Genomic DNA, 72,089 nt, shown 5'->3' with positions numbered 1-72,089 from the left:
TATTGAGTTGTTAGTTTCATCTTCTTTCGTGAATTTTATATTTGGGTCAATATTATTTAAGAAACTTAGGATTTTTTCACTATCATTTTTTTGGCTATCTATTATGACAAAGGTGTCGTCTACATACCTGATCCAAAGGCAAAGTCCATTTATTTTTGTGTTTATTTTGTTTTGCTCCAAATGATCCATATATATGTCTGCCAGTATGCCCGACGTGGGGTCTCCCATTGCTAGGCATGTTTGGTGGTAAATCTTTTTATTAAATGTGAAGTAATTATTGTTTAATACAAATTTCAGTAGGTTTACGAATTCGTCTATTTCACATCTACTTAATTTGCTGTATGTAAGAAGATTGTGTTTGATGATATTGATGGTTTCTTTAACCGGTATATTTGGATACATGTTGGTTACGTCGAATGAAACCATTTTATGTTGTGGTTGTAAATTGAATTTTCTTAGTTTATTACAAAATTCTATTGAATTTTTGATTGTTGATTCGTTGTTAAATTTGTAATGTCTTTTGAGGAAAGCAGCAGCTTTCAATACAAACGTTGATTTACGTCCCTTTCAATCATCTTTATAAAATCCATTAGTTCAACGAACGGTCATTGACAACTATAAGAACATATCTTTCCAACAGCATTCGCCGAGGTCACATGACAAGCATTTAAATTTCTTGAAGACCAACATTTATCCTGTTATAAGTTCAATCATCAAATTTGACGATAAATTTTGAATCTTTATAGACTCTTATCCACAAGGGATAAATAACTTTTTAACCAGATCTCATTACTAAGAAGATCCACAAATTGGCTCCTAAGATTGATCTTCACATCTTTCTAGGATTTTGGACATGATATATATATTATTTATTTTATATTTTAGTACTCTCTCTTCCATAATTTTAATGTATGTTCCTATTAAGCACATGTAATTGAGCCATGTATACAAGGATTTTATATTTTATGATTTTTGAATAGAATAAGTTTTAAGTTTGTCAAAAGTGTTCTAATGGTTCTTAAGTCTTTGTTACGTAAATAACAATTGTTTGAGATTCGGATTTGGCTGATGATGCTCTATAAGAGAGCGAAACATGTCCCATATATAACTTTTTAACTAATGAAGTTATTTTAATGTAACAACATTATAATGTATTGAACAGGTGGATTCATAATAAAACTTTATTATTGTATACTAACAGATTTCAATACGGATTAAAACATGAGATTAGTCACTTGCAATGAAATAGCCAACCAGGCTAATACAAACAAAAAGAATAGATATCTGAATCTCAAAATCAAGATCAGTAAGATATCCAAAGATATTTGGTTCTTGAAGGAATGTTTGAAATGTAGATTAGTACCTAGGTTTTTAAAATCTATACAAAGAAAAAACGTATCTAATTCAAAGGTAGCAGATACTCAAAACAAAATAAATGAGATCTGGCTGAAAAGTGAAATTAAGGCTCTATATAGGAAGAAATCATTTTTGAACTTGCAATTATATCGTACACACTTGGTAATTGCACAAGAATTATCTCCTTTAGAATGGAAATCTATCCAAAACCATATAACAGAGAAACTTGCAGACGTTTTAGACAAGAAACAAAAAACCCTAGATAAAAAACTTACACTCTTAAAAGAAAACAAACCAAATCATAACAAATCTAACAATAGAGCAAATAATCCTAATTCTAACCTTAAAAACATTCCCACCACTATCAATCTCTCAAACACAAACTTTACTGATAATGAGATGAACCTATTAGATAAAGGTTCAAAATTTAATTGGCCTAACTCTCAAAAAGTAGAAGACTTAATCAATGTAGTAGCAGAAGTTGAATCAAACTTGAATAAATTAACACCAGATATACAAAACGACATCAGATTTGAAGTTAAAAAGAAGCTACCGGCTTTCGTAAGGGAAATAAACAAAAGTTCTAATTCCACTCTCATAACAGAAATAATGACACTAAAAACAAAACTAAACAAAAATAATGTAATTGTTACCAAAGCAGACAAAGGTGAAACCACAGTCCTCTTAAATAAAAATGACTACATTGAAAAAACAGAAGAATTCTTTTCAGACAAAACCTACACTCTCGTAAACCAGGATCCCATAAATAAGATTCAACGGAATCTAAAAATTATCCTCAAGAATTCTACTTTTTTGTTTAATGAACAAGAACACCAAAAAATGATAAATATGAATCCAAAGTTACCAACAGCTAGGGCATTGCCCATATTACATAAACCCAACGTACCCATACGTCCTATAATAAACAGTAGAAATAGTCCCACGTATAAAACATCCAAATTTATACACTATTTCCTCAAAAGACATTACAAATTTAACAACGAATCAACAATCAAAAATTCAATAGAATTTTGTAATAAACTAAGAAAATTCAATTTACAACCACAACATAAAATGGTTTCATTCGACGTAACCAACATGTATCCAAATATACCGGTTAAAGAAACCATCAATATCATCAAACACAATCTTCTTACATACAGCAAATTAAGTAGATGTGAAATAGACGAATTCGTAAACCTACTGAAATTTGTATTAAACAATAATTACTTCACATTTAATAAAAAGATTTACCACCAAACATGCCTAGCAATGGGAGACCCCACGTCGGGCATACTGGCAGACATATATATGGATCATTTGGAGCAAAACAAAATAAACACAAAAATAAATGGACTTTGCCTTTGGATCAGGTATGTAGACGACACCTTTGTCATAATAGATAGCCAAAAAAATGATAGTGAAAAAATCCTAAGTTTCTTAAATAATATTGACCCAAATATAAAATTCACGAAAGAAGATGAAACTAACAACTCAATAAACTTCCTGGATATTAATGTAACACGAATAAGAGATAGTTTTGAATTTCAAATATTTAGAAAACCATCATATGCCCCTCTAACGATAAAAAATGATTCTCTTCACCCAAAATCACATAAACAGGCGGCTTTTTACAGTTTAGTTTATAGAGCTTTCAAAATCCCCCTTTCAGAGAGTAACTTAAAAAAGGAACTCAATTTTATAAAAGATCTGGCCTCAATTAATGGATATAAAATAAATACAGTCAATCGGATCATCAATAAAGTAAAACAAAAGTTAGTAACTAATCTTACTCCCGAAAAAACTAAGCAGTCCAAATTCGCAACATTTACATTCACCAATCCAGCCATTTTTCAAATAACTAATCCTATCAAAAAACGAGATGTAAATGTAGCATTCAAAACACAAAATACAAACAGAAACATTTTTTTCAACCACAATAGTATAAATTCCAACAAGAACCCTTATCTAAGCTCTGGCATCTATAGATTAACATGTGTAGAATGTAAATGTTCATATGTTGGCCAAACTGGCCGTAACTTTCTCACAAGATACTTAGAACACGTTAATGCTACAAAGCACAACAAACATTCTGCGATGAGTGCTCACATGAGAGAGTCAGGCCACCAATTTACAACCATAGAGAAAGACCTAAAAATTATAAAGAAGATAGAAAAAGGTAAACTAATGACAGAATTAGAAAATATTTATATCCACTTAGACCAGTATTTCAATAAGGAAAAAATTTAAATGACGAAATTGAAATAAGAAATCCGTTGCACGAACAATTACCGAAACTCTTAAAGACGCTTAATCTAGAAAAAAGTAATTTTGCCAAAGTTTTCATTCCCAAAATAACTAATAATCATCCAACATTAAAAAACTCAACCCCTCCCTGCGCTCCTACTAGACATTCCCCTTCCAAAACCACACCCACAAACATTTCTCCTCCTACCCCTACTCCCTCCCCTCAACCCCCACCACCTCACTCTTACAACACAAGGAGTAGACACAGAACAGACAGTCACCACATAACCTCGGACAACACCAAACCGACAAACAGCAATTGGAGGGGTAAGTGAAGTTTCTAGAAACACACTCTTAACTAGCAACACAAATTCCGATTACTTACAAGATTCCTTTTCTTGTTACAGACATTCAACAAGATAACCAAGCAGCAGCTTTCAATACAAACGTTGATTTACGTCCCTTTCAATCATCTTTATAAAATCCATTAGTTCAACGAACGGTCATTGACAACTATAAGAACATATCTTTCCAACAGCATTCGCCGAGGTCACATGACAAGCATTTAAATTTCTTGAAGACCAACATTTATCCTGTTATAAGTTCAATCATCAAATTTGACGATAAATTTTGAATCTTTATAGACTCTTATCCACAAGGGATAAATAACTTTTTAACCAGATCTCATTACTAAGAAGATCCACAAATTGGCTCCTAAGATTGATCTTCACATCTTTCTAGGATTTTGGACATGATATATATATTATTTATTTTATATTTTAGTACTCTCTCTTCCATAATTTTAATGTATGTTCCTATTAAGCACATGTAATTGAGCCATGTATACAAGGATTTTATATTTTATGATTTTTGAATAGAATAAGTTTTAAGTTTGTCAAAAGTGTTCTAATGGTTCTTAAGTCTTTGTTACGTAAATAACAATAGTTTGAGATTCGGATTTGGCTGATGATGCTCTATAAGAGAGCGAAACATGTCCCATATATAACTTTTTAACTAATGAAGTTATTTTAATGTAACAACATTATAATGTATTGAACAGGTGGATTCATAATGAAACTTTATTATTGTATACTAACAGATTTCAATACGGATTAAAACATGAGATTAGTCACTTGCAAACATACTCCAGTGCCGTGAGAAAATTTCTGCATCCATTATATCATTTCTCAGCCATGATTTAACTCCTATTACAATATCTGGTAAATATATATCTATTAAATTACTTAATTCTATTCCTTTCCTTACAATACTTCTACAGTTCAACACTAACAATTTTATGTCATCCCTACTTGATTTCCAGTTCCCTGTTTTCTTATCACCGCTCCCTAGGCCATCCCATTTCCCTGAATGTACCTCCCTATTACCCTTCCAAACAAATTTCCTAACTTATACGTACCACTGCGGTTTAAATGAAGGCCATCTGAGCGCAGATCCTTATCTCCTACCCACCCATTAGGATCTAGAAATTTCACTCCCAGTTTCCCACATACCCACTCCATAGTCTCATTTAAATCCCCAATCACCCTCCAGTCAGTATCCCTTCTACACAGTATTCCATTAATAACAATCTCCGCTTTCTTAAACTACACCCGTGCTGCATTTACCAGATCCCACACATCCCCAACTATGTTGGTACTTATATCAGCTTGCCTTACGTTGTTGGTACCAACGTGAAACACTACTACCTTCTCCTTCCCCTCCTCCCTCTATAGGTGTTCTATAGGTTTTGTATCTCTCTGCCTCACTTTGCTCAGTCTTGCGGAATCCAATTTAAGATACTCATGCCAGTAAATTAAAGAAAAGAACCTCTTTTCAGGATGAAATACCGCAACCCCGGTGTCTCTTAAAAACCTATAACAGTTGAAGAAAGATGAGAACATCGAATTATATTATTATTGTTAATGATTAATTATGATTATTATTAGTGGACTTGTTTTACGTCACACCGACACAGACAGTGGTTATGGCGACAATGGAGTAGGGCAGGGCTAGGACTGGGAAGGTTGTGACTGGGCCTTAATTTGTTTGGTGTGAAAATGGGAAAACACGAAAAACCATTTTCAGAAATGCCGACAGTGGGGTTCGAACTGTAAATCTGCCGTCTACGTGCCCTAAACCAAGTAGGGATCTCGCTCGGTATATTATTATTATTATCTGCTGATATTACCTGTAAATATCGAAACTCTCAGTAAGTCCTCTGATGAGTTTGACGCCAGGGAGGGCATCCGATCGTAAAACATTGCTATGAAGCTTCTCTCACTGCATACCCGACACTACCGGGCGAGTTAGCCGTAATTGGTTAATTTCACTGGCACGCGGACTGGGGTTTTCGGGTTGTCTTCATCATCATTTCATCCTCATCAAGACCCGCAGGTCGCCTATTGGAGTCAATTCAAAAGACCTAATCCTGGCATGTCGTCACTAAAAGCCATACGCCATATCATTTGATTAAGTCCTCTGATGAATTTGACGTCGGGAAGGGCATCCGGTCGTAACATTTGTTACGAAGCTTCATCTCACTTCATACCCGACCCTACCGGGCGAGCAGGTCGTATGGTTAGGGGCGCGCAGCTGTGAGCTTGCAACATCCGGAAGATAGTGGGTTCGAACCCCACTGTCGACAGCCTTGAAGTTGGTTTCGCGTAGTTTCCCATTTTCACACCAGACAAATGCTGGGCCTGTACCTTAATTAAGGCCACGGCCGCTTACCTCCCACTCCTAGCTCTTTCCTATCCCATCGTCGCCGTAAGACCTATCTGTGTCGGTGCGACCTAAAGCCAAATTGTATTGTTTCTCTGAATATTTACTTAACCTTGTATTTTGCATTCAATCACCTCTTATATTATTTAGGGTAACATTCTAGTGTTTCTTCTTCTTCATCTTCCTAATAGGTTTACCCTCCAGGGTCGGCTTTTCCCTCAGACTTAGTGAGGGATCCCACCTCTACCGCCTCAAGGGCAGTGCCCTGGAGCGTGAGACATTGGGTCGGTGATACAACTGGGGAGGATGACCAGTACCTCGCCCAGGCGGCCTCACCTGCTATGCTGAACAGGAACCTTGCGGGGAGATGGGAAGAGTGGAAGGGATAGACAAGGAAGAGGGAAGGAAGCGGCCGTGACCTTAAGTTAGGTACCGAGCTCGATAGCTGCAGTTGCTTAAGTGCAGCCAGTATCCAGTATTCGGGAGATAGTTTTAGGTTCGAACCCCACTGTCGGCAGCCCTGAAAATGGTTTTCCGTGGTTTCCCATTTTCACACCAGGAAAATGCTGGGGCTGTACCTTAATTAAGGCCACGGCCGCTTCCATCCCACTCCTAGCCTTTTCCTCTCCCATTGTCGCCGTAAGACCTATCTGTGTCGGTACGACGTAAGACAACTAGCAAAAAAAAAAAAAATAGCTTAAGTTAGGTACCATTCCGACATTTGCCTGGAGGAGAAGTGGGAAACCACGGAAAACGACTTCCTGAATGGCTGAGGCGGGAGTCGAACGCACCTCTACTCAGTTGACCTCCCGAGGCTGAGTGGACCCCGTTGCAGCCCTTGTACCACTTTTCAAATTTCGTGGCAGAGCCGGGAATCTAACCCGGCCCTCCGGGGGTGGCAGCTAACACACTAATCACTACACCACAGAGGCGGACTCTATTGTATTTTTTTAGTTATTGTAATTACCATATTGTTAAAACATAAAGTTCCTATTCAGTACTTGCCTCGGCTTTTCTCTAAATTGTTGTGTATCTGTGCCTTTTACATTCATTTTACAGTGCAGTTATCCGTTATTAAGTAGGATTCCTTTTTTTTAAAATATGGTTTCGGTTTTTTTTAATGATCGACTTTATATATTTCTCCATGGACGTCGGTTGTGCAATGGAGATGGAGAAAATAGTACGTAAGAGGAAATTACGAAGCTTAACTTACCCTACTTGCGTCTACCTTGCAGACGTTATAGACAGGAAAATTATGGCTGGTAAATAACTTAACAAGGATCTTTTACCAGTACGCGCTTGGGGCTTGTAACGATTATGGGAGATACTCAGTTACTAAAATAACAACGGCTCGGCAATACGCATGTGTACTCGGTTAACGAGGCCAGTGCGCGGCGGAAGTCATTACCAGTAACTGCCTACCGTCACCAGTATTTTTACTGACTAGTATTATAATAACCAGTTACTGAAGTAACAGAGGCTCGGCAATACTCGTGTGTACTCGGTTATCGAGGGCACCGTGCCGTCCTGCGCGCTACCAGTAGGCAAATACTTTAATACACCAGTAGCTGCCTCTAGGAGGCGCTGTCAGTACTGACTCGTAATATTATCTAGGAGGTGTTGCTCGTAGATGTGTTTAAGAGTTACGGGAATTATGAAGTGGGCAATGCCGTGCGGCCGTACTCGCTACCAGTTTCTATCACAGTAATCAGAATTTATGCAAGTTATTTCGCCTTGTAATTAACAGTATTCTTAAATGATCATCATCATCATCATCTGTTTACCCTCCAGGGTCAGCTTTTCCCTCGGACTGTGCGAGGGATCCCACCTCTACCGCCTCAAGGGCAGTGTCCTGGAGCTTCAGACTCTTGGTCGGGGGATTCAACTGGGGAGAATGACCAGTACCTCGCCCAGGCGACCTCACCTGCTATGCTGAACAGGGGCCTTGTGGAGGGATGGAAAGATTGAAACGGATAGACAAGGAAGAGGGAAGGAAGCGGCCGTGGCCTTAAGTTAGGTACCATCCCGGCATTCACCTGGAGGAGAAGTGGGAAACCACGGAAAACCACTTCGAGGATGGCTGAGGTGGGAATCGAACCCACCTCTACTCAGTTGACCTCCGGAGGCTGAGTGGACCCCGTTCCAGCCCTTGTACCACTTTTCAAATTTTCGTGGCAGAGCCGGGAATCGAACCCGGACCTCCGGGGGGTGGCAGCTAATCACGCTAACCACTATACCACAGAGGCGGATTCTTAAATTATGGTGGATTAAATTTTTTGTTGTGTTCCTTGTTCATGCTTCTGTTAAACACTTACTGTGGCCTTTTTTTAAAGTTATTTAAGCATGTATTTTACATTCATTTACAGTATCCTTCTGTTATTTGGAGGTAATTTTTCGTCATTCTTAAACTGATCGACTTCACGTATCTTTCCGTGGGTGAAGTAGCCCTATCTGCGGTAGAGTGTATTTACATAAAAGGGAATTATGCCTCTGAACTTACGCCCCTTACGTTAACCTTGCGATTGGTACACATACTGTACTTCCCTAATGCTTCTTCCTTCGAAGGGCATTTGGCCTACTAAGCGACCGCTCCTCACCCCGCATGTCTGCAGATTATTAGATGACGCGTGGTCAGCGGGACGAATCCTCCCAGTCGTAATTCTCGGCTTTCTTGACCGAGGCCGTCATCACCGTCAGATAGCTTCTCAAGTGTATAAACACGTGGACCTCTCGAAGCAGCTCTCAGATGCAGTTGAAAATCGCTGACCAGGCCGGCACGCTACCCCGAGACTACAGAGCTGGCACCATATTTCCTTTGTGCAGCGAATATTAGGTACCCCTCTTGAACTAGAGGTTATAATAATAATAATTTTATTTATTTATTTATAACTGATCTAAAATACATTTGCTAATATGCAGTAGGATCTTTGCAATTATTTACACCTGCAAAGCACTTGATGTGCTTATCTGCTGGTGTAGTTGTTTCACATTTGTATACATTGTTGCAATCCTTACTGTTTACAACATAAATAAGGTTTGTATATTTACATTAGCATTGTAATTTTGTCCTGTGGTGTGAGTTTTTCTTAATCCCTGAAAGTATCATTCAAAATAGATAAGTCTTTAATACATTTTTCATTCATGAACAAATATTTAAACTGTAATTTTATTATCTATGATCCATAGTTTCACATGTTTTTTAAGTTGATATTTGGTTTTCAAATGTGTCAATTCTGAGGGCAACTTGTTCAAAAATTTAGGAACTAAAACTTGCAGTGTTCTGGATCCATATTTGTTGTAGTACCTCATGACCTGAAATAACTTATATGTCTCAGTCTTGTTCCATGTGTATGTTCATTTACAATTCTATATCGTGGCTTCCAGTAATTTTCGTTAATTATGTTGTACATATAAAGTTGTTTAACTGTCAAGAACCTTTCCTTCTGGTACATCCCTGTTAACATATCCTCACTTAAGCTAAATATTCCTCTGTTTTCATAGCAAAGAATGATTTGAAAATACAATTTTGTAACATTTGTACCATGTTTATGTCTGTAACAAAAGCTGATCCCCTTACACTTACACCAAATGATATAAGTGACTCAACAAGTGAATGATAAACCATTTTTAAGCTATCATGAGGTTTTATATACTTAACCATTTGCATTTTGAACAAGCTTAGCCTCAGTCTTTCACACAACTTATTAACATGTTGCTTCCTTGAAAAATACCTATCTATTATTATACCTAAATATTTCGTGTTATCAACTTCCTCTTAAGCAAAATTGGGGTAAGAGGAACACCACTAAAAGTTTTTGAAAGTTATCTGACTGACCGAATGTCACAATTGCATGATTTTTGTTCACCATCATGAATGCACTGAACTGAATGGCCTGTTATTTTAATGTTTTCTCTTTGCATTTTTGGGGTAGTAATGTACAAGACTTTTGTTTTTGAAGTGTTAATTATTAGACCCTTATCGTGGCACCATTCTTGAAAGTAGTTGTACTCCATTTGTAAATGCTTCTCTGCCACTTTTGGGTTTTTATGTACTGATACAATTAGTTTATCATCTGCATACATGAAATATTTACAGTTTTTAAAACATGAGCTTATATCATTGACAAAAATAATATACAAAGTGGGTCCTCGGATACTTCCTTCTGGAACACCTCTTTTAATATAAGCTATTTCTCCATATATATTATCAATTGTTACCCTATACATTCGGTCAGTCAGATAACTTTCAAAAACTTTTAGTGGTGTTCCTCTTACTGCAATTTTGCTTAAGGCTGCAATAATTTTTTTATGGGAAATTGAATCAAATGCCTTTGAGAAATCAATAAACATAGCTAAAATGTTCATATCTTGATTTAGCTTCCCATTGATCAAATTGGAGAATTCCTCAAGAAGATTACGTGTACCCTTGTGTTTTTGATAAGCAAATTGATGTTCATCAATAATTTTAAATTTTTCTAAATATGAGATTAGGTGGTCAGCAATGTATCTTTCAACTGCCTTACCTATAGTTTGAAGAATAGATATCTGTCTATAGTTTTCATACTGTAAATGTGAACCTTGCTTGTAAATAGGTCTCACTATGACAGTCTTCAGATCCTTTGGGAAAATACCTGTCTCTATTATTTTATTGATTAGCTTCTGTATTACTGGTGTTATTATGTCTATGTTATCTTTCAGATGTTTAACTGTTAATTTATCCATGCCTGGTGATTTATTTATGTCCATTCCTTCAATTATGTTTACTATGTCTGCTGTACTTACTAGTGGTAGGTAAAATGATAAAAGTCTCTCTGTATTAGGTAATGGTCTTTGTTGTACTGTACATTCATGTACTACCTTTTCTAGCTGTTGTGAAAATGTTTTTGAAAAGTTATCAACTATATTTTCTAGTGAGTCTTGCCTTCCTAAATAATGCCTTACCATTTCTTCTATTGTCCATTTCTTTTTAGTCTTTAGCACATCATTTAATATTTCCCGAATTTTTCTTCATGTCCCCTCTACAACTTTCAAACTGCAATCTGTAATACTTTCTTTTTGCTTTATGAATATCAGCTATTATATCATTCCTCATTCTTTTATATAACCTTCTTAAATTTTCCTTATTTTCTGGACTTAAATATTTGATGCATTTTTCCATCTTTTCTTTGATTTTTTTTCTATTACAGCACCCGTCAGCCACGGTTGAGTGTCTTTCCTTCCCTTCTAGTTTTTTGTATCCTTCGTCTCATTAGGCCTGTTAACTGCATTGCAAATCTTCATGTATATATCATCTGAACTCATATTCTCATTTATTTCTTTTCCAATAATTTCTATTTCTGTTCTTAATATGGATTTACTCACCCTTTCCTGTATGTTCAAACCAAACCAAACCCCATGGCACTACAACCCTTGAAGGGCCTTGGCCTACCAAGCGACCGCTGCTCAGCCCGAAGGCTTGCAGAATATGAGGTGTCGTGTGGTCAGCACGATGAATCCTCTCGGCCGTTATTCTTGGTTTTCTAGACCGGGGCCGCTATCTCACCGTCAGATAGCTCCTCAATTCTAATCACGTAGGCTGAGTGGACCTCGAACCAGCCCTCAAGTCCAGGTAAAAATTACTGACCTGGCCGGGAATCGAACCCGGGGCTTCCGATTAAGAGGCAGGCACGCTACCCCTACACCACGGGGCCGGCTTTCCTGTATGTTATCTATAACTTTTTCACTTGGATCATATTTATTACACCTAGTATCATGTGATATCTGTACAGTTACTATGTCCCCCTTTTTCTGATGTATCTCAGGTAATTAAAATTAAATACCAAAAAATTTAGTTGCTCTATCTGTGAATGAAGTGTGCAGATAATTAAAATTCGTGTGCTTGAGCGTAGTGATAAAATATACGTGTGAAAGAGCTAGCTCACAGCATTTACTTGTCCCAAAAATATTTTTTCTATGTATCAATCAATTCCGTGCTTTGCGCGTGTGTATGTTCGGTTTTACGATAGAGAGTGCTGTGTGCGTATTACATCAAAGAAATGTACAATCGAAAATAAGAAGTAGTGTGTTTGTTTTCATGTACAGTCTCTTGTTATCTTACACATCGGAGAGATTCAGTGTTCGATTCCATGCATGTATTTTTAGGGAAACTGTGTGTTTGTGTCATGAATCATGCGCAGACAGCATACGAAATAAGGAGAGATGTATTTTTATTCTACCATTAATCAGAGAGATTATGGTTCGATTCCATGTGTATCATGTATTTGAGATTTTTTTATTCTCACGCTGAACAGAAGGAACGGGGTTTGAATCCATGATTTTTATATTGTCACGGTGAATAAATCAGAGAAATCAGATTTCGAATATACAACTGAGGGGCTGCCGACAAGAACCCCACTAGTCAGAAAATCACAATTATGGGAAAACGAGAATAACCGTATATCTTCGTCCCATAAATGGCTAACGTTTTGTCTAAATACTCTGTAGGCATCAGGGATGTTATCGGAACACATTGAGTGATACCAAATTACTGTATATTCTCTGGGCGCGAAGAAGAAAAATGGATTGGACTAGTGGGTTTTTTGCGGAACGCAATTCAACACCACTAAGATAATGCCTAATAACATTACATTTATATACCGTACCATATAAAATTAAATGATTATTTATGAAATAAAGAAGAGGAAAATGTGATATACAGCATACAACGACAACTCAAAACATTAATCTTCACATCCATCACAAATGTCATCATTGTATGTTTCCTAGCCACAACTGATTGTAGGTACGCAGTTGTGCCAAAGAGTCTTGAGTAGTACTCTTTGCTTGCAGGATTTGCGAGGTATTCGTCAAGTTTTAATATGTCCTTAGCCTTCGCAGGTTTCACTGCAGGAGGGGATGGGAAAGCTCCTGAGAAGTTGATTGTGTCAGGAGTTTTGAACTTCGCACCTGTGACGATGTGACGGCTCCAAGGATCACGGTACGTTTGTTGCAGTTATACAGTTTTATGTTTGAAGTCACGCCGCAGAGATCGATCACCCTGAAAGCCTGAATGCTGGCTTTGGTTTTTTTACAAAACAAACTGTCATTTGTTTTTAAAAGTCCTTGAAATCATGGTGGGTGAATATCTCCAAACCAAATGGAGATGGACGCGTTCGGGCCGTCAGAATCCATTCATCCCAGTCTTCAGGAAGTTCGGCGATGTTAGTCTTCCTGCGTTGAGCAGAAATAAGTGAAAAGCTCTGGTCGTTTGGTAGGTAGCTATGACCACGAACGGGAAAAGTATGTAAGCCTTTTGGACCTTTATGTTTTCTTATATATATACATTATATGAGTAAAGAAGTGGAATCAGAGGTAAGGCTTTTTGCAGATGATGTTATTCAGTAATAAATAAGTTACAAGATTGTGAGCAACTGCAAACTGACCTCAATAATTTTGGACAGTAAGCAATGGTATGAAAATAAACGGGGTTTAAAGTCAGGTAGTGAGTTTCACAAATAGGAAAAGTCCTCTCAGTTTCAGTTACTGCGTTGATGATGTGAACGTTCCTTTAGGGGATCATTATAAGTATCTATGTATTAATATAAGGGAAGATCTTCATCGCGGTAATCACATAAATGGGATTGTAAATAAAGAGTACAGATCTCTTCACATGGTTATGAGGGTGTTTAGGGGTTGTAGTAAGGATGCAAAGGAGAGGGCATATAAGTCTCTGGTAAGACCCCAACTAGAGTATGGTTCCAGTGTATGGGACCCTCACCAGGATTACCTGATTCAAGAACTGGAAAAAAACCAAAGAAAAGCAGCTCGATTTGTTCTGGGTGATTTCCGACAAAAGAGTAGCGTTACAAAAATGTTGCAAAGTTTGGGCTGGGAAGAGTTGGGAGAAAAGAGACGAGCTGCTCGATTAAGTGGTATGTTCCGAGCTGTCCGCGGAGAGATGGCGTGGAGTGACATTAGTAGACGAATAAGTTTGAGTGGCGTCTTTAAAAGTAGGAAAGATCACAATATGAAGATAAAGATAAAGAGGTCAAATTGGGGCAAATATTCATTTTATAGGAAAGGAAGTTAGGGATTGAAATAACTTACCAAGGGAGATGTTCAATAAATTTCCAATTTCTTTGCAATCATTTAAGAAAAGGGTGGGATAACAACAGATAGGGAATCTGCCACCTGGGCAAATGCCCTAAATGCAGGTCAGTATTCATTGATTGAAAAAGTTTGAGAATGTGCACTACACAGAAGATGAAATTAACGATGGTTTTATTTCTGTTTTGCCCAGGACAGCTGTCACTTATTAAATACAGCTCATCCGTTAACTTGGAGTGTGGAATGCTATTTATGAAATGTAGCAACATTGAGATATCCTCATTGGACCATTTGTGTCCATATCAACTTAAAACCTAGGAGAACAGGAGTACAACGTACAGGAATGCGGGCAGTTGTAAATAAAATTGTAGCTTATCAGTGGTTTATCGGGAGTTGAGCAGAGCGCTGTCGCAGCACCTGCCTGAAGCACCAGTGACTAGTGATGTTGTCGCTAGTAACAGTCCAGACTTGTATTTTTGCCGAATCGCCGTATGTCTAGATTACAGTACGACTTGATGTGTTTTGACAGAATCGGTTGTGTAATCACGTGTGTAATGCTGAACAATACAAGATAGCGTCTATAGCTCGTTTTCCGACTTTTTTGACTAGTGGGGTTCTTGCCGGCAACCTCTCAACTGTAATACAGATTTTTTCTGTTGTATCTGTTAGAGATTTTCTTTTTCTAAATCTGGCATTCAACAGAGAGATCAATATTCAAATCCATCACAGTAATAGAAAGAGAGAGAGATTTTTATGGTAATTTGTTTGGTAATCAGAGCGAGCAGGGTTCGATTCCATGTGTAGCATTTATTATAGATTTTTTTCTGACGATAAACAGAGAGAACAGGGTTCGAATCTATGAATTTTTATTCTGTTTCGCCACGAACCACCTACGCTGGCGTAGCAGAGGGAGAGGTGATACTCCCATGTGTCGCGCCCCAGGTGGCGGAATAGGGGGTCCTAACCGGCTTGCCGGCGGACTGGAGGGAAATAAAATACCTCTCGCGGACCAAACACACACTCCCTGTGGGTGGGGGAGGCAGACGAAGAATTCACCCACGGTATTCCCTGCTTGTCGTAAGAGGCGACTAAAAGGGGCGACAAAGCGATGATCCAATTAGAATAATGCGACTACTTGTAATTACTACCATCACGCAGGGAACACCATTGGTCACATTTACTTGCGCGTAGCACCACTATGTTAGGTACGCAATAGGTTTGTGATTAGTAGCGACAGTGTGTGAATCAGGAGGTGGGTGCTACAGTACCTGTGATTCGTACCCCTATATGAGCAACAACATGGGATTAGCGGCACCATAGTTCTGCCTTACCTATGCTCACTTCCCGCTATGTGACGAATGCCATACTTTTGCGTTGCCTTAATGGGTTTGAGTTGCCTGTAAATAGCGCCGCAATGTGCGAAACATCGTCGATCTGTGTTACAACCTGTGAGTAGTACCATAATGTGCGGAATACCGCGAGTCTCCGCTACTTTTGATTAGTACCGCAACATTACACATAGCATGGTTCTACTTTCCTAGCGATAAATATCATTATGAGGGGCCGATGACCTGGATTTTGGACACGTTTCTACTAAAAGCATAATCGATTCAGCATCGTGCTATAGAAGCACTCCCTTGTTTTGTGCCAGCTTCTGTGCATGTGAGGCACTGTGGGTCAGATCCACTGATCATTTTAAATTCATATCCATCCATCCATTCATTCTTCGTCCTCACGCTTTGAATTCTGGTCAGTGGAGGGTTTTGGACTTTTAAGATGTCATTTCATTTCGTCTCATTTCGTACCATTAGGGCGGCGATGAGCTCGATGTTAGGCCCCTTAAAACATCAATCAATCAATCAATCAATCAATCAATCAATCAATCAATCAATCAATCAATCAATCAATCAATCAATCAATCAATCAATCAATCAATCAATCAATCAATCAATCAATCAATCAGTCAGTCAGTCAATTCTGTTTCGGTAACGAAATCAGAGACAAAACAGAGTTTGAATCTATTCCTGCATTACAGATTTTTTCTGTTGCAAGTGTTACAGATAGGTACCCCTTTTTTTAAATCTGACATTCAACAGAGAGATCATTGTTCGAATCTAACACAGTTATAGAGAGAGTGATTTTTATAGTGTTTATGTGTTTATCATTTTTATTCTACCATTAAGCAGAGAGATCAGGGTTCGATTCCATGTGTTGCAGGTATTAGTGATTTTCTATTCTGACGATGAACAGAGAGAACAAGGTACGAATCCTTGATTTTCAGAGTTCGAAATCCATGTGATGCATGTATTGGAGAATTTTTATTCTAATGCTGAACAGAGAGAGATCAGAGTTCAAATCCATGACTTTTTAAATTCTGTTACGGTAACTACTGTGTTTGCGGTATGAAGTTGATGTTACATTCGCGAAATAAGGAGAGAGAGACGTGTTTTCATTCCGTCAAATCATCATCTGCCTGCGTGTTAATTATTCATTCTGACGCCGAACCGTGAGAACAGGGTTTGAATGCTGATTTTTTATTCTGTCACGGTGACAAAATCAGACAGATCAGAGTTCGAATCTATAAATGTAATACAGACCTTTTTTCTGTTGTATGTGTTAGAGATTTTCTTTTTTAATGTGTCATTCAGCAGAGAGAGATTAGTGTACAAATCCATCAGAGTAATAGATAGAGGTATGTTTTAATAGCAGTTGTTTGTTTGGTATTTTTACTCTACAATTAATTACAGATCTCAGGGTTCTATTCCATGTGTAGCATGTATTAGAGATTTTTATTCTGACGATGAACATAGAGAACAGGCTTCGAATACATGATTTTTTATTCTGTTACTGTAATAAATCTGAGAGAGAACAGAGTTCGAATGTATATCTGTAATACAGATTTTTCTGTTGCATGTGTTTGATTTTTCTATTTGAACAGAGAGATCAGAGTTCAAATCCATGAATGTTTGTTGCCTTTGCGTCGTAAACTTTGTTATATTCGCGAAATAAGGATAAAGAAAGGTAGCTTTATTGCATGCAACCATCATCTGCCTGTGTCTTGATTCCACTTGTTTTTTTATCAACAAGGTACCGCGCCCTCCTCCTAAAACGTAAGTGTTTATCTGTTCAGAACACGATGGGAATGCATGTTGACTATTCAAAATTTTACTGTAAGATAATAACAGACTACATACGTTCTAAACACACAAAAGAATTGTTGCTCTTTGTAAAGGGCACCTCATTTTTTCAGGTCCCCTGTAACAGGATTGAAAATGTACAGTTTAACAACATCCTTTATCTTGTTCAGGAGGGGAGGTTACGCGTTGGATGGAGACGTAAAGCTTTAGCGACGGTGTAGTCAGGCTTCCTCCAAAAATAGTAGAGGGGGAGGGGCATCTAATGCAAGAGGGCACCTGTCCGTAAAACTGAGTCAGATAGAGGTAAAACTGTGAGGAGGACGAAGGATTGAGCTAACCTCCGTGACGTCACGCTGTCGGATGCAGAGCTTTCCAGGGTTCTCCATTTTCACATCAAACAAGTAAGAAGACGCTCGCAAAATGGCGTCGGGCGCTGTAATGTTAGATCCCTCCGAAATGGCGTCGAGCTATGACTTCGTCAGATGGAGACGTAAAGCCTTGAGCAAGATGGCGACGGTACTCTCTTCCATGCTTACGAGTTTAATATCATAACCATAATGTAAGAATATCTGGAGCAAAACGGGGTAATAGTGTCATTAATGTATAGTTAACGTATAACGATAATTTATATCATTATTTAGTCTGATCATCTCATTCGTTATTATTTGCAAACTGAACCGGGGATCGATATCAGATAAATCTTTAATTGTATTAAATTATGGTTTTCGTTTTGTTTGAAAGCCGTAAAGTAGACGTACAGTATTGTTCATTACATTATTAATTTTATCTCATTATCTTCCTTGGGTTATAAAGGGCATTCGGAGGAGGAAGAGGAGGAGGGGGGAGAAGGACGAAGAGGAGGAGGAGGGAAGGCATCTGTACATAAAAACAAGAGGCTACACGATAAGGAGTAGGAAGGGGCGAAGGGGCATGTCGAGGAGGGCAGCTAGCCTCAAAACTAGGGTCCTTCCAAGATGGTGTCGGGAAGGGCATCTAGCCTTAAAACTACGACCCTGTGAAGTTATGTCCCTCCAAGGTGGTGTCGAGAAGGGGATCTGAAAAGATGGCGCTGGGAAGTAATTCCGCGCCACACACTTGTTAAAAAGCACACGGCTAAGTCCCCATCAAGGTAACAGCAGTGAGGTTAGGATCGGTCTCTTTTTAAATTCCGCGCTACATAATAGCACGAGGCTAATTCCTGTCATGATGACAGGAGCGAGATTAGGGTTGTCCTACTTGTTCAAATTCAACGCCAAATAAGTGCACGTGGTTAGGACCTTTCAAGATGGCAGCAGTGAGATTAGCCACGTTGACTTTTTCAAATTTCGCGCCCACGTTCCGGAGAAAATAATGTGAGGACCTTTCAGGATAGCGGCTGTCATCTTGGCAGCTCTCAGTTATTCAAATTCGGCGCCCACGTGGTTAAAGTTGCAGCAGTGAGGTTAGCGACGTTCTCTTGTTAAAACAGTGAGGTTAGGGTCTGTCAAGAGCACGCAGCTTTGTTTGTAAACAATAGTACTGACCGTGACGTCATGGAGTCAATGACCTCGGCTGCTGACTTACCACAAAAATGCTGACGAGGTGTTTTAGAATCCCCTTTCTCATACTACTTTTCTAGTTGATGTTAGGGATTTAAATACTGTATCTTTGGGGTAATAAAAGACCTGTGGGAAAGGTGTGTGGAGGACAGGGAACCAGGGTAGGGTTTTATCCAAGAATTAGCATAAGGCAGATGTTGAGGAAAGCAGAAGAGGAGGAGGAGGGAAAGGAGAAGATGGTAGTGTTTCACGTTGAAAACAACAGTGTAAGGCAAGCAGGTATAAGTACCAACATAGTTGGGGATGAATGAGATCGGGTAAATGCAGCATGGGTAAAGTTTAAGAAAGCAGAGATTGTTATCCGTGGAATACTGTGTAGGACGGATACTGACTGGAGGGCGATTTGGGGATTTAAATGAGACTATGGAGTGGGTATGTGGAAACTGGGAGTGGGATTTCTACATCCTAATGCGTGGGTAGGAGATAGGGATCTGTGCTCATATGGTATCTAATTAAACAGCAGTGGTACGCATAAGTAAGCAAATTTGTTTAGAAGGATTATAGGGAGATACATTCAGAGAAACGGGGTGGTCTATGGAGCGGTGATAAGGGTACAGGGATCTGAAAGTCAAGTAGGGATGACATAAAAATGTTAGTGTTGAACTATTGAAGTATCGTAAAGAAGAGAATAAAATAAAGTAATTTAATAGATATATACTTACAAGATATGGTAATAGGAGTTGAATCATGGCCGAGAAATGTTATAATGGATGCAGAAATTTCATCACGGAACTTGAGTATGTATTGTAGGGAGAGGATAGGAATGGTAGGGGAGTTATTAATTCTGGTGAAAGAAGAATTTGTGAGCTACGAATAAGCTAAAGATGACAAACGTGAAATTCTAGGTATAAGGCTCATTTGTAAAGATAATAGGCAACTTGATGTCTTTGGAGTGTACAGACCGGGAACGGGTAGCGCTGACGATGATTAAGAATTATTTGATAAGGTAATTAGCTATGTGGGAAACGATATGGAAAGGAATGGCATTGTAGCCGGAGATCTCAATTTAGCAAATGTCAATTGGGGAGGTAATGCGAACGACAGGAAACATGACCAACAAATAGTAAATAATATGGGAAGGAAAACTGATTCAGAAAGTGATGGAACCAACTAGAGGGAAGAATATTCTGGACGTGGTGCTGGTAAAACAGGATGAGCTCTATAGGGAAACTGAAGTAATAGATGTTGTTAGTGATCACGAAGCTGTTTTGTCATAGCTAAACATAATTGTGATAGAAAGGAAGGTCTTAAAAGTAGGACTACTAGGCAGTACCATATGGCTTACTAAACAGGCATGAGGGAGATTTTAAAAAGTAACTGTGATCAGCGGGAAACGGTAATAAAAGTGTAAACAGACTCTGGGTTGGATTTAAAGCAATTGTTGAGGAATGTGAAAACAGGTGCGTACCTTTAAATGTGGTAAGGAATGGTAAAGACCCACTATACCGAGCTCGATAGCTGCAGTCGCTTAAGTGTGGCCAGTATCCAGTATTCGGGAGATAGTGGGTTCGAACCCCACTGTTGGCAGCCCTGAAAATGATTTTCCGTGGTTTCCCATTTTCACGCCAGGCAAATGCTAGGGCTGTACCTTAATGAAGGCCACGGCCGCTTCCTTCCCAGTCCTAGCCCTTTCCTGTCCCATCGTCGCCATAAGGCCTATCTGTGTCGGTGCGACGTAAAGCAACTAGCAAAAAAAGACCCACTATATTATAACAGAGAAATAAAGAGACTAAGAAGGAGATGCAGAATGGAAATAAATAGAGTTAGAAATCGCTGTGCGCAAGTAAAGAGAACTTGAAGGATCTTACTAGTAAATGGAATCCAACAAAGAAGTCAGTGTAGGATAACATGATGGCAAGCATAATTGGTAGTCATACAAATTTTAGTGAAAAATGGAAGGGCATATTGAAACAGGAACGCCCGTACTTTAGCTTAGTGGAGAACATGGATTGACGCCAGGGCGTGTACGGTCCATGCTCAGAGAGTCGGTGAGAGAAGGGTAGTGCAATAGGTTCATATTAAATGGAACTTGGAGCTTATTCAAGAAAAACAGATAAATAACATCACATTTTCAGACGAATAGTTGGAATTTGAGTGCCCAGAAAGATGTAGAGAACGGCATCGTCCCACGTCGCTGGACTTCTCCCCTTACCATAGAACTGTACTGAAGGTTGTGGCACGACGCTGTCAATAGTGCTGGACGCTAAATACTTCGAAGAAATAAATTCAGAATCACAGTACTGTTCAGTAAATGAAATAGTTATTGACAAACTTGAAATTATAGGCAACACAAGGAAAGGAACCTTCTGTGACTTTGAGGTTGAACAGTGTGCAACTTCACTTAGTCACAGTTTAAAGAAAAGAAATAAATCAAGTCCCTCGGACACAGCCTTTCGCAATGTTCGTAGTGAATACAATGAAGTGAGTGCGATGTTTTAGCACACACAAACTTTGTAATACATTAAGGTTTCTCCGAAGACAGTTTCAATTGATCACAGTACAGTTTTGTGACTTGAAACCAAGTTTTCGTAGAGGAATACTTTATGAATTGTAACACGTAACACGAATTCTTGTGAAAAGAAAACTAAGTTCCACTAAGACACAGTCTTCACGAAGTAAATTACACACAGTCTTTCAAACGAAATTAATTTTCCACTGAGGCACAGTAAATCAACACATTCTCTCGGAAAGAAATGTAGGCACAGTATTTACGAAGTAAATTAAACCTTGAGGTACAACCTTTTAAGAAATGAAGTTAATTTTCACTAAGGCACAGTCTTTATGCACTAAGTTAATCACACTCTTTATAAAAGCACAGTCTTTCAAAATGGTCTATAGGACATCAATTAATGTACAGTCTCTGTAAGATGAAATTCACGTGTCAAAATAAGTATTGATCAGCTAAACCGATTCTATCACTTGTATTACTAATGAACAAGTCTTCTGAGGCAACTTATTTCCTTCACGCGAACTTGAAGTCCCACCTCAGCTGGACAGAATAACAGTCTATAATCCCTCACAGCGTGGCAGCTGGGACACGACGAAACACACCCTGAATTCAACGGGGCCAGCGGGCTCCTTTATATCCACAGGTCGGCTGCCTAGGCTGAAAATATGAGATTTTTAACCTTCCATAACTCGGCCATCTTTACGCCGACTTGCTTGAAGTTTTGTACATTGATATTTGTTATTTATGCCTATAAGATGACCCGCTTCAAATTACGATCGGTCATCCCGTTCTGGATATAGTGACATCGAAGTAATCGAACATTCGATCGTGACGTCACTCGACCTTGGCTGGTACTCTGCAGCGAGCGATCACCTGCCTACGCTGTCACGCATGATGCCTGCGCGCTCGGCGCTCTTTACAAATCTTCACAGATGGGTGTTAGGGCGTTTTCCACGAGAAAGACATGGACAGCGAATGCTGACAGGGCATTCCCGTTTCATTCCCCCCGGCTCTGGGGATAAAATGGGGTACGATTTTCTTTTTATTTACCTCCTTGCAAAGTATTTCTTGAGGTATCGGGTAAAGCTGTTTCTTATAAAGCGAAGTGTCAGTTGACTCCAGGTTTATCAGAAAAATCATGTGGAAATTTCTTAGAAAGCTCTTGGTTCGCCTCTACCGCTCCATCATCATAATCTGGACTTTCAGCTACACTGGCAAACATTGTGAAGTTGTAGTGGTCCTCGTAAAACTCATCCTCGATGATGGACGCTACCTGGTCCTCTACGGGTCCCACTTCCTCGGGTCTCCCCTCTTCGTGGATGCATTCTTCGACAGGCGGAGCCTCACTCGTCTTGCCGTCTACTATATCCGCCGGGGTCTCGAATCCTTGATACTTCACCTCATTACTGGTAACCAGCTGTATCTCTACAGATTTGACGTCAAAATTTTAATTAAGCCAGCAGGATAATCAATGATTCCCCCATGCTGTATGAGGAAATCTGATCCAAGGGTTAAATCAATCTTCATCTGAGCCAATATCAAAAAGAGATGTTGGAACATAACACCACCAGTTTCTAACTCAAGGAACGCCTGGAATTTTCATTTAATAGCCTTATCGGGGACTATGCCTATAACCTTGAATTGAGCAACAGGAAGGATGGAAATGCTGGTCGTCTCTTGCGCCACGTTTATCAATTTTTGTGAGATTAGTGAGGCTTGTGACCCTGAGGCCACTAAACCATTGGCACTAATATCGCCCAGCTTAATGCTTATAATTGGTAGACTGCGCTGTATTTAAGGCTGTAGTGGTATGGAGTCCTCATACAATAAATCAGTATCCTCTAAGTGCCAATGGTTGATGGCTGTACTACAGATTATTTCTCCTTCCTCCGGTTTTTCAGGAAATATATTTATTGTTTCGTCAGAGATTTTTGAACCCGTGGTTTCGGGATTCATTTCCGTTCTCTCATTTCTTCTTTGTACCTCTTCCTGGTATTCCAAGGAAACTGCTCCAGGAAGACCTTCTTCACTGTTCTTATTTCTCACGTATTCTCTTGTCTCTCTCCAACGTTTCTCTAACTCTTCCCGCTGGGAGTTCCTGTTATCATTAGGTTCGCTAGCTATCTGCCTCCACGAAGGCCCTTGTTGGAACGTAGCCCTCTCTTCGTAGGAACGCTATCTAAATCTTCTGTACCGGAACAGTACGCCTCGACGAGTTCCTCTCTCTTCTTGTGATTCTGGGTTTACTCGAACCGGAGTTCTTACTTCCACGGGGTCAGCCGTAGTTTCTTTAGTTCTACTAGACTTCGTTACGTTCTGAGTATGAGCAGTATCGAGTTTTCTCAGGACGTCATCGAGCTGCTCCATGTCCTGGATGTTTACCGCTACCAATATATCCTGAACGTTTGGAGGGAATTGCATTGTTATCACCTGAATAATTTCTTGCTCTGGCAAAGGAGGGTTGCAAACTGCATCTTTATGAGCTAAAATATGAGAAAATCTGAGTATCGTGAAGAATTAATGGAGGTATTATACTTTCTGGAATATAACTTGAGCTTTATTAAGTGCTGAGTTTCAGAACTCCAAAACCGTCTAAGTAAGGCTTCCTTAAATTCTTGATAAGTCATGATACTGAATTGGAAAGCAGTGTACTACATTAACTCCCTGCCTTCTAACAATCGAGATGCTATACGTAACTGACGGTCTGTTTTAATGTGGTCGTCCTGGAAATATTCTCCAAGGTTAAGGAGAAACTCTTTAGCTGTATACTCCTCCTTCCCTGAGAATTTGGCTGGTTTTTCCTCAGTCATTTTGAAAGCCGTGGGAACATTCAGGGTTTCTCCACTAGAATTATGAAGGCTAGATGATGAGACGTCCTGTTCGACTTGGGAGACTTTACTGCTAAGGGATTCCATATTTCCTTGGTGTTCAAGTTTCAGGGTTTTAACTTTCCCCTGTATGGAATTCTCAACCTCTTTGACTTTCCTCTATATGTCAGTTTTACTTCCGCTACATCGCGACAGATATGAGTAATCTGTGTGTGAGCGTTATCTAGTTATCTTGATACGTTTATCAGCCTACTCTTGCTGAGTTTTCACAAGATTAATTTAGTTTCCTAACTTCACGAAATTATTCTTAACCGATTCATGAAGGTTGTCTAGAATAGAAGCCATTTTGGCTTGTGCAAGTGACAATTGAGCACGGGACTCTTCAAATTCTACACTTAAAATCTCTACCTCCTTAATGACTTCCTGAGAAGAAGGGAAATGAGTTTTGATGTAATATGCTACTTGTGATTTGATGTCTTCATTGATGGTTTCTAAGTCGCGTGTTAATCTTGAATTTCATTCACATGAGCAAGTACCATCATCGGATGATGTGCTTCCCAATTCTCTTATGATCTTTGACGGTGTCGCAACAGAACAGCAAAACGTTATTCGTGCATACTTAAGTATGGGGTGACATAAAGATGTTGATTGCATCTATTTATATCAATCCTATTCTCGTGTGCCTAAGCAGTTGATACGCGACAACGCAAATATTATTGTGCTTTTTCGGCAAGATGAGCGCAACATGCGGCATGTGTATGATGATCATGTTAACACTGATATGACATATCCCTTCTAATCACCACATCTATCCTGCATAAATTAGGTTATACGCTTTTGTGTTAGTTTTCTGTTAATCGTTAAGCTGTTCACATCGTGGAAGTAGAGAGTAGCAAGTGTTTAGTAGATTTAACTTTTATCTTTTAAAGAAGAATCTGTTAGCAGAAGATAAAGTCCGTCACGGAACAAGCCATTTCTAGCTATATTTGTAAAGAGTTTGGAGAAACATTTTACCGAGGCTATCACAAGAGACGTCATGACATAGCTTGTAGGACAATTTTTCAATGCAAATATTGTAGAAGAGAATTCAAAAACACTTACAACGCTCAACGTCACGAAGCCGCGTGTAATGTAGCTTCATCGAGAAGAAAATACAAAGAGCTCAACCGTAGGCAAGCAAATACTGATTTATTTTTAAAAAGTACACCTCTGCGATAGATTTTTAATTCTCCCTTGTTGTCTAGGCCTGCTACAAGTTCTGTTACTAAGCACACATTTCGCGGTAAAGAGAAGCAAGGTGATGATGATGATGATGATGATGATGATAAGGATCACGATGCTGATAATAATAGTGATAATAAGGGAAAAGGAGAAGAAGAAAAAGGTCTCAATGTTTCTTTGCCATTAGAGCTTTACTTCATTTTATAAGCCTACTACACGTTCTGTCGCCGTGCAAACATCTCAAGAAGAGATGCAAGATGAAGTAGAAGAAGTTTTCAATGCTTCATTGCTATCGAAACAAGTTTAGTTTCTACCCGCAAACTCTACTGCAGAAGCACGCAGTACATCAAAACAAGTCCCTTCACATCAACTGTCTGCATATAGGCTCAAAGTTTACAACAAGCCTCTGTTACCCTATGTAGACACAAGATACTGTAAAGACCCCAACGTACTCGTAAAACGTTTGCAACTGCTAAGATACTATCAAGATCCTGGTTACACAGAGTATAAAGTATAAAGCAGATAATGTTGCAATAGAGCAAGAAATACGTCGTATGGGTATCATTGAGTAATAGCGCATCAAAGTAAAGACCTTACCCGTAAGGTCTCTCTCGACAGTACAACAGACTAAGCACCTTCCTAGATTCCCAGCCCTCACCCTCACCTAAGTTATCCTTCTGTAGTATATAGTGGATAGAGTAGCTATATTGGTACAGATTATTTTCCAACATTCTCACTTCATTGGGGTGTTAACTCCGCCTCTAGATATAGAGCCGGTCTCAAGCCCGGATAAAGAGAGGAGAGGCACCTTAAATACTGCAAGAATGTAAGCCCTTTTGCCCTTCTACCCTTTAGCGCATTAGCCCTTTACCCCTAGGAGGAAGGCGCGGTGAGGAGGACGAGGAAGAGACCTTTTGTCCTTTTGCCATTCTGATAAGACGTGACCCCTGGGTTCTATTACCTATCATGTGTGTAGCACGAATGTTTTCGGTTCAGCATTTTCCAATCCTACACTGAATAAACTTTATCACTTCTAACAGATTTAAAGTTATGTTATAACAACATTCTATGTTTATCTACATTTCATCATTCTGATTATGCTTTTAGCATTAAGCGACCATCCTTCCTTGAGAGGCCTAGTGCAGTTCTCCCCCCCCCCCCAGGATTAGCCCCATAAGAGCCTATGTACACGCAAGAGCCCCTGCGCTAGACTGATGTTAGGAAGGGTATCCGGTTAGGAGGATGAAACCCCCGCGTTAGCCCAGTACTCGAAAAGCTCTAGGACAACTCTCCCCAAGATAGTGCCATAAAACACATGTATCACCACTAACTCCGGTGCTAGTCTAAAGTTATGAAGGGCAGCTGGTGAGAAGGATGAGCGATAGCCCAGCTCCTTGAAGTTAGTCTAATATAACTAATGTACAGCCGCTATCGTGCCTAGTAGCGCCTGCCCCAGTTTGCAGAAGTTAGGTAATATAACTAATGGGTCATAAGTCACATGCTGCGAGACCATGAGGCAGCACTCTAGTTAGGTCTATACGAATAGAGTATAGCAGTTACTTTATCTGTAGTTTTACTGTGAGGTATTTAAGATTATTGTTCCAGAAGAGGAAATGGTGGCTCGCATTCTTAAGGCTATTACGCCTGAGTATAGATCCTTTTCGTCATTGACTGAAAGCCTAAGTAATTTTGCGGAGCTGGAGGAAGCCAGTATATTCGCCGAAGATATGAAGCATGGTGATGAATCATGGCATGCTAGGTATCCGCCTCCCAGTGTTCCCAATAGTTCTATGCATGTTTCCACTCATCCTATCACTCAATCTCAACCTAAGAAATGCTATGTATGTGGATCGAGAGACCATCTTAGAAATAAGTGTCCTTCTGCGAGACATGAGGTACCTTAAGTCAAAATCAGAATAGCGGTTGTTATATATGTGGTTCTAAATTGCATGTGAGAAGACAGTGCCCTAGTTTCGGCAATGGTAATTCTCGGTGACTAATGAATGTGTCAAAAGAAGTTAACGAAAGCTTGTCTATCGATAGTAATGTGAGTGATAAATTTTACCATCCTCAAAAGTTAGGTATTTTAGGTAGAATTATCCCGAAGGCTTCAGGGATTCGTCTTGAGCTCAATAATGAACCTGCATCGGGGGTGATAGATTCGGGTAGCGTTTTACCACTTGTGAATGCAGATTGGCACAGTAAGATGAAATATTGTTGTAAATTGCCCGAAATTGGTACTTCTTATCTTAATTGTGTGACTGCCAATGGGAGTAAAGTAGAAATTCTCGATTCCTTAGTAGTCAAGATCAGTATCACGGAATTCACTTGGAAAATAAATTGTCTTGTGGCCTCTAAATTATCATATCAGATGATTTTAGGTGCTGATTTTATGGCGAAGGATGGAATGGTCCTGAATTTACAAGATAGAAGGTTTAGTTTCAAATTTTGTTCGGATAGGCATTTTTATTTCCATGATGTTGTAATGTTTCAAAATTATCTCACTTGTGCATTAGATGAGGATGTTGAGGAAAGTGAGAACAGCGAGTTAGATCTTGATCACTTGTCCGAGGAGCAAGCTTCTGAAATTCGTAACTTTTGTGCTATGTATCCTGATGGTTTTATTCACAGGCTGGAATTGACCAATGTTCTTAAATACCATATTGATATAACTTATAAGATTCCGGTTAGATCTCCACCTTATAGGATGGTCGAATTTAGAAGATCACTGATAAGATGCTTCAGGATGGTGTCATTAGACGTTCTACCTCTCCGTACTCGGACTCTATGTTCTTGGTGCCCAAGGCATCTGGTGCAGTGGCGTATCCTGGAATCTCCACTGAGACATGCAACTAGTAACCATGCAGTTAACACAATGTATTAAGTAAATTTCAATTCTACTCACCCTAATTACATGTAGGTGAACGCGAGCCAAACAGTTTTACTGTAAGTTTCTGGATTGAACGTGCGTACACAATTCTTGTTTTCTGTTTTTAAATTTACGAGGGTCCGTCTCTGTAGTGTAGTAGTTAGTGTAATTAGCTGCCACTCCCGGAGTCCCGGGTTCGCTTCCCGGCTCTGCCACGAAATTTGAAAAGTGGTACGAGGGCTGGAACGGGGTCCACTCAGCCTCGGGAGGTCAACTGAGTAGAGGTGGGTTCGATTCCCACCTCAGCCATCCTCGAAGTGGTTTTCCGTGGTTTCCCACTTCTCCTCCAGGCAAATGCCAGGATGGTACCTAACTTCAGGCACGGCCGCTTCCTTCCCTCTTCCTTGTCTATCCCTTCCAATCTTCCCATCCCCCGCAAGGCCCCTGTTCAGCATAGCAGGTGAGGGAGCCTGGGCGAGGTACTGGTCGTCCTCCCCAGTTGTATCCCCCAACCCAGAGTCTGAAGCTCCAGGACACTGCCCTTGAGGCAGTAGAGGAGGGATCCCTCGCTGAGTCCGAGGGAAAAGCCAACCCTGGAGGGTAAGCAGATTAAGAAGAAGAAGAAGAAGAAGACATTTACGAGGGAAGGTAGAGGTCTTTTCATCAATCGAACGGCCAGTAAATGGCTTTCCAAAGTGATTTACAATTATATCCGTTTTAGACTCATCCATCGTTAATACCACATGTGCGCAAAATACAATAAAACACCGAAAACGACGAATAGCACAGGAACAGCACACACAGAATGAACCGACTAATCAGCAAAACACACAATGAATTAACTCACTAGTTAGTCACAACTCGCTTTTTCGCTAGGGGCTTTACGTCGCGCCGACACAGATAGCTCTTATGGCGACGATGGGAGAGGAAAGGCCTAGGAGTTGGAAGGAAGCGGCCGTGGCCTTAATTAAGGCCCCAGCATTTGCCTGGTGTGAAAATGGGAAACAACGGAAAACCATTTTCAGGGCTGCCGATAGTGGGATTCGAACCTACTATCTCCCGGATGCAAGCTCACAGCCACGCGCCTCTGCGCGCACGGCCAACCCGCCCGGTTAGCCACAACTCAAGCACGGGAGGTAAGTTACCCCAGTTGCATTGGTCAGTTTCGTCACGTTGGGTTCACGCTGGGGGGCAATCTGTTTGTCCCGTTCGCTGTAAACATTTCGACTTTCTCCAAGTTGCTAACAGATGGCAGAGGGTAGCACGGGTATGGGGTGACAAATTCTGACCAAGTTTCAATTGCAGCGACATTGTTCGGAGGGTTTCAGAACTACGTGTGCCACCGAATGCAATTTTAAGATTGATTGCCTTACATCCTTAACTCCTCTATTTGCTGTCTCTTTCTTCCGAGAGTGGAGTAGACGGCAAGACTACACCAGCACCACACGTAATCAAGCAACGGAACTAGTAGAGTTGCGCGGACCTCTTGAACTTCTGAGAGATGAAATCGTTAATATTTGACCTAAAAAAACCTTAAATCGTAAATCAGACAGTTCTTTGTGTTATCATAACGCATGCAATGAATGCCTTGCATTCAAGGATAATACGCCCCTGATCTGGTGGTTACAGGCCTGTAGTCGATTACAGGGAGTTGAACCGTAAGATTGTACTGCAATCAGTTCCCTTGCCGGATTTGCATAAATTCTTCTCTTGCTTCCATGGTGCCAACAATTTTTCGACATTTGATTTGAATCAGGCGTACAACCAAGTGCCTATAGATGAGGAATCCATTCCTCTTACTGAATTTGCTACTGACTGGAACTTACATGAACACACTAGGATTCCGTGCGTCCTGTCGACTGGTGCTGCTATACTAACTCGCTTGCTTGATTCCGTGTTTCGGGATGTAAAAGTCAAGTTTGTAATTAATTATCTTGATGACCTGGTATTTTACTAGTCAAATTTTGAAGATCATCTCGAGCATATCAAAGAAGTAACTGAAAGACTTAAGAAAGCATGTTTGACCGTGAAGCTTTCTAAGGCAAATTTTGCCACATCACAGATCTCCTCCCTTGGTCACATTGCATCTGCACAGGATATCTCTATAGAGCATGCTCAAACCCAGGCGATCCATGATTTCAAACCCCCAAAAGATGTGAAAGGCATTGCTAGATTCATTGGCATCACCATTTTTTTTAGAAAGTTTGTCCCTAATTATGCAGAAATTGCTGCTCCATTAAATATCTTACGACGGAAAGATGTTAACTTTGTGTGGAATCGACCTCAACAAGTAGCCTTTGAGTCCTACTTGCTCTTTCCAATGCTCCGGTGCCTGAAATTCCCGACTTTAATAAGAGTTTTATCGTTCAAACCGATGCCTCTGGCAAGGCTATTGCGAGAGTCCTTTTGCAAAATTCTGCCTATGCATCCAGGACGCTTTCTCCCCTGGAAAGGAAGTATTCCACCTATGAACTTGAATGTTTAGCCGTACTCTTCCCACTAGAGAAATTCCGAATTTATGTTCAGCATGTCAACTTTAATTTGGAAACTGAAAATTGAGGCTTTTTCTTTGGCACTTAAAAGACTTAAACGAACACGAAGAATGACGAGATGGGCTCTGAGAATTTCTGCCTTCAATTTTAACGTTCGCCACATTCGTGGAACTGAAAATGTAATCGCTGACGGGCTTAGTCGCATGTTTGATGGAGAGATTTTTTTCTGAAAATTCAGAAGGAAATTGTATACCCCAAGATGGTTTAGTAATGGTAACTCCTATTTTGACTAATCTTCCCATGTTGTATCAGGATATTTGTCTGCATCAAAAAGACGATCCCGAATTAAAGACAATTTTGGAGATAATTAATTCTGGTGAAATTCTTAAACAATATTCTTGTGTGAAGAGTGTGCTTTATTGTCAATCCAGTTATGATAAGAGGATAAAGCTTGTTATGCCGAAAATTTTTTATCATACCATCTTTCAATATTATCATGACAGTCCTCTAGGTGGATATTTGGGTAATTTCAAAACTAGATTGAAGAGCAGAGAGTTCTTTATCTGGAAAAACATGGACTGGGATATCAAATCCATGGTTAAATCTTGTTAAATTTCTGCTATTAGTAAACCTCGCCAAAACAACCGTGTAGGATTGTTGTCATTATCACAAGCTTCCCGACCTATGGAGCGATTGTTTGTAGATCATGTTAGACCCCTTCAGCGTTTTGCCCGCGGGAATATTCACGCATTGGCATGTATTGATACATTTACCAGGTTCTGTTGGATCTTCCCAACCAGGTCTACTAATACGCAATCTACTATTTCCTGCTTGAAGTCAATCTTCGCCTCCTTTGGAACGCCTAATTTCTTGGCATCAGATAATGCTAGTGAACCAGCCACTCGTTCAGGAAGTATTTATTCGATTTGTACATTTCGCCTGTGACACAACTCCATATTATCCTAAACCATCATATTCAGAAAGAATGAATAGAAATTTGAAATCAACACTGATGGCCTACCACCATTAGAATCACTCCAAGTGGGATACCTGCCTACATTGATTGTCCTAAGCCTTCAATTCTGCAACCCACGGTCCCCATGGTAAGACTCCCATGGAATTGATGTTCTGTTTTCTTCCATTTTCACCCCTATCAACCTTTATCTTGAGGAACTGTTACCTGAGGTTTCTACTCCTCGTGATATCCGCAAGGTGTGGGATGAAGCCAAAGCGAAGTTAGCTGTGTCATATGAAAAAGCACAAAAAACTATGACAAGGAGCGAAATCCCACTAAGTTAAGTGTTGGTGATGAAGTCTTTGTGAAATGGTATCCTAACAGTAAAGCTATAAATAAATGCTGTTCTAAATTAGCTCCCAGATTCCAGGGACCTTGCACTATATTACAGTTTTTAATTCTGGTATCTATGCTCATCAGTGATACTATTGCTAAAAGGATACGGATAGTGCATCTATCCCAAGTGAAATCTGCTTGAGGTGCTATGTGTTATTATGTTGGGCTTCTTGATTTAAAATTTCCTGTGGGAGGATTGGTGGTGATCCTCCTGTGGATCATTAATGATGACTAATTATTTTTAAAACCTCTAATGATGTTGTGGTGGATGTACTGAATTTGTCCTGTAGGTATGGATGTTGGGAATCAATACATGGGTGTAACTATGGTCTGGATGCTTATGATATTTTGTGAAGGCGTGTTCAGTTTCTATTGAAGTAGCGAAGATTTAGAAAAACTGTGAAAGGTGATCTCGTGAAGTTAATATGGCGTGTAGTAATATTATACATATGGTCGGGCATTTGTATATTGCTATGGAATCAACAATATCAGTGAGTAAATTAATGTTAATTTTCCCTAAATTATTTTAATTATTAATTCTGAATATGTGTGAATTTTATTTGGTGAGTTCCTTATGGTAAATGACTAAAACCTTGAGAACGGGTGTGACTAAGTGGTTCACTGTTTGGGCATTTGTCTATGGTATTGTAATTCAGTGGTGTGCATGATGGATGTCTGTATGAGAATCTTACTGTGATAATATATTATCTGCTCTGTTGGAGCTGATGCGCAGAATGACTATACATTTTAAACTAATTGTATGGCTCATCTATCTTGTGCCTGTTTATTGTACCGTGGTGAAATGTTGGCGGTATATATGTCATACCTGACTTCCTGCTACGAATTACATTGGTTGGTATCTGGATGATGATATGAGTTCGTCTTCTGGTTTGATGTGTGATTATTTGGGGTGATGATCTTATAGACTAACTTGTATTATTTACTTATCAGTAACGGTGTCTTTCGAATTGTTATAATGTATTGGATAATATGGGTTGTACATATTTGGATTATGGGCACACACTACCTTGGTCTGGGACGTGTTTGTTATTGTGGAGTACTATCGGTTGGCACTAGAACGTAGTACCTGTTTGCTGTATGCATGAACCTCGTGTTCTTACAGTGTCTTACTTTCTGGATTCCAGACTGGTAAGCTTCTCAATTCCGATACAACTTGGTGTCCTTCAATTAATGGTATTTTGATCTTGAGATTATATCCTCCACACGAAATATCTATGGTTTATTCCATTACATGATTGCTATGCTGCTTATTAAGTTTAGCCCAACGTGTCGGACTGGTAATTTATTTCTGTTCTCATTTTTTTGTAAATTGTGGTTATGGTGTGGTGTTAGCTTTGGTTGTGTTGAAAGGAGCCCTGGGTATTTGTTCTGTACACTGCTGTTATCATTATTTTACTACATGCTTTCCTCGAAATTATTACCTATTTGCTATCGTATTGTTCTATTTGGAGTTGTAGATTACATTGGAGGTACTGAGAGTATTGCCTTTACAACTGGTTGGAGTTAAGTTATATGTGTGGTGGAGAAAGGATTCATAGCCTAAGAAGTGTATCTTCATTTAGCCTTGTGGTTGGTTTCTAATTCTCTATTGATGTTGGTGTATGAATTCGATACCGTGGGGTTGTCTATGGAATTATTTTGGGTCGCATAATGGTTTCGTCATGAGGTGACTGGGTTCCACTGAACTCATTATGGTGGTTGTTATTGAGATTTTATAAGGGTGGGAACACTATGATTTGTTGGCATGTTGTCGAGGATTGTGTTACATCCTTTTAACCTTCGTGGGCTGATGCATGTGCACTGGTGATCATTGATGTATTATACGGTTGAGGTTGTTGAGTGGTTGGGTTTATACTGTTATGTGGCACTGTGGTGAGGTTGTATATCGCCTTTTGAATTGTAACCTGGTATCTTAGTGGATTTGGCGATGACTCATTAAATGTACCAACAACCCTTTTAGAACAATTGTCCTTGTGAAATGTAATTTCTATTATTGTGCAGTCTTGGTTATTCTCCTTGTATTTCCTGCCGTAACTGTGTTCCGATGTCATCTTCAGTTTTTTCATGCCGCAAAGTTCATTTTAATCAGCCTACATGTCTAGGGTATTTTATCAGGGGAACTTGATAACTTTTGGTGTCATCATTGTAATACCTTACCGTTCTGGGAATTGATAAACCAATGTGAGATTGTTCTAGCTCTTTTCTGTCGGTGCGGAAGTCATGGACCTACTATGTGATAATGGGGTCTCGTAGTGGTGTTACCTCCCACTTCATAGTTCTATCGCGCCTCTTCGGTTGATCGACTTTATTACCTACTATTTATATTCTATTTACCTTATTTCATATGGTTGTGAAGATGTACTTGTTGGCAGCAAAGCGAAAGTGCATATCTTGTGATATCATCTATTCTTACACCGTTAAGTCGAGATCCATTGTAGATAACCGGTGTTTGGATACGGTTCCTTAATTTTCTAATTATCATCTAATTTGAGGCATGTTACATTACCTTAAATATTAAATGGGTGGTTCATTTTGGAGTGTGTATTATTGATAATTTTGCGGATATATGAATTCATATTGGGTACCCAGTGTGTCTTCCTGTCTAGCCTATCTCTGTCCGTGGTTTCTTCTATGGTTGATGGTGTTAAGGTATTCATGGCTCGGTGTTCCTTGTTAGGGCTGTTGTTGATGACAAACATTACGCGTATTGCCCATCTGATTGAGCTCGAGGTCTCCAAGTGTCTCTGTTGAGGTTATCCTAGCTTAGGAATATTGTAACCGTAATGTCATTGAATTTCAGTGGTTCCTTAGCCTTGTCATTTTTGTGATAATCTTCTGTGAGTGTAATTGATGTCTACTTCCTTTCTTCTTTTAATAGGTAAGAGCTCATATATATGAGGGATGAACCAGATTAATTGGAGATACATTAACGAATTCTGATAGTAAGTTTGAAGATATGTTATACTGAAATTACTCACTGACTTGTGGTTCTACGTGTGCGACGTTGAGATTTAAGTGCATTTATGTATAATTCTAAATTAATTATGCTGGCATTATGTACTGTAATTTGATGTATGCCTTCCCTGGGTCAATTCCTGTTATGTTTAGTTATTTTTCGAGGAGCTGTGTTTGGTTTGCATGCAGTGTTTGCATTATTCTATGTTTAGGGTTGATGTTGTGTGGTTTCATATCGGATGATGAAGTGATTAGTTTCGTGGATATTATTTAATTTATTAGTTTAGGATTTCGGTGCACTGATTCATTACATGAAGATACGTATAAATATTCTTCCTTGCGGTAATTGTATTTATTACAGTAATATGTTATTTTCAAAGATAACATGCCTTCCTCTAAACGTGAAGCCCGAGAATTATGTTAATGAATGAATCCTTGGTATATTTCAAGAAAGATATGACCTGTTTTCGTTAGCGTAAGACGTGTCAAATGAAACCTTTTGCTATATTATTAAGAGAAAGCCTAATGATTCGTGTGTTACTCATTCGAAAATTGACTGTTTCAGTGTTAAGAGATTATTCCCGTGTAGAGATATGTGTTAATGTTATAAGCAGTTTGGGTTCGTGGACTTAGATGAACATTAATGACCTGAAAAAATATTGACATTGCTCCTTCATCCATGATCCCAGAACTGCCTCAATACCTGTTACTTGTGACTACATCGGGTAAGGATATTACAGTATTTGGTATTAAAATGGGTAATGAAGTTTATTTTCCTCGTTTCTCGCCTGTTATGCCCAAGCCCATGTTGGTCCTACTGGGACCTACTATAATGGATTTAAAATTATTTGATGCGGCACATGAAGTATTTAGTATGTCTGTCTAATGTATTTACGAGATTTGGGTCCACTGAGTTAGCTGGGCATGATTAAAATGTGTAACAATATCCCGTGCTTGCTAGGAGTACGCATTCATGCCACGAGCGCTGTACTCGTCTGCTCATTCCGCTTGTATGCTGGTGCCACCAAGGTGCGTGTTATTGGAACTTGCTTTTCGATAGTCAACGCGCGCGAGAGCTTCAATGTGTCATGGCTCAGTTGTTATGATTATTAGTTGAAGTAGGAAGCTTCTCGCCTGACGACTGCTGGTGAAAGTTAGATTGTATTGCAACCAATACCAGAGGCGATGTTGCTTGGATTGGACCCTTGATATAATAATCGCCACTCGGCTATTAGGCCAGAGATGTTTCGATTTTTAAAAGAAAAATAACTCTACCGACAACTGTAAATAATTTGCAACTTTTTCCTTTTCGGGTCTGCAGTGATAGGTGGATACAACAAGAAGACGTACTGAGGAGCAATGGGAAACACATTTGGTATAATGACCTTTGAAACATAACTGTCTACTTAATTCTCAAGAGATTTATATTTAGCAGAAATATGCGGAAATTCAGGTCATGATCATTACAATGTAATCTATTGTTTGTTATGTGGGGTTTCAATTAAATTGTAAACTGGTCATACCGTTAGGTATTCACTTTGAGGTAATTTGAAAGGTTCATGAGCTGTATCTAAGTAAATCTATACGATAGGAGCTCCTAAAGACCGTCATTAATTTTTATGTAATTGTTACAAAACTCTATCTGGTGGCTCAAGTGTATCATTGTTTAACTAATGGGATTTATGATAGTTGTACTGTATATCTCAAAACCACCAAGGTCATGTGTAAGCGCGTAAAGTGAAAACATTTGCTAGCGACTACTCGGATTATTTTGGGCTGCCATTTTATGTTATTGTGTCACGTGATTCGTTGCTATGGTAGTCCCGTGTAAACTGTTTGGAGGCGTGAGCTCTGTTTGTTTGACATCTGAGATGCGATTGCTTGTTATGGATAACATTTGACGTTCGCCAATTGATATAATTTTACTTTCTTCTGGGGTATTGACGTTTTGATCTGATCTGTGCTGATCGAGTTTGATTGAACCGAGGCTCAAGAAGTTTTTGTATTTAACTTCAATTGGGCTGGATTATTTCTTAGTGGGTGTCATCCGAATGATCGTATATGATTATCATCTTCTGGTTTTATTTAATTTCACATTATATCCAGGTTGCTGTTCATTGTGGTATTTTAGGTTCTTACGTTTTCGAGCTAGTCGTTAAGAAAATGTTTTCTACTTTAATATCCTAATCAAGGATTCTTAAGGACAGGGACTGTTATTAATGCAAATTAATTACTCATTTTTTAAAATTTGGTGAATACTTAAGAAACGAAGAAGTTTAATGTTCATGGTTACTGATTGATATCCTTGTGTGAGTTTTTTATTTCTCCACCTAACTGGTTTCAAAATTTGATATCTTAATTAGTTGAATTAATGTTTTTTATTGTCGGAACTATTTGAGGATATTTGGTTTAGTTAAAGAATTTCTTCTTGAAATTACTCTTATTATTTCAGTCACAGTAAATAAAATTAATTTCATCGTATCGCCTGGCCTCTTGTGTTCAGCTTTCCACACATTGCGACGACCTCACTTGGGATCTGAGTTGGTAAGTGTTTCTAAATAATTATGTTGATTGATATTGTTGTTTTCAGATCCCTGGTATTGCGAACTTCTCTCACTGTTTTAAATATTCGTTTGGTTGCGAGATTGATTGATTTTTAATGTCATCACTAATTTTGGCCATCATATTTCCACAAGAAACAGGTATTATTGATACGCCTGGAACTGAACTGAGGGCTCATAGGACTGCAATGGCAGCTGATTCTTCAGCAATTAACGAATAAATAACTTGTGAGATTTCACTGTAACGTTCTGTGCATTACAAGACAGCTTTAAGCCAAAAGCCTCATCTTGTAACTACAGGCTGAGGTGGTAACTTGCATTGTTGTACCAGCGCCGAACGCCACGCTAAATTACGTCTGATCTATAGAAGTTTAAAATAAGGAGCGATTAAAAATTTTTCGTTCGACGACCGTACAGTCCTGAATTCCGATGCCAATCGGGCAAAATCGCCGTGAGCGTACTCATCCCTCCGACGCACCGCTTTGAAGTTCCCCGTGTGGTAAAACACCGCCTCCTGCACAACAGTAAGCGTCGAACTTGCAAGGCCTTTTTGGGGCCCGAAAGCGAGATAATCCCTTGGTTAATAATAATACTAATACGTCCCACTAACTAGTTTTACGGTTTTCTGAGGTGCCAATGTGTTGAAATTTAATCCCCCAGAAGTTCTTTTAGGTGCCACTAAATCTACCGACACAATGCTCAAGTATCTGAGTCCCTTCAAAACACTTGACTGAGCCAGGATCGAACCTGACACGTTGGAGTCAGGAAGGCCGCACTTCAACCGTTTGAGCCACTCAGGCCGGCTCTTATTTAACAAAGGACCTGTTAGAAAAACACGGCACTGCATACATGAAAAATTGCGGCCTTTCTGGTGAGTTAGAGGACTGGTAACACCGACGAGTGTACTACTGAGAAAGTTTACTATTGTATACATCGCTATGGAATGGCCTTAGCGCAGAGTCAGCCGTCAAACAAGCTGAAACTTCGGAGATTAACGTATTTGCACGTTCAATACAAGGATGTAGCCATTCTAATAGAATCCATTTTAAGGTTAGCAATTCCTGAAAATAACTTTGAATCATACTATGGGTCTTATAGGTAATATCTAAAGCTGTGTTCCTCGGGAACATAATTCCAAAAAGAAGTAACGACCAATGATATATTACATCGGTGTAGCTATTCACTAGGTTGAGCTACCGGGTCTGTTGGAAGTTGAGACATACGGGGAAACGTTTTAACTCAGATATGAAGAAGGTGTGTTGGTTCTGCTGTGTTAGCGACTATGGTCTTCCTAAGACTTCTAAGATACGTACTACACCAATTCTTACACGACTGTAGTTGTTAACGAGAGTGACAGAGCAGATACTAAATATAATTATCCTTTCAATAAACCTTGTACATAATTTGTTACACTAGTGTGTACCATTTGGTTACAACAGTGTGTGAAAACCAATTACCAAATTCAGAATGACAGTGTCAGAAATGTTTACCAATTCCGTTAGGAGAATGTCCCCGGTCTACAGCACGAGGCAGCATTGGGTAAATTTATCTTCACACGGAGAGCCGTAGTGTGGGATGACAGACCAGATGTATCTAACAATAGCATTTTCACTGAAGCTCGTGTCAACCGTGAGCGTTTTCCGCTAGAAGTGAGCAGGTGCGTTCGAAGATTAGATTTCTCATTACAAGTATGGCAGAACATGTGTTTCCGAGGATTATAGTTAAGGGAAAGTGCACCTCAACATTCATGACAGGAGAGTGAGTGCCCTGCAGTATGCACTGCTGTGATGCGCTAAAGGAGCTCCTCCAAATTGTGTAATTTCAAGTGTTTAACAGCGGAGTTCCAGTGTACGCACCCGACGTGTTCAACTGTGTGATACCTATTGTTAAGTTATTGAAGAAAAACACTAATTTACTCATCGGAAATCCCGAAATAGCATTAATTCCGGAGCTTGCGGTGATCATAGCAGAATGGGCGATTCCGAGCAGTGTGGAGTGGAGCTGGGAAGTTCGCTCAATGCAAAGTGTGGTACCACAAAAAGTGTGTGAACAACCTGAATAGATTTAGTGTCTGGTCCTGTGAAAGTTGTAATGAAAGTGAAGCAGGCAACAGAAGAGGAAGTCAATGGGGGACACTATTCAATCATTAGATAGAATATTTTCTCTTCCAAAAGAACTGACCGAAGAAATTCGGCAAATGAAGGAAGACCAGAAGGGAGACTGATTTAGGGACCTCACTCGAACTGTGTCAGAAAGTGTTGAACGATACGGCCCAGATTATTTCGGAGCAACAAACTGATCTCCACAAGATAACCTGACTCAGGAAAATTGCAACTTAATGGAAAAAATAAAATCCCTAAAGTGCCGAGTGAATGAAGCGGAAATGTACTCAAGAAGGAACACAACAGGGGGTTATTGGTATGCAAAACAGAACTCTACTGGACACAGTTAAGAAGATTGGACGGACTCCGGACATAGAGGTGAAAGAATAGATGGTGGACGCGAGTAATTCTCGCACCAACAACATAACGGAATTATAGTGAAGCTGGTAAGGCAGATGGAACGACGGCGAGTGAAGGAGAACCTCTCCACCAGGCTCGCAGATCTTCCAAGCGACAATGCATTTACATCAATGAGAATCTGTCACCGCAGAGAAGGAAACTGCAAGCCCAGGCCCGAGTCATCCGCAGAGAGAAGGACTATGCTTACATATGGGTAAGAAACGTAGTCAGTAAAATGCGTAAAACTCAGGGTTCCATAGTAGTTATTAAAAACCAGGATGACCTAAATAAGCTGTAAATTAATGGACGACACTAGGCTCAATATTTATTATAAAAATGTGGGCGGGTTAAAAACATAACTTGATGAATTGATTTAGAACTTTCAGGCCAATTAATATCAATTCGTGCCCCTAACAGAGACTTGGCTGGACTCTACTGTGTTCGATACTGAGGTCTGTAGTGAGCAGTACGGAGTGTATAGGGCTGACCGTAGCACGAGGAGGGGCGGGGGTGTGGTCACTGCTGTCAGGTGAGGATTAACTGTGTTCAAGGCCGAGCAGGTCACAAATAGTTTTGAGGGGCTCTTTTTTAAAGTTGTCATTCAATCAGAGCCTGTCATCGCAGAGTCAGCGACTATAGTCTTCCTAAGACTTCTAAGATACGTACTGCACCAATTCTTACACGAAAGTAGTTATTCACGAGAGTGAGAGAGCAGATACTAAATAAAATTATCCTTTCGATAAACCTACTAAATCATTTGTTACAACAGTGTGAGAGGTGAGCTGTGTGTGAATTTGTACCATTTTTACCATAGCTGACTGCTATACGCGACGATTTAAACATATTCAAAGCCATTCAAAACATAAATGACTGTAAACAGCTTCAGCTAGACTTGAAAAGTGCATTGGAGTTGGCGACTGAAAATAAACTGTATATAAATGTAGAAAAACGTGTATCGATGTTGTACATGTGTACTTTCCTCAAAACCAGCTGCCTACAGTGAAATATTTGGATGGCTAGAATTTCATTACGAGCTACAAAACAGTAATGCCATTGTCGGCGATTGCAGCATACCATCAATTAATAATATGAACAGTGATTTAACAACGAATGTGCAAAGTCACCAATTAAGAAATTTTATTAATCTTCAAAATCTGTTCTTATGTAATTCAGTTCAAATTTTTAACGGGATAACTTTAGATTCAGTAATGACTGATCAAAATATTTGAAATATAGTGCGCAAAAAGAGGACAGACCCGCTACTGCCAGAGGATATATACAACCCGGCCCTAGAAATAGAAATACGAGTTACAATGCATCGGGTTTAAACCTAACACTACTCCGCGGATTTCACATAATTTTTTTAAAAAAAAGAACCACGAACGACTGCTCATGAGGCTTAGAGACACAAATTGGAACTCTCTCTATGAATGCACTGAAGATGATTCTGCAGTAGACTGTTTTTACGCCAACGTTTATTCAGCCATAAACGAATCGGTTCCCACGAGAAAAACAGGTAACGGCAAAACATGCCCCATTTGCTTTACAGATAGCATCATTCAAAAATTGAAAGAAAAAGAATATTACAGCAATCGGAAGCACATTACGGAACATTATGTTAGTGAACATAAAATGCTGAGAGCTCAAATTATATTTGAAATTAAGTCCCACACAAGAGATACATTGGGACAGTGGAACAAGGTGTGAATAACGACGCTGGATCTTTTTGAACATACGTTAAAAAAGCAGGAGAAAGAACACTAGAGATTGTGAAACTTACAACATACCTGCCAACTTTCGAAAACAGAAATCCGGAAGATCCTTAAGCGGAAAATTTTAACAACACGCGCATGCGTAACAGCCTTGGGACGTAATGAAAAAGGACGGCAAGAGGAGGAGGGGGATTTTAAACAATACTAATACAAGTCAAATATTGTAGAAACTCGATGCATCGTTACCGGAACTTTCGTTTTCCTGTATTCATCGTTGAATTTATTCGGTCCAAAAGGTTCCATATAAACCAATGTTAAATTTTCCCGCATCTATCGTCTCAAGCTATCGTTTTATCGCATCGATCGCCGAAAAATTATGTGTCCTCGGTCACAATTTTCCCGCACTGATCGATCGTACGTAAGAAAAATATACTCAAAATATCTTTTGAATTTTGGGGGACTGCCCAATACTCTTAGCATATAATAGCGGCAACCTGTTACGCGAGAATGTACGAGCGATTTGCAGCCTTGAACGAGGATCTTGTACGCTGGAGTGCGTGCGCAGGTTATCCTTGCGCAACCTCACTACGAGCCTCCTGGCGCCAACGCTTCTCCTCGACCCACTTTCTGACCCCTAGAAGTATTCTTATTTGCAATAATTAAAACGTAGACAGCGTAAAATAAAATTTGCCACAATTTTCTGCGCTGGTATAGGCTGGCTAGGAATGCCAACTTCGTTGTGGGGTGTGTGGGATGCTAGAGGCCTGTTGACCGCTTTGCTGGCCTCTGCCCAATAGTCTTGTTACAAACCGCTCCTAACCAAGGCAGACCAATAATCTTTTCTCACAGCCTAGTATTGTAACTAGTTCCTAAGTTGGCAGCTTTGCACAAGCCGCTGTGACATTATTCGAGACGCGCAGCGTAGGATTTCTAACCTGTGTAACGTCGTCTGAGCTGAGCTGCGGGAGCCGTGCCGTGTTGGGCATCTGGCCTATCGCTCGCAAAGGGTCTACGGAATCTTTTTCTAAATACAGTTTATCGCCGTAATATCCACGTATATTTTTAATTTGCAATAAGACAACTGAACTTAAAGATTTTCATTTATTACGTAATGTGTAAAGAAAAGTGAAACGAAACGGCGTAAAAGTCACGCTTGTTATTTTCATCCCGTAGGCCTATGTCATGGTATGAGCTAAATGGTTAGCACGTGATGGCCTTTGGTTCAAGGGGTCTCGATCGGGTCGAAGATTTTAACTTTCCTTGGTTAATTCCAACGGTTCGGGGGCTGTCTGTTTGCCGAATTAAACATCTTAGGTAGGGCCACATTATCACATGCGCGTGGATAGCCTATCACGCGACAACTCCTGCAGTCGGCTCCGGAGGCCACGCGCCATTATTGTTGTTCTTATAATAATAATAATAATAATAATAATAATAATAATAATAATAATAATAATAATAATAATAATAATAATAATAATAATAGTAATAATAACAATATATGTACATAACGGAAAATGTCCCAATACAGTACCCGTATTTTATCATTTTGCTTTCCACCTATTTTTATTTATAGTTATCCCGCATCCGCCGTCATTTTCCTTCTGCCCCCTGAAAAAGGATGCACCGAGCTTTACTGTATATGTTCTGATAACACCTGAAATTAAATAAACGAAGTTACATCCTGCTGAGTGCTCATCTGTTTTCACTTTGCACTGGGAACACTTTCCATGAACGTATGAAACAAGGAAATTAAGCACAATATGGCTCACGAAAAGACTGATAATACCGTTTCGTAGCAACTCATTACGAACACCACTAAAATACTGAATCGCTTAGAAATTCGTCACACAATTCCACGAGTTTCAGAACTACCGCCAATGTTACACACGCACACAAACAAAGCCATTCAGCTGCTACGAAGCACGATGCAGTTACTAAAGTTGTTTTATATAAATTCACAGCCTGCTACTTTTTACCGGAATTCTTTTCTTCAAAATCGCAGCCTGCTACTTGTTTGGGATCATCTCGTTGAATGAAGTAGCAGTTGAGGTAGAACAGATGACAAAGGCACAGTGATAATCGATGTGAATATCGATGCATTTAGCGGTCGAATTTCAAACACTGCATCTCATATTACCAGCTACTATCGAAAGTGAAACAAATCCGATTTGACCTCAGAAAGCGAAACCAAACGCGGACATTGAAAATCCGCACAATAACGTCGTTCATCCGTACAACCGTCAAACACACTCAAAATCCGTGCATTTTACTAAAAAGCGGAATACCTGGCAGGTATGTTATAAATATGAACATAACGTACCAGATACTAAGGATGAAATTGTCATGCGGACTACTTCCAATCGGTATGTTGCCCGCATAAGGCACAACATCGCATACATAACGCTCCATCTTTCGCTAACGATTCGTTGCATGTTAAAAACTTTGCTTTAGAAGAGGTTGAAGTAGCACTTAGAAAGCTGAAACCTAAAGAATCTGCAAGACCAGACCAAGTGCCATCATATGTGATAAAAGGTTGTTCAGATGTTCTTAAGCATCCACTTCTATGTATTTCTAATTATTATTAAAACATCCATATTTCCATCTGTCTGGACGTTATCACGAGTGTGCCCCATATTTATATCAGGGGATCCCACATTAATAAACTACTACCGGCCTAATTCTATATTGTCCGCAATAGCAAAAGTTTCCGAATTTATGTTATGTAATCGACTAACGATATATTTAAGATGTCTTATATCAAACAACGTGGTTTCCTTTCACGACGTAAAATTCACGCAGCGAGTGTCCACAGAACATGACACGGGTGGACAAATGGACATAGGGCTTACAGATTTTGTACAAAGCATTCGATGAAATTAATCATGATACCCTTCTCAGTAAGTTAAACCTGTTCTGTTTCTTGAAACAACTGTAGCATCTTTTCAGTTCCTATCCGGATGATAGGAAGCAGTTCGTTTCTTTCCAGAAACATTCTTTCCGGGAATACAAGGTAAATTCAGGAATAATTCAGGGGTGAAATTTAGGCCCTTAAGTTTTTCTCGTATTCATCAATCACTTGCGTGAACAAGTAAAATATTCCAGCTGTCTGCTATTTAAAAAAATTCTAAGCCAGTGAAAACGTAAATGACTGTAAACAGCTTCAGCTAGACTATAGAAGTGTATTGGAGTGGCAGCTGAAAATAAATTGTATTTAAAGGTAGAAAAAAGTGTATCGAAGTTGTTCACCAGAAGGAAAACTTCTGTCCACTACGTTTACAAGCTAGGTGACAGTCATTAACGAGCAGTTTGCGAGATGAATGACCTTGGGGTTTTATTCGACTACTAGCTTACTTTCAATTCGTATATCCTGAAATTGGGAGCTGAGTCGTATAAGAACCTAGGAACCATTGAAAAACGCACACACTTGCATTCAACTGTTCAATACCATAGTAAGACCTAAATTAGAATATGGCAGCATTGTTTGGAACCCTGGGTGTCAGTCGTATGTCTAACAGATGCTATCCCCGTATCGTACCCTACAGTGATATCCTTTTAAATGTCGTAGCGGAGAATTTAGAAATTCGCAGATGGAAGGATGCAGTAAAATTTCTTTTAAAATTGTAAACTATGCCATTGATAATCCAGGATTACTGTCTCCCCTAAATTTCCATGTACTTCACTTCAATTTCATAAATAACATTTTAAAATGAAAAACCAGGATGTGTGGCCATGTTAAATCGCTGGTGAACAGGCTGTCTTGTATCTTCAACAGTGCCCTTCAGAAATGTACTGGCCTTGACTTTAGTCTGCCAATGCCCGAGTTTGTAACTGAACTTCATCACAAATTTTCATGAAGTCCTAAACCTAGGGGAAATTGTAAGATAAGTTCTATAATATTATGCTTGCACATGTATTGCTTTATTTATTTTGTTATTTTACTTTGTTGTATGTTGTTGCACGGTATTAACATAAGGTTATTTTGTTTTTAGATATATACTTTGATATTTTATATTAACATTATGGGATATTATATAAAATTGTAGAACAAAATTTAGATATAAGTACCACCATGATAATTGTAGTTTATATGACATAGTTGCCACTGTAATCGGGACGCTAAATCCTGTAGTAGGCAATAAATAAATAAATAAATGTGAATACAGTTGTTTATTAATCATCCTCTAGTTACAAAACATTTTACCACAGTCATTACACTAATGTCATAACACTCCATGTATGAGCGACTAGTTGTCATTCATGATTACACTTAAGGGAAAACGTACACTAGCCTTACCGACGATTTCCGGTATAAGTAAACACATAAACAGAGATAGCAAATACCCTTAGAAAGTCACTTAAAAATAATAGCAAATACTCACCAAATAGTTTAGTAACTAGCATAAACCAGAGGCAACTCGGATCGAATGGTAGAAAATAAACAAATCTTGAAAGACAACACATGATGTTTCTCAGAAAAATCAAAATTATTTAATTCATTACTATCTTGAATGGAAATTACATTAGATTGAGACAAAAAAACCTTAAAACCTATGGTGCATGTTCTTAAGGAAAAATCAAATTAACTAAGAAAAATAGTAAATTAATTGATCAAATTCTGACAGAAATGAGAACAAAAATAGTTTACCTAGAAATGAGGAACGTCCTCTAAACTAAACAAAACCAGATAGAAATTAATCAATAGATAGACTAAGAACAAGATCAAATTACAACATATTAAGTTTTCAAGAGCAAATGTGCATGGACCAGCTCTAATATCAGCCTGAAGGACTCAAAAACAAGTACCTTATTCTTTCAGATATTTACTTGCAAACTCATAATTAAATCCAGCTTTCCAGGAATGACTTTGTTTACATTACTTGAAAACATAGTAAGGTGAGGCCGCGAGATTTTTCCAAGAAGCGGATCACAATAACCGCTGCAGGAAAAATGAATTAACATTAACCAAATGCATGTCCAAAGAGAGAAATAGGTCACAATAAATGGTAGACTTTATGTAGGTCAACAAACGACCCTAAAAATTCCACATGCAAAAATAGGGAAGAACAAGACAGCACAAAGGATGGGAACACGTCCACGGAAGAATTAATAATCAATCATTTAGTATCAGCGCAAACTGCTCTAATCTTAAAGGGTTCCACACAAACAAAATCAATTCAACACACAAGAGCAATGCAGCTCTAAGCACAAGGACCACTCCTACATAAAAACAATAAATGTACGTGAAGAAATAACAGCTAAACAAATTGCAACTTAATGGCACGCCCACCACAATTTAATTAAATCATCAATAATAATCTCAATCAAACCTTCAAACAATAGTTCCCATGGGCGACAGTTGCCATGGAGATGACAACATGAAAAGGCGTTACAGTAGCATAAGAGATAATCACACAGAGAAAAGGAAAATCAGAAAAGAAAATTTAAAGAAAGGAATAGATTCCAATTCCTGGAGAAAATATTGCGGGCTCAGCCCCTTTACAGGATGACTTCACATTAACGAATTACTTCATTCCTAATTAATATCAAATCATATACACTGACTGACAGAGCAAATGCAACACCAAGAAGGAGTGGTTCGAAAGGGATGAAAGTTGGGGAAAAAACAGAGACGGCACGGACGAATAATTGATGTTTATTTCAAACCGATATGCAGGTTACACAATGCGCACGGCATCGACTCAGTAGGATGTAGGACCACCGCGAGCGGCGATGCACGCAGAAACACGTCGAGGTACAGAGTCAATAAGAGTGCGGATGGTGTCCTGAGGGATGGTTCTCCATTCTCTGTCAACCATTTGCCACAGTTGGTCGTCCGTACGAGGCTGGGGCAGAGTTTGCAAACGGCGTCCAATGAGATCCCACACGTGTTCGATTGGTGAGAGATCCGGAGAGTACGCTGGCCACGGAAGCATCTGTACACCTCGTAGAGCCTGTTGGGAGATGCGAGCAGTGTGTGGGCGGCCATTATCCTGCTGAAACAGAGCATTGGGCAGCCCCTGAAGGTACGGGAGTGCCACCGGCGCAGCACATGCTGCACGTAGCGGTGGGCATTTAACGTGCCTTGAATACGCACTAGAGGTGACGTGAAATCATACGCAATAGCGCCCCAAACCATGATGCCGCGTTGTCTAGCGGTAGGGCGTTCCACAGTTACTGCCGGATTTGACCTTTCTCCACGCCGACGCCACACTCGTCTGCGGTGACTATCACTGACAGAACAGAAGCGTGACTCATCGGAGAACACGACGTTCCGCCATTCCCTCATCCAAGTCGCTTTAGCCCGGCACCATGCCAGGCGTGCACGTCTATGCTGTGGAGTCAATGGTAGTCTTCTGAGCGGACGCCGGGAGTGCAGGCCTCCTTTAACCAATCGACGGGAAATTGTTCTGGTCGATATTGGAACAGCCAGGGTGTCTTGCACATGCTGAAAAATGGCGGTTGACGTGGCGTGCAGGGCTGCCACCGCTTGGCGGCGCATGCGCCGATCCTCGCGTGCTGACGTCACTCGGGCTGCGCCTGGACCCCTCGCACGTGCCACATGTCCCTGCGCCAACCATCTTCGCCACAGGCGCTGCACCGTGGACACATCCCTATGGGTATCGGCTGCGATTTGACGAAGCGACCAACCTGCCCTTCTCAGCCCGATCACCATACCCCTCGTAAAGTCGTCTGTCTGCTGGAAATGCCTCCGTTGACGGCGGCCTGGCATTCTTAGCTATACACGTGTCCTGTGACACACGACAACACGTTCTACAATGACTGTCGGCTGAGAAATCACGGTACGAAGTGGGCCATTCGCCAACGCCGTGTCCCATTTATCGTTCGCTACGTGCGCAGCACAGCGGCGCATTTCACATCATGAGCATACCTCAGTGACGTCAGTCTACCCTACAATTGGCATAAAGTTCTGACCACTCCTTCTTGGTGTTGCATTTGCTCTGTCAGTCAGTGTACAATGTTTTGCAACGCTTAAATCTTTCTTGATTCAAAGCAGAGATAACCTTTAGTCCCAAAAATAAAATATTTCGCCAAAAAGTAATAAACACAGACAGTTCTTTTAGTTGTCTTCCTCCCGTATGCAGGGTTAAACAGTGCAGTTTACAAGGTATCACCTTTTCATGTAGTATAATTTTAACGTGCACCAATCGAAGATCAATCAAGCTTGGTATTCATATTACGGCATAAAATCCACTAATTAATGATTCTCAGCTCCAGGCGGGAAAATGTAAATAAGGTTTCAAAGGTGACGTACTTGAGTCCTTAGAAGGAGATACGCATGGCGACAGGAGAGATCACATTTACTTACAAGTTAACTGAAGATAAAATGTGGCAAAATAAGTTGCGGACGTCCACACCAGGTAAATAAAAGAGAAGAAAAAAATCATGACGGCATTAGCCGTCATCCAATACATGCTGTCCAGGCATGCTGACACAGATCGACGCTCTACGGAGCCGCCACCATGTAACGTCCCCAACTTCCATGGCGGGCGACAATCAACTAAGCGCACGCCAGCAAGGCAATGTTCAACAGAAGTTAGTTGGAGAGTGGGCGGGCCTATAATGAGAATCACTCTACCGCTGGTCCGACGGAGGACCGGAAGATAACAGGAGATACTAGGGAAATACATCGTATATAAACGAGCAATTAGAAAATGTGAAAGCTACGTTTCTGAAAAAGGCACTTTGTGTCTCGAAGTATACGCCTTCAAAGCTTGTATATGAGTTAACCCGCGAACCTTACTATGTAGAAGATGTCCGCTGTCACCTACCACTACCAACTACACCAACATATCTACAGTTCATAGAGAAATTACGAGCAAAGAAGAGAGACATATGGAGCGAATTTTACACGACGGACGCAATGGTTTACAAAGACTGGCAAGCAGGAGGATATGAGCTCAGACACATGATTACACGCTTTGCAATACACGGATTTCATTACAAGCTGTGTAAAACAAAGAAATTCCATCAACCAGACACGGACTATGTATGTGAACGTTGTGGTAAGAGCTGTGAACGTTTTCATGCCATGAGCTGTACTTGTCGGCGCGAATCGATGATAGCATTCTGCAGAGATGACTAATGTTGTGTATTAATGTAAATATTTTTGGCCATTGGCTGCCATAAAATATTATTATTATATAAACGATGGAATATTCCTCCGCTGACGGAAGTGCAACCCACTTAGCGACATAAGTCGCGCAGAAAATTATATTAGAAGCAAGTTGGAATTAAATTCCCAAGCGATACAGATTTCGAAGGAAATATAGCCGGGCCAAGAAATGCCTGTTTCACGAAACCTGTTACCACATTCGTTACATTTAAGTTGACGCATTTTAGTATGCGTAAGTAGGTGACTCTTTAGGTTGGCCTTTGTACGAAATCTTTTACCACATTTGTCACATTAAAACACACGCTGCGCACTATGAGTGAACATGTGTAGTGAGCACGGTTTTCTGACGAAAACATTTATCGCAATCTCCACGGCGGTGATGTCGTTGCTGAGTATGAGCAGCTAGGTGTCTTCTCAAACTGCCGGTTTCACGGAACCTTTTGCAACACTGTCTACATCCATGCCGACGCACATCAGTATGCATTAGTAGCCGACTCTTCAGGTTGGCCTTCGAACGAAATCTTTTACTACATTAGTCACAACAAAGCACACGCTCCGCACTATGAGTGCGCACGTGTGTATGGAGCGCAGTTCTCTGACGAAACCATTTATTAGATACCTCACATTGGTGAGGTTGCTCTCCAGTATGAGTTACCTTGTGTGTTTTAAGGTTGCCGTTTTGACATAACCTCTTCCACAATTCTTACAAACGCATGGTCGTTCTGGATCATGAGTTTTCATGTGCTCTTTAAGCACACGGTTTTTCACGAAACCACCTGCCGCATCGGCCAAAAGAAAACGAACGCTCTCCAGAATGGGTGAGGAGGTGCCTTTGCAGGTTGGCCTTTTCACGAAACGTTTTACCACACACGTTGCATCATGCTCGGGCATTCCATTATGACTGAGCATGTGTTTTCGAAGATGAGATTTCCGCGAAAATTTTCGACCACATTCATAACAACAGACCGCCAAATCTCTAATAGTATGGATATGACGCTCCCCAGACCAGGACAACAGCATTATGTCACGTACACTATGACGTGGTAAATCGCATATGAAATCACTTCGTTTTTCCAATATCCTGCAGGTACTATCACCTGTATCCACTGGAACTCTTGATACAGAAAATTAACAATTAATACCTTTTATGAGTAAAACAACAAGATCAAATACAGAATCCAAATGCAAAGTCAATACCGATAGCAAAATTATTCGCTTCGAATTACAAGGCAACTCTGTCACAGAGAATCTTAACAGCCTTATACCCCCATAGGTAGACAGACGGAAATAAAAATGAGGTTGTCTTGATAGCATACTTTTCGATATTGTACAAAGCTATGATATTTACACTCAGTAAGAAATTGTACCAAAGGCAAAGCCCAATGGAAAAACTGATACATCATACAGTAACAAGTTAGCAGGGTGGTAGGTAAATAAATATTCGACTGGCAGCTTCTGTCCAAAATTTAGTATCCAGTTGCTTATTCTGCAAAATAACACAGGCTTACTGAGAAGACGCACCCATAGAACAGCACGCACATTTACACAGTTACACTTGCTAGGGCTATCCCCTCCTCTCTACGATCTATTAAAATATTGGCTGCACACTTTACAGCTAACACGTGTCAAAACACAGAGTTACATGCTCATGCAAGGTGGTCAAATCAGATAAAATCAAAATTACTTTATCTGTAAACTGTTGTCTACATCGGTGGCAAATGATACACATAAATACATAATTCTAATCTAATGTTATTTGCTTTAGGTCCCTCCAATTACTTTAACGGTTTTCGGAGACAACGAGGTGCCAGAATTCCGTCCTACAGGAGTTCCTTTACGTGCCATTAAATCTACCGACACGAGGCACCTTCATATACCACCCCACTGAGCCAGGATCGAACCTGCCAAGTTGGGGTCAGACGGCCGGCGCCTCAATCATTTGAGTCACTCAGCCTGGCTAAATACATTATAATCAAGCATTAATTTTAAAATTAAAAAAAGAAGAAAATTTCCAAATATAGTAGTATGCAATTTACAGTACTAATTTTTCTATTAACCCATCAAAGCCCAATGTCATCCACAGGTGACACTTAATATTAATAACATTTCCTGCTTATCAGGTTGCTTGAACTTCCATGCCTGTTGGAAGTATTTAAAGAAACGTCTTATTATGTGAAATGGACGCTTTTCAACACGCAGCTTGCACTGGTCAGTCAGCTCTTGCTCATATAAAAGAGGAAATAGACTCGACTGAAGTGGAAAAGCAATAGCAACTTATTATGGTAAGGAAATTGTGTGCTAAAAGGTGAGATGACATGCATGAGGAACCTTCTGAATATGACGGACCGTAACTGTCTCCATTTCAGTGTTTTGAGCTACTGTTCACTGAACAAGAAGAATCTGATTATGAAAATGTCCAAGTCATATGCTCTGCACAGGAAGGATACGTTAGACATGAACTAAGATGATATAAGGGTATATATATCGCTGTACTATTCTTGACTGACTAAATGAATTTGCAAAACATAAGAAAGTTTTGAGAATTAAAATCAGATGGTTTCAATAACTTAGTTTCCAACAGCATGAGAAGAAATATATTTCGAGAAATTTCTCTGTATTCGTCGTATCCTTCAGATAATATTAATCTCCCCAACCCACCCCAATGCAAGGTATGAGAATACTTAAAATTTCTAAATCAAATTTATGGATGTAAATTGCTTAAAAGCTCAGTAATGAAAGTGATCATTCTTAAGTACAATATTATAATTTAAGGTTATGTTACTGCCATGAAAATGCATGGTGGTCACATACAGGTGACATTGGTCATGTAAATTAGGCCTTTGGTTCAGTTTAATTTATGAGTAATATCCGATTTTCACTTCATGTTTTCTCCCTCTTTTCATTCTGACAATGGAAGAGGTACTAGAGATATTGCAAGATGACAGTAATAATGCACCATTTATAGATATTACTATATTTGCTCCAAATGATGGACATTTCACAGATGCAGAAAGTGGCATTGAAGCAACTAATTCTGTCAATGTCAATACCCTTCCAGGTAGAATGTTGAGCTTGACAGTGGAAATAAATGTGATATCAGCAGATGAAGGTGTGCCATGCCTTCTAATTAAATGCAGCAGGCACCTGGTCTTCCCAGGACAAATAAACCAACATCTCCTAAGAAAAATGCAATATGTTGTGGGCAGCTACAGAGGAGAATTTTTTTTTCCGATTGGGTGAGATGACGTGCATGAGGAAGCTTCTGAATACAATGGACCATAACTGCCTGCAGTTCAGTGTTTTGAGTTACTGTTCATTGAACAAGAAGAATCTGATTGTGCAGAGTAACAATGTCTTAGAAATAAATTCAAATGCTATAAGGGTTTATATCACTGTTCTATTGTTGACTGGCTAAATGAATTTGCAAAACATAAGAAAGTTATGAGAATTATAATCAGATGTTTTCAATAACTTAGTTTCCAACAGCATGAGAAAGATTTCCATAATTTCTTCAGTATTTGTATCCTTCAGATAATACTTCAAATTTCTAAATCAAAACTTTGCTCAGGAATTTGAGGAAATCTGTTACGTGATCTTGCAGTAAATTAAGCAATGGCTCCGTATTATAACCATCACAGCACCAAGCAACATGTCCATGGAAAACCTTTACAGTTCGGCCATAAACTGCGGTCAATTACAACGGGAATTGGTTACCTCATAGCCTTTAAATCTTACCAAGGATCTAAATCGGCTCAGCATCCTGGACAGCCCAAATATGTGTGAGGGGCAGCTGTTGCCCTTGCACTTGAAAGTAGGCCACCTGCAAGCAGCGAACTGTAACTATACTGACTGATGTCACCTGCAGGTGACACCCATTTATTTTGTTTATGGAACACATTTTCTGCATAATTTTAGTTTCAAATTGTTTTTTGTAATTTACTAACAATCTGAAAGGAAATACATAGATTTATTTCATACACTGCTTTTGGACTTTGACAGGTTAAAAGCACAGCTCATTCTTAATAAATTTATATTCTTTAAAAAATTCTGCTTTACTATCTACTGCACTTGCACACAGTCAAGTCATATACAGTATGTAGAATCACATCATGTAATGCTATACAACAGTAGGGTTGCCATACATCCTGGAAAACCAGGACTGTTCCGGATTAGAGTAGAGTACTATAAATAATGACGAAAAAGTCCCGGATTTTTACTCCGAAAGGAAATACAATTTTAACGCCTGCCCAAAAACTTCGAGTATATTGAATGGTCGAGACTCAAGAAGTATCCATTAAATTTTACCTTATCAATCTTATCCATGAAGTAGTCAAATTAAACTATCAAATTATCGCTTCTTTCTACGTACTTCCGGTGTTACAGATCGTTTTCAATTAGAATACTGGAAAGAATGTTGCTCTATTCTAAGTTTGAAGAAGAAGAATCTGTAAGGATTGATTAAATTAAGTGTGACATTCTGACTGAGTGAATATTAAACATTTTTAAGCACAGCATCAAAACAGAAAACGAAATTTAAAGATAAATTCACCAAAGATTTTCCTTCAATAAAACGAGGTAGAAGTGAATATGAGGCAAAATGTAAACTATGCAAGTAAGTATCTTTTATTTTTTATATAGGAAATAGAACAAATGATTGGTGAAAGAATTTCATTTACGGTTTACCGTTTACCCAAAGTCAGACTTGCTAATTGAAAAAAAAAATTATTTACAGTTGCTATTTTTCGATTGCACAACAGGGGAAAAGTAACATCAAACATCACATTGCTACAGTGAAGCACAGGAATTCCGTAAGTTCTGCGTCCTCCAGTAAGCAACAGACAAATTATTTCAGTAACAATAAGTCAGAAGACGGAAAAGTAGCTGCTGCAGAGGCAACATTAGCTTTTCATTCAGTACGGCACCATCACTCATACAACTCCACCATATGTAAGAGCAAGTTATTCCCAACTATGTTCAACAATTCCAAAATTGCAAAAACATTTTCTAGTGCAAAGACAAAATCTGAAGCAGTGGTAAATAATGTAATTTTGCCTTTAATACAAGCGGAAGTGAAATAAAATATTTCCAAGTGTGATTTTGTTAGCATTAGTACAGATAGTAGCAATCATAAGCATCATAAGAGTTTTCCTGTAATTGTCCAATATTTTGAGAAAGGGGAAGGTATCCAGTCGAAACTATTAGATCTTGTTGAGTGTAGCACTGAAAATTCTGACACAATTTCTGAATGAATTCATAATATTATAGAAAACAATAAGATCAGTAAGAAAATCAGTGCATATGGGGGTGATAATACAAATACAATTTAGGGGGTCTGACTAGGAAAGGTTAAAACAATGTTTTCACAAAGTTGAAGTCCAAATTAAGTAGACAAATTGTAGGGGTTGCGTGTCCAGCCCATATTTTACATAATGCCCTGCAAATTGGTGCTGACTGTCTCCCTCTAGATGTTCAGTGAAAGTGTACGATTACTTTTCTATATATACTGTTAGAGTTACATCACTCATGGAGTTTTGTGAATTTCTTAATGTTACACATCTAGACCTCCAAAGACATATAAAAACATGATGGTTAAGATTATTTCAGGCAAATGAAAGATTTTTACATATATTTCAGCCACTGAAATGTTATTTCATGTCACAAGACAAATGTCCAGTTCTCCTGAAGTTTTTTTTCTCAAATGAAGTTGGTGAGGCTTATTTCTGGTTCTCATGGCACAGATGAATCTGCTTCACAAGTCCATTGCCAGGATTGAAATGAAAGATATTTCAATAAATTAGGTTAGGATGGTACTAAAGGAAAAAAGTGACACTTTAACAGACAGACAGAATGCAGGTTTTGTTAGTTCAAAAGTGAAGGATTTCCTACCTGACCTACCAAAGCACAATGTCAGATGTTACAAAATGAATGTATGTCATTTTATGAAACAACTATTGAAAATCTGTTCAAATGGAGTGAGTATCCATCACAACTGCAACATATTGATTGGTTGCTTCTACAGATGACAATTACATGGCATCAGGTAGAATATTCTTTCAAATGGCTACATGAGCATAGTAACTGTAAATTGAATGAGAGCACTTTGTTTGATCAGGTCATGAAATTGAAGCCTTTTATGAAAGAAAAAATCAAATGAAGAATTCAGTGGTTTCATAGCTAGCAAGAAGTGGGTACTGTCCTTTATAAGGTATATGTCAGAAGAGCAATGCTCTGGATTGCTGAAAATAGACCAGTTTTACTTCTCTCTTCCTGCACACAATGCTAATGTAGAGAGAGTGTTCTCACTAATGAATGCTCACTGGACTGAAGAAAGAAATAGGTTACATTCGTTATCAATTAGGGCCATTCTTGACATACAATATAACATGGCAAATGTAAGTTGTTCTGAATTCTATACATTAATCACCAGTGTCAAAATACCTTGACTCTGTACAGTCATCACAAAAGTAGAACTGCCATAATAAAACATAACTTGTAATATATTGTAGAGAGTTTCACATTAAAAGTATGCCAAATACTAGCCTACATTTGAACTTATTTCCTAAAATGTATTTGTCCCAGTTTTGTGGCAGACAATTATGGCAACCCTATACAACAGGTATAAGATTTAAATGACATTACTTTTTTCCTATTTTGGTACCTATCATGCACAATGACCTGCTGTGTCTTAATCACAGCCATTTTTTCCACCCTGCTTCAGAGTCCTTGAAGGGGCTTTTACAGCTACCGTGCAGGTCTCAGGGCCCATCAAAGATGTCACAGTACTTCAGTCCTATGGGCAATCCCTTATTGCAGCTGCTCAATCTCCGTAGAAAAAGAGAATTTATTTATTAACAAAAATCCTTTATACACAATAACATGCACAGGTGGGATGCCCTTAAATATATCATTTCATTTCTCTGTTACAGTTTGTTCGTTTCTTGAATAGCTGCACAGATTTTGGCAAAAAATCAAACACCTACCCTGGTAAACCGTTCCACACCTTCACACCCTTCCCTATCGATGAACATTTTCCTCAATCACTTGTGCTGAAACCCCACGTAGTTTTATACTTGTGGTCAGCCATGCAGACAAAATTATTTTCCAAATGAAGACTCTCTCAGATATACCCCACCACCTGCCTACACTCCTGTATAGACTCTATATAATTCTCCAAGACTAGTTCTCTCCCTTCTCTTACTTAGAGCTTCCTACAAAGTTTATCTAATTTTTCTGATACTTTACTTTTTCTCCTGAAATCCCCCGCTACAATTTTTTTACAACTTGTTTTATGTCGCACCGACACAGATAGATCTTACCGTGACAATGGGACAGGAAAGGGCCAGGAGTGGGAAGGAAGCGGCCGTCGCCTTAATTAAGGTACAGCCCCAGCATTTGCCTGGTGTGAAAATGGCAAACCATCTTCAGGGCTGCCGACAGTGGAGATGGAACACACTATCTCCCGAATACTGGACACTGGCCGCACTTAAGTGACTGCAGCTATCAAGCTTGGTGTGTTACAAATCTTGCTGCTGTTCTCTACGCAAAATATATCTCTTTTAATAGGTATTCCTGGTGAGAATCACACACACTGTTTGCATATTCCTATAATGGATGAACCATACTTATGTAACTTCATGTGCAGCTCTATTCAATTCAACTTGAAGCAAGTTTAGATCTCTGCCAATTATTACCATATCATTATCATTGTTTTTAGGAGTATAATCTATTAATTTCTCAAATATTTCCATGTCTCTTTTCTTTCTTCCAGGCCTGTATGTTCCAATAATTCCCACCTCGTTCACATTACTACAAACTAATTTTATCCATAATATTTCATCCCTTTTATGAGTAAACCATTCATGTCAGCAATAAGTTTCCTTCACCAGAACACACATCCCCCCTCCAATATTATATATCCTCAGTCTCTGCGATAGACAGTATAACCTTCTGGATATACTTCATTACTACCACACCTTCACTCAACCATGATCTACGATTCCAATCCTATAACATTAATCTCATCAGATTCCATCAATATACTGAATTTTAATGGCTTATTTACTACACTTTGAAGTTTACCCAGAGCAATCCCAGAACCCCTTCTACCCTAAAGATTGACTGTGGCAATTGGGTAACATAAACATACTTACTTACCTGGTTTGTTTCCTGAATTTCATGGCTCTGTTCATCTGTACACCTTTCAGTGCCTTCATTTTCTTTTTAAGAGAAAGGAAGTGCAATTATATGCTGTGGTAATGTAAACTCTTTAATACTTGCACATAGTTCCCTAACCTAGAAAATTCTACCCCTATTATAGATGTGCATACCATGCCTTGATATTATTAAAGCGCTTACAGATACTCATAAAAATTGTGAGTTTTGCTAATTTCCTTATTCAAAAGACCATACTTGAAGATCATGCCTATGAGCAAAATTCATATCTAAGAAACTGGTTGAATTTAAGAGAAACAAATTTGATTTTGGATGTTTAATACTTTTTGTAAAGACTTGCCATTATCACAGAAGTAGTAGCCCCAGGATAAACACTATCTTCAATTGCCCAGACACTGCATTCCCCACTCAATTTTCACAGCAAGTCCTCTGGCACAACTGTCATTATAAATATCCACTGAAGGCCTTACTAGTTTCTTTTCTGTTAAATAATTTTCACCAGGTCCATTGAGAACTTCATCACTATCACTAAAGAATCATCTCTAATATGCTACATATGTCTCCTGAAGCAGATCTCCTCACTTACATGGAACACTCAATAACATACTGCTTCAGGATATTAGTTACCCAGGACTCCTGGTAACCAACCAACCGACCGATTGATCGACCGATCAATCAATCAATCATTACTGATATGCATTTATGGCAGTCACCCACGTAGCTGATTCCCTATCTGTTGTTTTCCTATACTTTTCTTAAATGATTGCAGAAGTGGGCAGTCAAAATAAGTAATGTAAACTGTAATTTGAACTTAAATTTGACACGATGATAAAGATTTTATATCAAAACATATGACTGGTGGAATGATTTTTAATTAGATGGCAGCATAGTCGAGAAAAGCAGCAGTTTGGATTAATGGATAGGCCGTACTTCCGGTACAATTATAATGTTATTTGCTTTGCATCCCACTAACTACTTTTAAAGTTTTTAGAGATGCCAAGGTACCAGAATTTAGTCCTGTAGGACTTCTTTACCTGCCAGTAAATCTACCAATGTGAGGCTGACGTATTTGAGCACATTCAAATATCACCAAACTCAGCCAGGATTAAGCCTGCCAAGCTGGTGTCAGAAGGCTGGAACCTCAAATGTCTGCGCCACTCAGCAGGCCCCAAGTAATGAAAATTAAAGAGATTTACTTCTGGCTTTGTGCCAACCACTGAAACGGACGATCTCAACAGATTCAATCACCCGAAAAATGTTGTCTAAGTACTCCTGCAGGACAGAGAAATGCAAACGTCGAACTATCAAGACGAAACACGATACCTCCTGGAATGTGCAGAAAAATGTCACTGAGAACCTCTAGCATTGTTTCAATTAGGAACTGAAAAAACGTTGGCTTGTCAAATGCAGTAGGAATATGAAGGGCCAATGATTCTGTTACTGCATTCTACCTATACATTCAATTAGAACCTATGCTGAATGTGACTGAACAACATGATGAAGGATTTTCATCACTCCAGATACCAGTGTCAAGAAAATTACAAATTCTATGATGTGTGAAATGATGATTCAGCAGCAGGAATAATTTTTGGGAGAAAATTCAGTTGTCATTTCAAGAAGCATTGACAAAACCAATTGATATCACTGAAAGAAGATATCTGCGAAGTGTCGCTAATAAAAGGATATGCGGTTTGATAGAAGAATGCAGACATGGACAGGGATATAAAAGGAGACAAAATCACGTGCCTAAATAATGGCAGGTTGATTCACTGGACTGGTCATGTTGCAAGAATGGCCAAAACCAAAGGTCATCATCAACCAGACACACCCCAGACCACACTTGTTACAATATGGAGAACAGAACTGTGATGGTAATATTAATAATATTTTTACTGACTCAGCCTCCAAGTGGTGACTTCTAGGCAGCCTGATAATCACTACATACTATGGGTAAAATTACTGTAATTTTGTGGGGTTTTCTATCACAACACGATTGAAATGACAAGTTAAGACCGTGAGTGAAGTACAGGTGACAGAATTCAAGAATGATGTGGATGGCCCTTTGCTGGCTTTGAACACTCGATATTGGGTCCTCAAGGTATTCACTCGACCACCTGCATGAAGATGGAGCTAGTAAACATATAAATAGCAAATTCCATATTGTCAAGGTTTAGAGGGGGAAAATCGAATTAAGCTAAACTGTACTTACTTGTCTTCTTCTTTGAGACAGACAACCAGCTGACCAACTGTGGTTTCATGTATGTTTATTTCATCCTTAATATCAGTAGAAGACTGTAAGAAACAAATATTCAAAGCAAGGTAGGAAATGTACAGTAAACAGATAACCAGAGTAAAAGTTTATAAATAAATATTACCTAGCTGACAATATAAATTACATAGTTGCACAATTGAAACATCAATACTTTCTCCCGATGTAAAAATGAAATGAACAACATGTGTCATGTCATAATTATATGAAGAACAAGAGCAAGAAAAGGAGCTCATAATAAGATGAAGAGGACAGCTCTGTAAGACGGAGTAATAGAAGAAGGCAAACTAGAACGACAAGTATAATCCCAACATCTCAATTTCTGTCTTGTCACAACATCCTGTCATTGTGTTCATCCTATTTAGTCTTCTCAAATGACTTGTCACTTGTTTTTTGTGCCTTGTGTTCCCGCAGATGACTGACTGTTAAAGAGATATACATTGGATCACAACCTCCTGCCTACCGTGTCCAAGTTCAGTTAACAAATCATCTGTTGTTAGACTAAATACTGTAGAGCCCTATATATTTCATTACCCAGAGAAAAGAGAATCTAAACTTTCAAGATGTGGATACAGCAGTAAATTTTATAAACCTTGTTTTTTATAAATTGCTTTACGTTGCACCAACAGAGATAGGACTTAGGAAGATAATGGGATAGGAAAGGACTAGGAGTGGCATTAAACAGCTGTCGCTTTCATCAAGGTACAGCCCCAGAATTTGACTGGTGTAGAAATGGAAAGCCATGGAAAACCCTCTTCAGGGCTGCTGACAGTGGGGTTCAAACCCACTCATCTTGTGATTGCAGCATAATTTAAAAAAAGTACTCCACACAAAGAACAGTTGACCTGAGCTCTTTAAGACAATTTAAATGAAGAGGCTTGAATATTAGGGTCACATTATGTGGACTCCTGAAGAGAGCAGTCGGCTACAAGTAATATTTCGAAGAAAATGTTTAGGCAATGAGGACCTGGCAGATGATGTACAATTTGGATCGACAATTTAAAGAAATGGGTTAGTGCTCTTTGACACATGACAAAAGAAAGATAGCAATGATTATAGCCTAAATCCAGTTAGGATGAAAAAGCAGTAGCAGCGATTATACCAGCTGCCAGATGCCATGCAGTGGTGGGATGTTGAACACTACTATCTGCTATACATTAACTAGCATTAAATTTTGAACTACATGAAAAAATGAAGAGGTCATCAAAATATTAGATTACTTAAAATTTGTTCACCTGTGTTTGTCCTGGCTCTGCCAACTCTGATTTGGTTTCTTCTTTCAAATGCGTCTCATCTGATGTAAGTTCATAACTGTCCTGTGGAAAAGTTAATATATTAGACACATTTATCAGACACACCTGGCAATTTCTTATTATATTTATGAATGGGCTTAACATTTCATTATTTCCCAGTAAATGAGTCAGCTTCAAATGTTTGTTATTGTTTTTGAGAAAATTTCCATGTCAAAGATCGTTGAAATCATGACAAAGAAGAAACCTTCAGGAGTGGAAAGTGTCCTGTTTGAATGCTCAGTGATATTTTTTATGAGTGGAGCAATTATACAACATAAAACTTTCTAATGTAATACTGAAGGATAAGGGAAATGTAGACATACGGAAAAATATTCTGCTCACCATAAACAATCCAATACTTAAATATTCAGAACTTAAAATTTATTTATATCCTGTACTGGTAAATACAGCTCAACATGAAATATGTATCCTCCATATCTCACGTTGTCTATGAAGTGCTTAGCCTGTAGGCAGGAAGGATCCTCAACAGTTCTACCTTCAGCTGCCATAGAGAGCTAGGTATCACTGAGGAGGCAAACTAAGGAAATTAAGAATGAGCTAGTTTTCCATTGTTTCCCTGTCCTAGCCAGATTGTGCTCTTACATACCAGTCTCTTAAGTTCAATGAAATGTACATACAGACCAACCATATGAATGTCAATTTCACACCCTTTCTTAATGGATCTAGATTTATTAGGAATGGTGATACTAGCAGTGCTCATATCTCAGTCACTTTCATATCGTCAGAATCAAGGATGGAACCGAGACACAAAATACAAGTGACAAACTTGTTCTGGGCCAATTCAGAAGACATCAGGCATTGAGCACACAGTATTGCACCAGAGATGGATTATGGCAGGGCACCTCATGTGAAATAATTTTGAAAGGAAGTCATCAAGGACATAATGCCTAAACTTCATGAACCATATAATTTACTATTCCTATAGGTTATATGTACCATAATGAGCTAGAATAACATACAGGGAATGTATGCTTAACGTCAATGCTCCTTGTGAAGGCAGTCATTTTTTGAGATGGCATGAGAATGCCATTGCTATGTTCAGCATACAGCTGCATTGATCAGTTTAACTAAACCAAGGGCACATTTTTAAAAGTAAGAAACGGGAACAATGGAGTTGGAAAAAAACTGAATGTGCCCAAGGTTGTACAGCATCACAGAGTCATCAAGGTCATCAACAGGCTGGCAGGGAACCTGCTTTGCCTTACATGACAGTAGCACGGTGGTAAAAACATTCGACGTGTAATGCCAGACATGCATCAGCCAGGTCGTATTAGTGCCAGTGAAGAAAAAGCCATACGATTTGTGAGCTATCCCCAAACTCTGGGTTAGGGAATCCAACTGTGCTTCACATTTGAAGGAACACCTGGGTATGAGAAAAATTGCATCACAATTAGTTGAGCAGGATTTGACAGAAATGGAAAAATGGTTACAATAAAACATGCCTTGTAAATGTTTGGAGCGCGATAAGTGCGAAGGAGATGCTTGTTATGCCATATCATTATGCTGGATGAGAAAAGGGGTAAATTGTATGACCCACAACTGACATGGCAATCAAAAGAATGGCATCATTATGGGTAACCACAAAGATCAAAATTTTGTCAGAACCCCAGCCACATGAAAGTTATGGTTATTCCTGGGTACGACTGTGGCGGTGTTATCCTAACGCATTATGTTCCTCCTCAGCAGACTGTCAATGCCCAATATTGCTATTCATTTTAGAAACACAACCTGCAACCTGCTACGGAAAAGAAACAGCAACAGTTTCTGCAGGACTCATGCATCATTTTGCATCACAAGGCCCAGAGTAAGAACAGTGCAAACTGTCACTGATTTGTTTGGTCAATTGGGCTGGGAATAGCTGTACCATCCTCCATAATGCAAGGACTTAAGCCCTTGTGAGACTCACATGATTCCTAAGATGAAGGAACCACTTCGGGGCCTTTGCTTCCAGACTGTTTCAAAGATCTGACAGCAGTAGACCAATATGAACGCAAAAAGTGCTGCTATAGGTACCCTACAACCCCCGCATCACTGGCAACAGGCTGCACACAATGCTGGTGATTACTCGATTAGCATGAAGGACAGTAAATCTTGGTATAATATGTATCTCTTTTGTATGAGCTGAAATTAAATAGTTGCAATTCATCAAGTTCCTAACCCGGTATACATCCAAGAACTTTCTTTTTATAAATTGCTTTATAGTGCTCTGACACAGATAGGTCTCATGGTGATGAGGGGATAGGAAAGGAGTAGGTATGGAAAGGAAGCAGCCTTGGCCTTACTTAAGGTACAACCACAGCATTTGCCAGGTGTCAAAATGAAAACAATAAAAAAAATTCTCAGGGCAGTTGATAGAGGGGTAAAATCCCACTGATTTTCTGGATGGAGCATAGGAAAAAAATAGGAAATTACTCGACACAAAGAACTGTCATCCTGAACTCATCAGAACAATGAAAATGAGGTGGCTGGAATATGTGGGTCTGCTACAAGTATATTTCAAGGAAAAAGTTTTAGGCAAAAAAAAGATCTGGCTGAAGATGAACATCAAGGACTGACATTTCGAAGAAATGGTTTGGAGCTGTTCGACACATGACAAAAGGAAGATAGCCATGCTCGTGGTTAGGATAAGGTGGCAGTAGCAGTGATGAAACCAGCTGCCATGCAGTGGAGGGGCCTTAAACACTCATAGCTCCTATATACCACCCAGCATTAAATTTGAAGATGTGTGTTGTTTAAAGGGGCCTAACAGCTAGGTCATCAGCCCCTAATGGTACGAGGTGAATGATATCAAAATGTATCCACTGACTAGAATCTAAAACAAATAATGATGGAAAAATGATAGTGAAACAAAAACAATCAGTTGTTCCAATTAATTACACCTCAATTACCGGGATGATACTTATCTAAAGGGGTCCAAATACATATTACTGCGTTCTCATAATGGTACTAACATCTGGTAGAGCAAAACTGTGTTCCTCCCATACTGCTGCTAGTCATAGGTCAGGTAGTCTCATGGTTTTTCTCACATGATGGTACTAATCACAGGTAATGAAAACCTATGGTATGTCTCACACAGTGGCACCACTCATGGGCAACACAAATCCATGGTGTTTCATACATAAAGATACTACTCACAAGCATGCAGACCCACGGTGTCCCTTACACAGTGGGATTAAACATGGATGCCATCCAAACTTGTGGTGTTTCTCACATTGTGGTACTAATCGCAAGCAATGTAGACCCTCAGTGTATCACCCGTTATAGTAATGCCCACATGCAACATAAATTCATGGTGTTCCTCATATCATGGTATTAATCTCGGGTAACGCAGACCCATGGTTTTCCTCACATAGTGGTAATTATCACATAGTGCTACTAATAACAGCCATGGTGTTTGTCACAAAGTGGTAATACTCATAGGTAACACCATGGAACCAGCCAGTTGAATGTAAATGATTAAACTTATCACAAACAACACCTAAAATCGTTGTGTTCTTCACATAAATTTTCTGTTGTTATGTAATACAGACCCAAGGTTTTCCTATCATAGTGGTACTAGTGACAAGGAAAGGGTAAGATCCTCAATAAAGGAAAGGAACGTAGCATAAAAAGAAAAAGATAGAAAGAAAACCAAGCCAGAACAGGTAAGGTACGAGGGGAAGGCCAGAGACCTTGAGCAAGTTTTGCGGGGAAGAAACTGAGAGTTAAGAGAGTAGTAGAAGAGGAGATGATAGAGTGCTGGGAGAAATTTACTCAAAAACTGAAGGAAGACAGCAAAGGCAACATGAAATTATTGTTCAGAGTGATCAAAAACAAAAGAAATTCAGTAAAAAACCATCCAAGCAATTGAGGATCCTAAGGGAAACCTGGCCAGGAAAAGAAGAGTTTATCAGAGAGGTTCTGATGAAACATTTTGATCACCTATTGAACAGGATAGAAGCAGATCAGAGAACAAAAGAACAAGCTGTTTAAACCTGCACAGAGGAACCTCCCATTACATGGGCAGAAACAGAAGGGGCCCTTAAGAAGATGCTGCAAGGGAAATCCCCAGGAATCGACGAAGTCAGCATGGACATGATTAAAAACAGGAAAAGTCCAGGGTTTACAGTGGCTACAAAGAGTCCTCAATGCAGTTTGTAAAGATGACAAGATACCTACTGATTGGAGCAAGGGTGTCATTATACCCCTGTTATCCAGCTCCATAGCTAAATGGTTAGCATGCTGGCCTTTGGTCGCAGGGGTCCCGGGTTCGATTCCCGGCAGGGTCGGGAATTTTAACCATAATTGGTTAATTTCACTGGCTCGGGGACTGGGTGTATGTGTCGTTTTCATAATCATTTCATCCTCATCTCGATGGGCAGGTCGCCTACGGAGTCATACAAAAGACCTCTATCTGATGAGCCAAACTTGTCTTTGGACACTCCCGGCACTAAGAGTCATAAGCCATTTCATTTTTTCATCCCCCTGTTTAAGAAAAGAAATCACCGAACATGCTCCAACTACCGGGGCATAACACTCCTTTCTTAAGGGCTTAAAATTCTTGAGAAAATCTTAGAGAGCAGATCAGATTGCAAGTCATCTTAGAGCCACAGTTGAAGAGGAACAGTACAGCTTCAGGCCTAACAGGTCCACAATAGACCTTATCTTCAGTGGCCCTATGTTAATGGACAAATATTGGGGAAAAGGCAAAGATCTGTTCATGGATTTCCTTGATACTGAGATGGCATATGAGAGCATTGTGAGATAGAAGATATGACAGGTGAGGAAAGTCCAGATGCTGTATGAGAACTGTACCAGCTGTGCATGATTGGGTGACGGACATTCATCCTGCTTCCAGACCAAAAGTGGAGTCCAGCAAGGCAGTGCACTATCTGCATTATTGTTTGTCACCTTCATGGATGACATAATGAAGAACATCAAGAAAACCTCTGGTGAAGGAAATGTGATGGCTTTCCCTGATGACGTTATGATTTGCGGAGAAAACTGAGGAACAAGTACCGTTGAGACCCAATGAAGAGAAGCTTAAGTTCCAGGAGTTCAATCTCAAGATAAGCGAACCCAAAACAGTAGTGACGGCAATAAACAGAGAGGGATGACCAGCTAGGAAACCATCCACTAGGAAGTGTGGAAAGCTTCGCATATGCCGGCAGTGTAATATCTAGAGAGGTGGCAAATAGACTACAGAAGAGCTCTCACTTTTACCAGGAACTACGAACACTCCTCTGGGATCCCAAAGTTCCAACAAAATTTAACCTGGTTATGTTCAATCAGTAATTCACACCAATCTTAACCTATGGTAGTGAAAACTGCACCCTCACTAGAAAGATCAAGGTTGCTGGCATCTGAGATGAAGTTCCTTAGGTACACAATTCAAAAAACCAAACTTGTCAAGTTAAGGAATGATGTGACCACGAAGGAAGCTGGTATTATTACATCATTGTTAGATCGGGGCATCATGACCAGACTGAGGTGGTTTGGGCACCTAATGAGGATGGAGCCAACAAGGTCAGCATATGTTTACTTGAAGATGCATGTGGCAGGAAAACCGATGGTGGGAAGACCAAGAACCCACTGGATGAACATTGCACATCGGGGAATGACACTGGAGGATGTCATTAACAACAGAAGGTATCTCAATAAGACAGAATAAAAGAAGCTCATCAACACTACCCAGGAAACTGGAACTGTCAAAAGATGATGATGGTGGTGATTAAAGTTTATACACAGGAAGTACTGGGAGTCGCGGTAATTATTTATTTGATTATGTTTCTGATTTCCTTTAAAGACCAAGGAATTAACTACACAACGGGTTGTGAGGATGAAGAGGAACAGAATGGCTTCATGCCTAACAGGTCCACAACAGACCTAATCTTCAATGTCCATATGTTAATGGTATTGCACCCAACACATTCACTTATGCTCTGTACACTTCCAAAGTAAGTGCATGTATCAAGTGACCAGGAGCAATTACTGCCAAATGCTGTTACAACCACATTTCCTTTTCCCTCACATTTGCAAACAAAAAATTTGAGTTCCAACTGCCAAGAAAACATAATGAAGAAAATCCACCAGAGGCAATTGATGAGTAACATCCTGCTAAACAAGGGGAGTATATAAAGTGGGGACTATTACATAATTTCAAATTATTTATCCCTAATCCACTGCTGCTGCTACTTATTGTGCAATACAAAAATGTAGTGGTCTGGGTGACATTCTTTTAAAATTTATATTATTTTTATTTTTTAAATTACCATACCAATGACCAAAACGACAGCATATGTCCCAGCCCTAAGAAATGAAATCAGCATTTTGTGCAGGCTATAAGGAAAATAAAACAGCTGAAGTCATTGTACAACAAACAAAGAGGAGCAGCAGGGAATTCTTAAATCAGCAAGAAATCACTGAAGGTCTTCACAAGATGCTTAATGATTTGGGTCACAAAGTTTTTCCTAGCTATTTCCAAGAGGTGATCCAAGACCTCTCAATGTCCCTACTGTTACCTCAGGCAGTTTCTCACTCTACTATATTCTCAAAATATTTGGCACTGGGCAACATCTCTTGATGACAGTCCAGGTTTTACAGACGGGAGTATTTAATAGGAAAAATTGTTAGGGTTATTTCAGAACCAACCCTAGAAATGTTAGTGTTTAATGAAATGGCTATTAAGAAGGGCTTGGTGTGGGACAATAAGCAGTTTTGTGGCTATGCTGACTTAGACCAGAGATATTTAGACACAAAGGAATATGAAGTGGCAGCACTGAATAGGAGGTGGAAAATACCAGTGTGAGGAGTGACCAAAAAAGTGAAGTAAAATTTTGCGAAACAGTATTTGAGAGTACTGCATGAGGCAGCTACAAAAATCATATATAGTCAACAGTTGTGATGGGATTGGGACTAATCACCTTACGAATGAAGTTTGTTGGACTAAACTCCCAGTGTTGTTTTTCCCATCCAGCAGACTCTGAGCAAAAGGGATTTGCTTTCCTTGATGCTGCCCACTTTATAAAACTTGCAAGGTATTTGCTAGCAGAAAATAATGCTGTCACAGATGGTAGTGCTCCACCCCTAGAAAATATAACTGAGGTGACATACCTGAAAAATCCTGTAAATTTACAGGAAGTGAAAGGCCTGCACACTGGTGATAAATTAAGGAGAAATATTCAGAATGGGTGAGACAGCAAAGAACACCTCCTTATCTGTATAATCCATCAGTAATCGGTGACTAATGACCTTAAATTTTGCAGAGATCTTGGTCCTGAATTACTTGCTGATTGTGAAAGTACCATTCAGTTTGTAATGTTGCTAAATCTAGGATTTGGTTGAATACATTCATGCCATCCTATGGTAAGGAAACCAAGCCTGCAAACAGGTACTCCTACAAGGCCAAAATCTGAACTGATATCACAAAGTGCATAAGTAATCTTAAAAATATTAGGTTAACAGAGACAGCACCTCTATGTAACTCTAAGAAAAATTTGCTAAGAATGGTATCATTTTTTATTTAAGTGTGAATGGTCTATTAAAGATCCCTTTTGGACTGATACCAAATTCCTCCATGTCTCTTCTCGTTTCTTCTGCCCATTTAGTAGTTGCATTTAATTTGATGATGTACTTGAAGATCTTCTTTGTTAGTTTACTGTTGTTCATTCTTGTGAGGTGTCGATAAAACTTCAGTCTCTTCTTACATTTGATAACCGTGTTCTTCTCTGTCCGTGTGTATAGGTATTCATTTCTCCTTTTCCTCCACATACGACTATATCCTTTTTTCTGGTCCTGATATATTATGTTCTAAACTGCTAAATTTAGATGAGAAGGAACATTACTTGATGCTTGTTCTAATAGCAAGGCACTTTCATAATTGGGCTGCTTGATCAACAATCACCATTACGGAAATGATCTAATAGTGAACCAACACTCAAACAAGATACTAGCATTTTCGTAGATCAAGCAACAAATGCCAAGTATTTTACTGCAAAAAGAATGACGTTATATTCCAGATCACTTCAGGACATGCTGCCAATAGTGGCACACATGGACACTCCGCTAATACAATTGTTATCTATGAGCATGTTAAATAATGTACTGTTAGAGGAACACATGCATCACATACATACAGATGTAAATTGAGTCAAAAGTCATGGCAACTATTTTTTTCTTGCGAACAACCGTCAACACACAAAATCTAAGATATGCATTTGGAAATGTACAGTATGTACTTGCATATGATGACACTAGATGGTGTATGTAAACAACAGTGTGGGTCTAAGCATGCCCCCAAGTTCAGTGTGAGTGAGAGCATCACAAAATGGAAGTCGATAAGCAGGAGCAAGGATCGTATAAGAAAATAACAGTTCTCTGCAGCAGAAATACATGCCAATGCCATGCAGAGCTGCGGGAAGCATTAGGTGTGCATGCCATGCCCTATAGAACAGTAGCGAGGTGGGTGGAGATGTTCAAACGGGGTACAGTATCAACTGCCAATTTGCCTCACCCAGGCCGTCCAGTGTCCATGGACAAAGATGTATGGAAAATGGTGACTGATCAGTGTCCAGATCTTTTGGACAACACCATAATCCTACACGATAACGTGACAGCTCACACAGCAACCATCGTTCAGCGTCACTTACAATGGTGGGGATGGGAGGTTCTTCCACACCCGCCTTATTCGCCTGATCTGAGCCCATGTGACTATGATCTAATCCCCAAAGTCAAGAAGCCATTACGTGGACTATGGTTTGCTAACCAAGAGGACATTGTAACAGCATTTCAGAGAGAGGTGTCACACGTCAGCAATAAACATGCAGCGAATGGTATTCAGCGCCTGCCCCACCTCTGGCAACACATAGTGGAAACCTTGGGTGATTATTTCGAAGGTCTGTAACCAGTGGAGACCTGCCCTTTGTATGTAGTCTTGTGTATTTGCTGTCTATAACACAATAAAACAATGTTTACCAATGGCCTATGTTCTGTCACTTTCCTACGAGAATCTCCTGAAGTCAGAATTTGTCTTCAGACACTATGCATAAGTACATGCCCCATATTTCCAAATGCATATCTTAGATTTTCCATGTTGTCTCCTGTTCATGAGGAAAAAACTTAGTTGCCATGACTTGTGACTCCACCCTTGTACGTACATACATACAACTATTGTCATTATAGGCTGTTTTTCCTTTCGGTGCTCAGCCTGAGAGCCTCCGTGTAATTAGCAATTGCCACCATTATACACTAATTCTAACTTGTTCTTTGGCCTTGTTTAGTTCTATATCTATAAATCATTAGAAACTGAGTCTAACTATCATTGCCTTGGTCTGCCTATACTCTTCTTACCCACTATAACAGAGTTCATTATACTACCAGCCACTCTATCATCATCCATTTGCCCCACATGACCCCATCACCAAAGACGGTTCATTCATACAGCGCCATGCAACGAGTTCAAAACGAACATATATTTTACTTCCTCATTCTAAGTACCCCCCTGTAACTGTTCCCACCTGTTTGTACCAGCAATCATTTTCATTAATTTCACGTCCGTTACTTCCAACTTATGAATAAGATATACTGAGTCCACCCAGTTTCCACTCCCATAAAGAAAAGTTGTTCTGAAAACAGACCAATGTGAAGATAGTTTCGTCCATGAGTTGACTTCCTTCTTACAAAACATAGTTGATTACAACTGCAAGTTCATTGCATTAGCTTTACTGCACCTTGATTCAAGTTCACTTACTGTACTACCAGCCTGGAAAAAGACACATCACCGAACTCAACAGCTGCAGTCGCTTAAGTGTGGCCAGTATCTGGTATTCGGGAGATAGTGGGTTCAAGCCCCACTGTCGGCAGCCCTGAAAATGGTTTTCTGTGGTTTCCCATTTTCATACAAGGCAAATGCTGGGGCTGTACCTTAAATAAGGCCAGGGTCGCTTCCTTCCCACTTCTAGCCCTTTGCTGTCCGAAAGTCGCCATAAGACCCATCTGTGTCGGTGCGACGTAAAGCAGCTTGCAAAAAAAAAAAAAATAACACACATCCTAAATATTTGACATCTACCTGCACCAAATTTGCATCCGCAATCTGACATGCAATTCTCTTGGATTTC

Source organism: Anabrus simplex, chromosome 3 (genome assembly GCF_040414725.1).
Source record: "Anabrus simplex isolate iqAnaSimp1 chromosome 3, ASM4041472v1, whole genome shotgun sequence".
Classification (NCBI taxonomy): Eukaryota; Metazoa; Arthropoda; class Insecta; order Orthoptera; family Tettigoniidae; genus Anabrus; species Anabrus simplex.
The sequence above is the reverse complement of the archived record's forward strand: the minus strand, read 5'-3'. Positions refer to the sequence as shown.